General features: G+C 38.4%; 1 protein-coding gene across 1 annotated transcript; it reads left to right on the forward strand.

The window, feature by feature from the left end:
- The first annotated feature begins 1437 nt into the window (after positions 1 to 1437).
- efhc2.S (EF-hand domain containing 2 S homeolog) lies at positions 1438 to 54095 on the forward strand. Its single transcript, XM_018249214.2, has 15 exons — positions 1438 to 1595; positions 5263 to 5451; positions 7487 to 7637; positions 14288 to 14511; positions 15871 to 16116; positions 17968 to 18075; positions 19767 to 19905; positions 20965 to 21130; positions 25892 to 26034; positions 27197 to 27393; positions 37504 to 37637; positions 47930 to 48127; positions 48515 to 48607; positions 51157 to 51256; positions 53869 to 54095. Exons 1-15 carry the CDS (start codon positions 1554 to 1556, stop codon positions 53962 to 53964), a joined length of 2226 nt encoding a protein of 741 aa, XP_018104703.1. The 5' UTR covers positions 1438 to 1553; the 3' UTR covers positions 53965 to 54095.
- The last annotated feature ends 17994 nt before the right edge of the window (positions 54096 to 72089 follow it).

Below are 72089 nucleotides of genomic sequence, written 5' to 3' on the forward strand. Positions count from 1 at the left end.
CTGCCATCCCAGAATCGAGGTCCCTGCTTACCTTCTCATAAAAAGAAATGAAGTCAGTCTGGCAAGATCTATTACGCATACAACCATGCTGGCATACACTCATAGTATTATCATTTGCTATAAAGTCCAGTATCTTATCCTTTAATAACCCTTCAAAAAGCTTTCCTACTACTGACGACAGACTAACTGGCCTATAATTTTGAGGCTGAGAAAGGAATCAGTGATTGTTAATCCCCACTATTGCTGGGGTGTATAGTAAAGTATAGATGAAGGACCCTTACAGGTGGCATTTATTTGGGTGCCTATTAAAATACATGCTCTTTCCATCAAAACACATTTATTTTTTTTAATGCACATGCAATCTTTGTTCAACATGCATTTTTTGAGCATGCAGCAGAGCATAAAACTAATAAAATTAATCGGAGCCGGTCTGATCACAGGTCAGTCTGTTCTGGGTAAAGTCACAAATGCAACAAAGGCAAAGGGCTCTCGATCTATACCTCCACCTATGCAAGAACATGTGCCTCTTCTGCCTAGTTTCAGCCGTGGCATCAGTATACACCTGCTTAAATCTGAATCTCAAACACAACCCAAATGTTCTGCACAGGATCACGGGTACTGTATGGTGTCTGCCATGTGCCCTAAACCTATTTAGTAGTGAGGGGCTTCTGACCCGTTCCCACTAAATGGAAACTTATTTCAGTGGCACTCCTAAAAGTCCCTTTTGAGAATTTTATTGCTGTTATTTCAAGTAGAATGGAAACATGAAAAGGCGTCATGCAAAAATAGTTTTTCCAAACAGTGAGTTAGGGTTAATAGAGTCCACTCTCTGTTTGGGGGAAACCATAGAATTTTGTGAAAAACCCCCTTGCAAAGAGTTCTCCAAGGTTTAGGGGTATTTTCTTAAACAATATTGTAGTTGGTTTGGAGGGACATGCTGACTGAGCTTATGTCTCACATGTGCTTAATAAGTAAGCTAGGCTCCCATTATTTGCATGCCAATATAGCTGCCTGCACCAGGAGCTCCATCCCACTGCAGTTGGCGTATCACTGGCAAGGGGGGGCGGTCCTTATTATGAGCATACATGAGACATAAGATCAGATAGGCACCCCTTAACTTCTCTTTCCTATTTCACTTAAATTCAACTGAATTCTTAGAAGGGATATTTAAGAGTGAGCTAAAATAAGTTTCCATTAAGAGGGAAATCAGTCAAAAGCTCCACACTATTGTTTTAAATGATAGGTAAAAATCAAGTTTAACTATGTATGCATATTGACAATTACTGATTACATATGCAAGCCTACAGCGCTCAGTGTCTCTGTATAAATAGACTTTGCTTTGTATGTATTCAAGTTTGTGTTTGCTTTTAAACTACTGAAGTGAATAAAGTTGCACCAATAAAAAAAAGCACTGTTGGTTTGCTGTTACTGGGCAACATGTAAAACAATGCTTTCTCTATAGCAGCAGGACAGAAGTGTTACAGTATATCCCAGATCCACAGTGAAGATTCTGCAGTTGGCCAGTGCAGTCACTCCACAATATCTTTGAGATCATGGCTTTGCCTTTTCTACCAGGGAATTCCTTTAATAGTAATGTAAGTATAACCAAATTGTTGGAATGCATGGAATTTGTGATGCTTGAAAACAGCATAGAAAGACAAAACCATAAATAACTAGGAAGGGTGTTTGTTAGGCACAAATGCCTGTTCTATCCCAGGTCTGCATGTGTCAATAAAAAATAATTAGCACTTTTTATTTGTACTTTTGTGGCTGATTTACTAACATAATTAATAAAGACACCAGTTCAAAAACTAATAACAGCTATGACAAATTGCAATTAATCATGCAACTGTACATTTTCCCAGGCTTGGTATTTTAATTGCTTTCTTGTTGCTCTAGGATATAATTACCTTAGTAAAAATAGAAGATCAACAGAATAATTATAAAAAATTGGTGATGTTTTTTGTTTTTGTTTTTCAATTTTTGGTTGCCAGGGCAAGCTTTTCCAATTGCAGGCTGAAAAAGAAAGTGAAGACTAATCATTTAAAAAAAATACACGTAAATAAAATAATAAATACCAGTTGATAAATTTCCTGGAATATATATAATACAATTTATAATATTCTAAAATTTTAAATAAAGGTGAACATGCCCTTGAGGGAAATAAAATGTAGGGATGCACCGAATCCAGGATTCGGTTCGAGATTCGGCCAGGATTCGGCCAGGATTTGGCCTTTTTCAGCAGGATTCGGTCAAATCCTTCTGCCCAGCTGAACTGAATCCGAATCCTAATTTGCATATGAAAATTAGGGGCGGGGAGGGAAATCGTGTGACTTTTTGTCACAAAACAAGGAAGTAAAAAATGTTTTCCCCTTCCCACCCCTAATTTGCATATGCTGATTAGGATTCGGTTCGGTATTCGGCCGAATCTTTCGCGAAGGATTCAGGGGTTCGGCCGATCCAAAATAGTGGATTTGGTGCATCCCTAATAAAATGTTCTAGTTATGAGTGCTAGCAGCTTCCACACACAAGAAGGTTTGAAAAATATAATTTAGGACTTAAGTGTTACCTATCATTTTAAAATTTTGTCCCACATGTCCTGCATTGACACCCTGAAGGACAGTGTAAATCACCAGGGGATGCCAAATGTTAGAAACCCTCTTAATGATTGTAATCACATACCTGGTACCCCCTGCTGGTGCTCCCTGCCTGGGGTTCTTCTTACAGAGCTCAGTGGAGTGACCCTCTGCTTTACTTTATCCTGTCTTAAATGTCTGGGACAGATACATGCGCAGTATAGTGAAAGCTGATTTTTTGTTTTAAGTTTGGCTTTTTACTCTACTGCATAAAAATTAATATTTTCCTTGCTTTTAATTAAACATACAGTTTACCACAGGGTGGTTCAAGTTAACTTTTAGTATGTTATAGAATGGTAAATGATAAGCATCTTTTCAATTGGTTTTCATAATTTTTTTTTATATAGTTTTTTTTTAATTATTTGCTGCCTTCTGACTCTTTCCAGCTTTCAAATGGGTCACTGACCCCATTTAAAAATGTTATTGCTGCTTTTTATTACTAATATTTCTATGCAGGCCCTCTCCAGTCTCTTGTTCAAATCAATGCATGGTCGCTAGGGTAGTTTTGACCATAGCATCCAGATTGCTGAAATTACAAAATGGAGAGCTGCTGAATAAAGCTTAATAACTCAAAACCCACAAATAATCGACTAATGTTCTAGTGCTCCAAAAGTAGACTTATTTTTTTCTTAAAGAGATTGAGAGAGGATTCCTTACAGAGGAATTCAGGGCTGGAATTCCAGAGGTAAGGAGCAGCAAGATAGAAAGGTTTGAGACTAGAGGTGGCAGTGGATGTTGTGGAGAGAACTTTGCTCTGAGAGAAGTGTAGAAGATGACCAGGAACATACAGTGAGACGAGAAGAAATGTAGTGAGGAGCAGAGTAGTGAAGGGCTTTGCATGTTAGTAAAAGGGATTTATATCCTATCCTTTGCTCAACAGGCAGTCATACTAGGGATTTCAGTTTGGGTTGAGCAGGTTCCATTTTAGAAGAAGCAGAATTTGACATGCAAAATGCCCGGTAGGACAAAGGCTAAAAGGTGATGGCAGCTTGAATTCCTCTGTGCGCTGAACCGGAAGTCAGCTTCATACTGATAACCTAAAGCCCCTAAGCTTTTTTTTTTGTTTCTATTCCTTTGGACATCTTTGGGGGAAATGATGTGAGAATATATTTAAGATGCTTTAAAACCTTTTTAAACAAATGAAACAAACATTATATTTGGCCATGTATTTATTTAAAAAGATACAATAACATATTTGCATGTGACAAAAGTAAGTGAATCCTTAGGGTTATCATATAATTTGAATGTGAAATTAAGATGGCCATAGACGTGCAGGTCGGTCGTTCAGTCGATCGGACAGGTTAGAAAATTTCTGTCAGCTACAGATAATATCTCTGCATGTATTGGCGATCTGACGATTTTCAGTGGGAGACTGTCACAAGCTTTTGTCGGATATAAACTATCTTACGATTGCTGTCAGGGCAGAACATCGTCTGATCTGTTCTTTTACTACTTTATTTAAACTGAAGGTTAGTGGCAGATTGGGGCGATCTATTGCCACTTCTGGGGGTATATTTATCAAAGAGTGAAGTTAATAGTGAAGTTCCGCCACTAGAGTGAAATTCCGCCACTCTCCATTCATTTCTATGGGATTTTTATAGGCGTATTTATCAAAGGGTGAACTTTCACTTTCACCCATTGATAAATATGCCTTTCAAAATCCCATACAAATGAATTGAGATCTGCGGAATTTCACTCTAGTGGCGGAATTTCACTCTAGTGGCGGAATTTCACTCTAGTGGCGGAATTTCACTCTTTGATAAATTTACCCCTTAGAGTCTGGTGTTTTCAGTCAATGGGATGACAGGTGTGAGTAAGAGATCATGTTTTATTTAAATAATGGGAATCCAGTAAAGCCTAATCACACATGCAACACATTTGTAGTTCTAGTATAGGTAAATCTAAAAACAACTGGACTTGCTGAGTCAATTCACAGTAACTACAGAATCTACACCTCTTTGAATTTCTTCAAATGTCACCTCTTTGAAGAGTTGTAACTCTTCAAAGAGGTGACATTTGAAGAAATTCAAAGAGGTGTAGATTCTGTAGTTACTGTGAATTGACTCAGCAAGTCCAGTTGTTTTTAGATTTACCTATACTAGAACTACAAATGTGTTGCATGTGTGATTAGGCTTTACTGGATTCCCATTATTTAAATAAAACATGATGGGCCATTGTGATTGGATTAGTGGAAGTTTATATGCCGAGAATTTCCCACACCAGTCAGTTGAACTGAAGAAACTGCTCGGATGAGTAGTAAAATGTCTTCATTGATTACTCAGCAAGTCCAGTTGTTTTTAGATTTACCTATACTAGATATACCATGACCTGGATGAATGAAAATCTTCATAGTCACATTTGTAGTTGTGTGTTATGGTTTGAACAAAGGAGGTGTTGATGCCCATAAAGCTGGAAATGGTTTTAAATTGTTCACAAACTTTCAAGCACCACTGTATTTGAAAGACAAATGCAATTAAGATAATTAAATAGGCTGGATACAGACCCTTGTCATAATGAATAACATCTTCTCACATTATATCTTTTGCTCAAAAAATTTGGGATTACAAGGGAATATACAAGTTAAAACGCAACAGGGTTTTTTTTAATAGATCTGTTTTTTTCTTAGTTAGGAAAAGAAAAATTTCACAAATCCCAGCATTTTGGCTACAGCAATGACATTTCGATGTTGCTTGGGGCAGAAAAGCCAGGAATTGGAGGAGAACCTCTTCCAGGACAGAATTTAAAACCTAAATTTAGTGTATTCCCAAAAGGAGTTGGCAGTGATGCCCCATCCTGGGTGGCATTTGACAAACAGGTACATTATGGTTATTTTTTTATCACTATTATTATTATTGTATTTTGCAAATGTATTTGTTTCTTGGTATTTACATAATGCCAACACATTTCCACATAACTTTACAAAGATTGTAAATCATTCACTTCAGTCCCTGGCCCAGTGGAGTTTACAGTGTAAGGTCCCTATTCACCCAGTCCTGTTTTTTATCAGCATAGTTTAGCCTTTACCTTAGTGCTTCATTCATCTCCAGTTGTTGTTCTTGTTCTTCTGTTTCATACTCCCCTGCTTAGCAGCTTAGCTTTGTCTTGTTTTTGGTTACCTGAAGTTGTACTTGGATATAGGATTTGAAATTGTAATTTATATGCCTCATTGAGGCAACCAAAAATTGTCAGAATAGTTGATCCAACATTTGATTAATTCTATATTTGTAACAAGCTGGCCCAGGTAGCTGGAAGGGCAACAAAGGCCCATAAAATAATTAGTACAGGTAATACAGTATAATACAGGGATCCCTTATTTGGAAACCTTTTATCCAGAAGGTTCAGAATTACGGGAAGGCCATCTCCCATGATAAAATGGAATTTTTTAAAAACAATATATAAATCTGTACTTTTTATAACAAAGCTGCATGAATCAATATTGATGGCAAAACAATTGAATTTATCTAATGTTTATGTAAGGTATGGTAATGCAAATTACAGAAGGATCCCAGGTACTGAGCATTCTAGATAATATACTCTATACCTGTGCAATTAAAGGGGTGGTTCACCTTTAAGTTAACTTTTAGTATCTTATAGAGTAGCCAAATATAAGCAACTTTTTAATTGGCCTTCATTATTTATCTTTTATAGTTTTTTAATTATTCATCTTTTTCTTCTTTCCAGCTTTCAAATGGGGGTTACCGACCCAATTTTAAAATCAAATGCTCTGTAAGGCTACAAATGTAATGTTATTGCTACTTTTTATTACTTATCTTTGTATTCAGGCCCTCTCCTATTTATATTACAGTCTCCTATTCAAATCAGTGCATGGTTGCTAGGGTATTTTGGACCCTAGTAACTAGATTGTTGAAATTGCAAACTGGAAAGCTGCTGAATAATAATCAAAATAACTCAAAATCACAAATAATAAAAAATTGCAAATTGTCTCAGAATATCACTCTCTACATCATACTAAAAGTAAATGCAAAGGTGAACCACCCCTTTAAGATTTGTTGTAAAACTTTTCTGGTACAGGTATGGCATCCTTTATTTGGAAACCTATTGTCCAGAAAGTTCAAGGACCATCTCCCACAGATTCCATTTTAAACTAATAACTTTTTAAAAAACTATTTAATTTTTCTCTGTAATGATAAAACAGTACCTTGTACTTCATGGTAGCCAAGCTACATAAATCCATATTGCTGGCAAAAGAATCCTGTTGGGTTTATATAATGTTTAAATAGTTTTTAGAAGCTTTAAGTTATGGTGATCCAAATTACGGAAAGATCTATCTGGAAACATTAGGTATTCCAGTTTATACCTGTACTTTGATTATAATTGTTTATAATGGAGGTTAACCTCAATGTTCGGAGCAATTTATAATTTCTGTTATTTTTATAAATATATTGAAGGAAGTATTTTGTGCCATGGGTCAACACAGTAATGAGGGTCACCAAGATAAATAATAAAAAAAGCATTCTCCATTTATGCCTAGATATCATCTAGGGCTTGACCCGCTTCTTGAACTCTCCAAGTTTCTTATTACGTACCCATTGGCAGGTATCAAATATGCTGTATCTGCCCCCTGTTTTCTTGTTTTAACTGCAAGAATACGTGTCCAAAAGCGTTTTGGAGTTGCATCTTTTTGCAACTTTTCCTGTGATGCAGTGACGAAGTTTAATGCCAGCTCGGTTATTAACCTAAATGACTGATATAAAAGCTTGCTTTCCTTCTGTCCTTTCCTCTTTCAAATGCATAACATTTGAATTTAATACGGAATCAACATTTAGAAAATGAAATTCAAAGTTAAAAATTAAAAGTGCATTGCATAATCATACCCAAAACTTTGTTAGGTTCTTTCATTTGATGCATATTTTGAGGAGGAAGTTCACCAAAGAAGAGAAGAAACCTATCGAATAAGGCATTGCAAGATATATTTCTATCTAGAAGATGACACAATTCAAGTTGTTGAACCCGAAGTAAAAAACAGTGGCATTCCACAAGGTTTGTTCCTTATATTTTATTATTCTACATGGCTATGGAAATATTAACTCTGCTGCTGTTTGATGGCTTGCAGTATGGTAAGTCTGTGTTCCAACTGGGAGGAGGCAAAAAACGGTCACATGCCCTACTCTGGGTGCATGACTTCTTTGCCCAACATACTGATAGTTTCCAGAAGATTCACAAGAGAGCATGTGTGAAGGCTTATTTATTATAGGCCGAATTTTAGTTGTTTTTGAGGTTTTGGAAACCACAACTAAAACCACAACTCACAAACTCTAAAACCACGATTGTCACAAAATTTTTAAAAGATCCGATTATAAAAAGTGCAAACTAAAAAAAAAAGCTCTGAGTGATGCGTTAAATAATAGGAAAGCTCGAAAACCTTTAAAAATTATTGTTTTTCCACCGTGTTCCGGGGAGGCCTAGACCACCAGGAGCCCCACCACGCCCGTTCCTTATCCGACTACTACATTTTCGGGACAGGGACACTGCACTGACTGCAGCTCGGTCGATGGGGAAACTCGAGTTTAATGGCGCTACGATCTCCTTGTACCCTGATTATTCGACGCACTTGCAGAAACTACGCAGCACTTTCACTGAAGTCAAGAAAAGACTGCGTGACCGGAATCTCATCTATTCCATGTTGTATCCCGCGCGGCTCAAAGTCGTAGAGGGCAACAAGGCTCATTTCTTTACCGTTCCGGAAGACGACCTGGAATGGCTAGAAGCAAGGCCCAGAAGAAGCCCCAGACCGTGACCCGCATTGCTGCTTCATGGTCCCTTCCTAACTTGGATCCGTACTGGGCTCCTCCTGTTTCACGGCAGCCTTACTCCACTGATAAGGAGCTGCCGCCCAAGATTGGCATGGCTACTGTTGGCCTAAAGGTACTTATTTGTTGTGTCATTTACTGGCTATTACGCCGTTGGTTTTTTCTCTTACCTCTCACACAGACGCTATGCAGATTCACAGTCTGTATGATTGTTGGCCGTCCTCAGTTCTGCGTTGTTGTTCCTTGTTTATAAGTGACTATGCCTGAACTACGCTTCTGTACCTTGGTCGCTTCAATCTATGCTGGGTTCTCCCCACTTTGTGCTGATGAGCGTGGTTCTATACCCCGCATTGTGACGGAGTCTGGATATTTTGCATGGTTGCCGCTGCAGTCTTGCCTATGGATTACCCTACCTCGACACACGGTCTGCACGATCGATTGTTGTCTCGTTCCTGTCCTTCATGGCCACCTACACTAAGGCCAACACTGGAGCAAGCCTTTTACTAAATGCCATGATGCTGTCTCCTCCTCACGAGCACTGTTCACTCTCCATCCATGATTGCTCTTCAGTTTGGGACTCCTTACGTTACCTGTCTTCAGCGTGGATACCTACCTTACTTGTCTGGATGTCCTACAATATTTTGTTAAGTAGCTGCGTTTTGGTCCTGCTAGTTTACAGCCCACGGCACAATTTCACAGATCTCTCAGCTGGTTGCGACTGAGCTATGGGCAACCACTTTCTCCGGTTCCAATGATGTTTGGGTTATTAAGCCCGCCAGACTTTCAGGACTGGGCAGGGTGGGGTGATTTTGGGGGATGTATGGGTGTATGTTATGTTTTTTCCTCTTCTTTTCTTTCTGTCCTTCTATCTTTTTTCTTTTTTTTTGGCTGGAAGAACTGCTCTCACTTTAACCTGAAGATCTGGGTGTCACCTGGGTACCATGGAGTCGTATTGGGGATTGTGAGTATATATTGTCTCTATGCTGTAAAATGTCTATAGTGACTATGGTATCTTGGAATGTGAGGGGTTTGAACAATAAGGTTAAACGTGCATTGGTTTTTAATTATCTCAAATCGTACAACCCTCACATTCTCCTGCTTCAGGAAACGCATTTGACCGGGAATAAGGTTCTTGCTTTACGCAGACCCTGGGCTTCCCATACATACCACTCAACATTCTCTTCCTATGCTAGAGGCACATCTCTTATTGTCCGTAAGGGCTTACCTTTAGACTTCCTTGATATTCGCTCTCACAGGCTGGGTCGTTACCAGATATTGGCGTGTACCATAGCTGGAAACCCTCTTTTGTTGGTAAATGTATATATTCCTCCCCCTTTCACTGATGTGGTGCTTCAGGAAATATATCAGGGCATAGTGCAATTACCCCCTGCCCCCATATGCATTATGGGAGACTTTAACGCCTGCTTTAATCCTGCTATAGATAGACTATCTGCAGCGGCACCAACCGCTTCGAAACTTGCCGAGTGGGCGATGGCTTATAGCTTGACTGATGTCTGGAGGTGGAAGTTTCCCGAGAGGCAGGAATTCTCCTGCTATTCTGCCACTCACCGCTCTTTGTCCAGAATAGACCTAGCACTACTCTCCTCCGACCTTTTGCCTAGAGTGCGTGAGGTCAAATATTTACCCAGAGCAATCTCTGACCATGCTCCCTTATTACTCTCCCTGGAATTACTCCCAGATCCCGCTTCTAGATAATGGAGACTTGGTCCCTTCTGGTTAAAGAATGAGACAGTTGTAGCCAATTCCGCAAATGCCATTAAACATTATTGGCAGGAAAACCGACAATCTGCTTCCCCCCAAATAACATGGGATGCCTTCAAGGCTGTTATGAGAGGTAACTTAATAGCGTCTATAGCTACGGTGAGAGCACATGGTAAAGATAATTTAAGGTCTTTGGAAATGGCTGTGAGAGACACTGAATCTGCTTACATACTTGACCCATCCTCGGACAACCATACCGAATTTGCAGCGGCTCTTAGACGCCTTAATCTGTACAGGATAGAACTAACTAAAAAAAAGATGCTCCATGCTACGAGCACAATGTTTGCTTTCGGAGATAAAAATGGGAAACCCTTGGCATTTTTAGCCAAATCCCAGGAAAACTCTACAGCCATTCCCAAAATTAAAACGTGCTCTGGTGACATCCTTACCTCTCCTAAGGATATTTCCTTCTCGTTTAGCGAGTTCTACAAGGCTTTGTATGCTTCTACCGCCCAGTATTCCAATGCGGAACTGCATGACTATCTTAAAACCATACGCATACCAAAACTTTCTCAGACCCAAGCTAAATTCGTAGATTCTCCCATCTCCCAACTAGAATTGGCTGAAGCCATTTTATCTTTCCCCTCGGGAAAGGCCCCTGGACGGACGGTTTTCCTATAGACTGGTACAAGATTCATGTCAAAGAACTTGTCACCATTCTACATGAAACACTGTCTTATGCCTTTCGAGACTTCTCCCTTCCTAAATCATTTGCAGAAGCAACCATTGTGCTTATTCCAAAACCAGGGAAAGATGAACTGCTATGCTCCTCCTATCGCCCAATCTCATTACTGAATATGGAGGTTAAAATCCTAGCCAAAGTATTAGCTAACCGGCTGTACAGGGTAGTCTCGACTTTGGTGGAACCTGACCAATCTGGATTCATGCCTGCCAAATCTACCTCATTTAACCTTAGAAGGCTATTCCTCAATTTACAATTGTCTCATGAGAATGTAGGATCCAGATTGGTGGTTTCACTTGATACGGCCAAAGCCTTTGATTCTATTGAGTGGCCCTATCTCTGGGAAGTTTTGATTAGAATGGGATTTGGTCCTACTTTTATTAAATGGGTCCAATTACTATACAGTGAACCCCAAGCAGCCATTAGAGTTAATGGGATTCTTTCTCCCGCTTTTCACCTATCACAGGGCACCCGGCAGGGCTGTCCGCTTTCCCCGCTCCTTTTTTCTCTGGCCATTGAGCCTATGGCCATTGAGATTCGACATTCTCCCCTAGTGAGAGGACTTCTCTATAAAACAGTTGAGGAAAAAATTTCAATGTATGCAGACGATACACTACTCTATCTCGCTGACCACCGCACCTCTTTGCAGTCCTCATTGGGTATTGTCAAGCGATTTGGGAACTTTTCAGGCCTCCAAATAAATTGGGATAAGTCCGTGATTTTTCCTTTGGACGATCTAACCCCAGATATGTTAGACCCTCACTGTGAACTGCAAATTGTCAACTCTTTCAAATACTTAGGCTTACACATTCATAGACATCCGTCTACATTTCTCTTGCACAATCTCCAGCCACTTTTAAACAAATTCAAAATGACCTTGGATCATTGGACAAACCTACCTCTCACTCTCATCGGCAGAATTAATATCTGCAAAATGGTTTTCCTGCCGAAATTTTTGTATATTCTGGGCAACACACCATGTCATATTCCAAAGAAAACCTTACTGGATATTGATCGTATCCAATCCGCATTCATATGGGGGAACAAAACCCCGACACTCTCCCGTGCTACTTTGAATGCCTTGCCTGAACATCTAGGCCTAGCATCCCCTAACTATGAGTTATATTACTTAGCTTCGCAGAGTATTCACGTAGCTAATTGGTGGTACTTTGACACTGAAAACCCTGCATCGACTCTGGAAGCTCTTTACCTTACCTCCATAGAAAGTCCTAAGAATGCCTTATATAGGAGCAGGAAGGATATAAGCCCTCTACCACCGGTACTTGACGCCACTAAGAGAGCTTGGGATGCCATGTTACACCTCACAGATAAAACGGGGTGCATTTCTCCGGAAATGCCATTGTGGGGCAATAGCAATCTAGTGCATTTTTCTACTTTTACGGAGGCAGGGACATGGGCTAGACTTGGGGTAAAACGTATTAAGCACCTGTACACCAACAATGCTTTGCATACTCTTCCCCTCCTGCAACAGGTCACATCCCGTCCCAACCTCTCTGAGTTTAGGTACCTGCAGATAGCACATTTATGTACTACCCAATTCCCCACGCCCCCACTTGTGCAGCATACTGACATAGAGGACCTGATATCTCGCCCGCTTAGGACGAAGCTCCTTTCAAAGACATACAAATTGCTTCTGACTAGGAAATATGACCCACGACCTAGGGTTAAATATAAGTGGGAAGCCAGTGGGATTCAGATAGTTCAGGATGAATGGGACAAAATTATTGAATCTTTGTACAAACCTCTTGTCAGCACTAGGGATAAACTTATTCAGTTTAAAACTATACATCAGACTTACCTTACCCCACAAAAACTGCATGTTATGGGTAAACGTTCTCTACCTCATTGTCCGAGATGTAGTGAACAGCTAGCCGACTTTATTCATATGATGTGGCACTGCCCAGTTGTGCAAAGGTTCTGGCAACAGGTTACTCAATTTATGGGAACGGAACTAGCCTTGCCCCAGGTACTTAACCCTGCCACTTGTTTGTTGGGATTAGTAGATTCCATGGTACCCAGAGCCTGAACCAGAAATTTAGTGAGACTGCTCTTGTTCTACGGGAAAAAGACTATTGCTCTACACTGGATGGGACCTTCACCCCCGACTTTGCGGCACTGGATTGCTCTTGTTAATTCTCAACTGGAACTTTACAAACTTACTTATGTGGCAAGAGGGTGTCCAGGGAAATTCGAAGACATCTGGTCTCCATGGACTGAATCTCTTGTGACTTCGCTATAATTGTCACTTATTCCTCCAGCCACCTTATTGCTGTCTATTGTTTTCTTTCCTTCTTTCCTATCCTATAATTTTTTGTTGTTGAAAATCAATAAAAAGCATTCTTTAAAAAAAAAAAAAAATTAATGTTTTTCTGACAATTGCAAGCGAATAAAGATCCGAAAACCTCTAAAAGTCCGAACTGATAAAAAATGGTCCAATTAGAGCAATGCAGGTCTCACTGATTTTTATAGCACCTTGACAACTTTTACTCTGCAAAGTTTTTCCTTAGAGATTTTTATGGTTTATACCCTTATAGGTTACACGATAAAACCCTAATTTTGTAGGCAATTATAGGTCATATATGGTGTTGCTTTTACATGGTGCTAAAAATTAATATTATCTTTAAAAATAGCCCCTTTATAGCCCCCATATAGATGTTCACTGGTCCCTGTCCATGTTTCAAAGGAGGGGTGGGCGTGTCCTAACAGTCCCTACCAGAAGCACAGCAGGAGGGGACATCCAATCACAGCCTTGCAGTCACACAAGCACAGACAGGCTTACTTCCCTATCAGGTCCTGCTAGCTGCTGATTGGTTCCTGTCCTACAGCGCAGTACAGAGCCGCCGGCTCCCCTGCTCAGCCTGGGAATTCAGGGAGCGGGAAGTGGAAGAAAAGGGAGGGATTATTAGGGTTTTTGCAGAAATATTCAATAAATCAGCCTGAAACAGTATCTTTTAAGAATATTCTTCTAAATGAGTATAATGCACTGGTACAATCATATTTTTTACACAAAATGTCTCCTTTAATAAATTTTGCATTTCAAGAGCTTTTTAGAGATATAGGAAAACCACACATTTTTTGAGATTCGATTGTTAGTAAATGGGCCCCATAGTTTAGTTTTCTGAATTTGTGGCACAATCATGCACAACTTCTAAAACATTGTACATTGTCTGCCATGTGTATGGCTCGATACATACATACATAAAATTGTGGGGACAATTGTTGCCTAAAGTATTGGCATTTTGACCTTTGAAAATTGTATTATTAAAATAAGCCTTTCTATCAGCTCCTGTGATCCAAGGTCAACTACTCCCCACTTCAAGATAATGGAATAATGGTGAAAGAAATGTTTTACATACAGTACTTATAACTGTACACTTTGTTTTCCTTTTACAAAGGTACAATAATTCGCCGCCATCGAATTCCTCTTCCAGCACCTAATGATGACCAGTTTTACACTGTGGATCATTTTAATCTCAGTAAGGATATTGTCTTTTACTCCAAGATTTATAGGATTGTAAATTGTGATGAGTTTACAAGAAATTTCCTGAGAAAGCTCGGAGTCAGAATAAATCCTTCAGACTCCATTCCACCGGATTCCTACTCAAGTACACGTAAAAAGGTAATTAAGATAAAGGAGCCTATTTTTCAAAAAATAAATTGATATTGACATTTTCTAATATTTCTTGTATGAAATTATTGCATATTCTTTGTAAACATTAGTGAAATAAAATTTTCTTTATATTTGCTAGAACATTTGCAAAGAAAAATACTGATATATAAATAAAGATAAAAAGACACTAGCAGAGGTAAATCATGGATTTAGTCACTTTTAATATATAAATGATGTACCATGCATCCATGATTGTCCAACGGTTGCTACCTTTGCAAGTATTTATATAAGGATAATGATAGTATAACAGAGCAACAGACAATACTTGTCCCCTTGTACATTATCTGTTCTGTACTGTGCTTTTTTTCTCTTCCTCATTTCATATATTTTCTTGTCTTCTGTGCTTCCTCACCTTCTTCATTTTGGTTTGTATTTCTTCTCCTTATGATCCCCCCATTGCTCCTATCTTTTAATTTTTTCACTCCCATTCCAACTCTCCCCAACTGTATAACTGCAGCCCGAAATAGCTGCCCAAAAAAAACAACCTCACATTCCCAATTTTCTGTTTTGTCTTCTAGTCTTCCCTTCTGCTTTTACCCCACTTTTTTTTCTGACAGCACCATTTTAAAAGCTGCTGCTCAACTCCCACTATATATATGGCCTGGGTAGTTTCAGTAATTTTTTTTCAGCACATCACCTGCCCAGCCCTAGCCTCTTTCCAATGACATAGGGGCAAATTTACTTATGGTCAAATATCGAGGGTTAATTAACCCTCGATAGTCGACTGCCGAATGGAAATCCTTCGACTTCGATTATCAAAGTTGAAGGATTTACCACAATTGTTTGATCGAGCGAACGAACGAAAAATCGTTCCATCGATCGAACGATTTTTCTTCGACCAAAAAATACTTAGAAAGCCTATGGGGACCTTCCCCATAGGCTAACATTGACTTCTGTAGTTTTTTTTTAAAGAGACAGCACTTTGACTATCGAATGGTCGAAAAGTCTAACGATTTTTAGTTCGAATTGTTCGATTCAAAGTCGAAGCCATAGTCGAAGGTCGAAGTAGACAAAAAAAAACATTCGAAATTCGAAGTTTTTTTTATTCTATTCCTTCACTTAAACTTAGTAAATGGGCCCCAAAGTATCAATAAACTCTTCACTTTCAGTACACATATATATATTCCTGCTATGTCTGTAAATGTATTCTGCACACCAATAAAATCGTTTCACTAAAGATTTAGCAGCTGGTTCTGAGATAGCAAAATGTTGGCTCTTATGCTGCTGAACGAAAACTCCCAGCATCCCAGCATCTAATGCAAATCTCTGGCTGACAAAATGATTGTTAATTCTTAATCTGTTGTTTAGATGGAAGAGATGCAGCCTTTACGTCCTTATGAGCGGATAGATACTCTGAAGCAGTTCTTGGAGCATGACAGACATGTTTTACGTTTTTATTGTTTCTGGGATGACACAACTCTTTTTGGTGACTCAAGAGAACTTGTTCTATACTATTATTTGGCTGATGACACATTTGAAATCTTGGAAATCATACCTGCTAATTTTGGTCGAGATACAACTCCTGTTTTTCTTCACAGAGGAAAATTACCCAAGGTAAACAAAGCATTTTTATCATGAACAGCCAATCTTAAGGATGTCTTGTATGTTGGAGATATAGTATGTCATAAAGTGATTCTTAGACAAAATATAAGTATGATAAAGTTAAACCAACCTTATTTTTGGGTTGGGTATTTGGGTAAATGATCATGTAAAAAGTCAGACAGACAGAGGAAGTGCGTAGGTGTCCCTCACCTGCCCCATCAGCCTATAATTTGCATATCACTTAAACGTGCTAGTTAGGAGTCAGGAAGCCCAGGGCCTCTGCATTTTTACTCCTGGGATAAGTAAATGACCCCAAAAGATATCTAATAAAAATCCTACGTTCTAACTATTACTATATGCAATTCAAGCTCCTTAACTAAGCCTTGTCTCCTACTGGATATTTGGGCAAAAATTTGTTTGGGTGGTTCCAAGTCACTTATTTTAGAAGGAAAACAATGGCTCTTTTTAGAGTTTTAGCTCTCACTAACCTCCAAAATGTATCTTTCCTCTCAAAGCCAGATAGCAGGATATTAACTAGCCACTTATACCTCAGAGAAGTATCTCTCTGGAATAAACCAGTGGGCAAAAAATGTACCCCTAGAAATAATTCCCAAGATATAAGCTGGTGTTTTGATGGGCTTTACCTGGCCCACTGAAATGCATACTTTTTGCATAGATTCTGTGGGCCTAGGGCCTTTACATTTGGAATTTAATGCTACAGGTTTATAACTAATTATTGAATTTTATACCATACTTTACTCATGATTTTCCTGACCTGTATATCATGAGGTTCCCTTTGGACTCAGTTGGTGGCTGACATTCAAAAGCAAGGAGCAGTGAATATATACGATTCAGTATGAATAAGAATTCCAGATAACGGATCCGCTACTGAAAAAGTGAACTAAAAGCGGGCATTTAAAAGGTCCCCACCAATTTAATCTTGTATTTCAGTGGTTTTACTGGTTTCAGTAATATAAAACAAAAAAATCACATTGTGCTTTATATTCTTAATTTTTTTTAGTTTCTATAATATAGATTTTACATTTTTTTTTTCATTTTCCACATTTTAGGTCTGACTATTTTAACTGTTACTATTTTAAATATTAATATGTATGGGGTATATTTATCAAAGCATAACATTAGAGGTCACCACAGTCCACTAGAGTGAAATACCACCTCTCTCCATTCATTTCTATGGGATTTTAAAGGTGTATTTATTTAAAGGTGTATTTATTATTTCACTTTCACCCTTTGATAAATACGCCTTTACAAATCCTATAGAAATTATTGGAGAAAGGCAGTAGTTCACTCTAGCAGACTGTGGTTATCTCTAACGTCACTCTTTTATAAATATACCCCTATTTCAGAATGAATCATGATATGGAATTCCCAACTGCTTGGTTGAGATATTTGCAGCAGGAATGTAGGGAAAAGATTAATAAACCATTTATATCAAACATTTATATTGTAATTGTATATTTGTACCTGAATGACAGCTTGAAATAAAGTACGCAAAAACAGAGTTTGGGATGTTACAATGTGCTCAAACTAATAACTCATTATTCTCTCCACCCTTACTTTAGTGATGTAAATTTAATGTTAACACCTCAATTTGGGTGCATTTATATCCTTGTGATGCCAGTATGCTGTACCTTGGCTGTAGCCAGGGTTTTTTTTTTAACGTACTAGACCTATTCAGTGATAAAGCATCTTATCTAGGGTCTTCAGAACACAGCAAATTCTTTGCTGATGATTGCTTTTCTGCCACTGCAATGTTCTACAATGTATGTACAGTACATAGAAAGCATGTATAACTAATGAAAAACATTTAATACAGTGCTATGTCTGACCTTTTTCTTGCAGTCTTTAACACAAAATGTACCACAGCCTGGACAGATTACTGCCCGTACAGTCCTAAATGTTTTTGGACCAATGGGACATGGGGGTCGTTATATTCTTGATAATCTTAAGGTGAGGAAAAAAGTTAAATATGTCTTTTTCTTTATGGGAAAGTGAGTTTCTTCAAAGGCCGCCTTTTGAGCAAATTTGCTTTGGTCTGTGTTGTTCATGTATTCTTTGCTGAGCAGGATAGTTTCTGAAGAAAACAGGGAGCATCCCAATTGCAAGATTAAAGACTCCAACCTTGTATGCTTTTTTGCATGAGACCAGACTTGTTGTTAAAGCTCCATTATATATCTTGGTGTGTGTATTATTATGGCTCATATACACAAAGCTTAATCAATAAAACCATATGAAATACTATGTAATAAAACCATAAAATAATTCTGTTTTCACAATGAATACCATTTCAGACGTTTCATCTCATAAACATTTATGGTACCTGTAGTAGAGTGTGGTGCTACTGACTGACCAGCTGGGTCTTATTAGCCTCAGGTGGCTAATCGGCGCTCCTTAAAACCCAGGCTGGTAAGTCTTTCGCAATCTCTGACTTGGAGAGACACACCGAGAGTGTCTGGGATCTTGACACAAAGGATCCTATGTGTCTGTGCACACACAGTCACCTATATGGAAGATCTGACACTTTTGCTGCCCGACGCTTACTCTGTGGGAACCTGTCATAGTACCCATAACATATATGTTTTTTTTTACATATACTCATAACTGAAAGACAAATTGTTTGATAATGCAATTGTTAAGTAAGGGCAATAATACACACGCCACTTTGTCACCCACTGGAAATCTGCACTCTCCATGGACGACAAAGCAACTGAAATACCTTTAAATTGCAGCTAATGGGAATTGCTAGTGGTAAAACATTTTGATAGTGGTAATTGTCACCCGCGGCCTGTGCAGACTTTGCTAAGGAGGCCCACTTTCTAAAGCACAATGAATAAATGTTTAGATTATTCATACAAATAAATAAAGTGTAGATTTTTTTATGTTTGGCATAGGCATTCCTTGGCCTAATATAGATCTGTGATCACCCCAAGCTTTGAGTTATAGAGCATCCCTCCTAATGGTTCACTTGCATCATCAAGTCCATAATACATCATCCATGGATGGCTCTGCCTAAGGGTGATGGACACAGAAAGCCGTGGGTACCTGAGAAATCACCTCCCACTTGTGCTACAAAACACTCATAATCCCTTTGTATTAAAACCAATTGAAATTGCCTTATCCTAGCTAGTCAAATCATATAATCAAGGATGAAAATAAGCAGAAAGAGAATTTTTATATACAGAATTCATCTGTCATGTAAATGTAAGTGGTCTTGATGTTACTCTTTGAGTTTGGCTGTCTGTGTTATATTATAGAGGTACTTTTGGCTGCACATGTTATGTAATGTTTTTGATGCACAGACTGTGGTTGCAAATGTGGCCCTACATGTTATATAACAGAAATGTTGGATCAAGTATAAGGTACTGTTTTATTAATACAAAAAAAATGATTATTAAAAATTTGGATTATTTGGAAAAAATTGAGTCTAAGGGAGTCTAAGGGAGACACGCTTTCCGTAATTAGCTTTCTGTATAACAGGTTTCCAGATAACTCATCCCATACCTGTACTAACTGTGGTTGTACATGTTATATAATACAAATGATTCTGATATTACATCTACAGACTGTGGCTGCATATAGTATAGACAGACTCACAATGTGCTAGTTATTTAATAGAAGTGTGTCTGATGTTATTTCTACAGACTGGGGCTGTACATGAAGAGTTTTACAAAGACTGTGACTTGACAATAGGAACAGCTATTGATGTATGGGGAAGAAAAGTAATCCTGTGCGACTGTGATGAATTCACCAAGAATTATTACAAAACCAAATATGGCATTGGTAAGTGAGAGATGCATTTTTTTCACCTTATGGAAAATCATGACCATGATCAGCTTTTTTACACTATCACGAGTAATAATCAGATTCAGGAATGACAAATGCTGTTCATATGAAACTGTGTAACATTGGGTGAAAGTGACAAGAGTAAATTGATTGTGGAGACATCATCTGGTCAACAAATCTCTTTTGCATAGTGAAAGAAAATGTAAATTCCAACCAGCTTCTGGTTAATGATATTTAGTGCTTTCAAGGTATTTTTTAAATTTAAGTGCTATTGACAGTGTCTGTCTGACTGTTAAGATACTCTGGTTCTGACTCCTGATCAGTGAGGCAAAAGCCATCTGATTAATAGACCTGGAGAGGACTAAATTTCACTGCATGGTTCCAAGACCGAGAAACAGAGTCCAAAAATGGATAAAAAAAATCAAAATAGCAATTACTAATAAACCCTTAAACATATTTAATAAATGCATATTGGAAAGTTGTTTAGATTAACATTTTTTCAGTACTACTGGAAAAACTTTTTTTTTTTTGGTGGACATCCCATTTAATGTACATGTATCATGGGGTCTTATTTGCCTTTCCATCTTTGTAATAAACTTGCAAATATCATGGATATACAAGTGATGAACTTTTGCAAATAATTTAATATAGTAAACCTACATTGTTAACAAAAACCATAGGACACTGCGACTTAAATTGCTTGGTTGTATTACATTATTTTACATTAATATTCATATAATGAATTCCAAAAATTACAACATATTTTATTAAAAACTATCCGCACTGACAGCGGCTTGAGTTCACCCACCATTACTCAGGACTGCCATCAGTAACCATAGAAGGGCTCAACTCTCACCCTGAGGGGGCCCAAATATTATCTAACCTGGGCCAATTCGTTTTTATCTTTTGGGAGTCTGGGAGGAAACACTCACATGGAGAATTTAAAGCAAAAACTCCTTGCAGATAGTTTCCTGCACTGAGCCGCTGTGCTGCTCATACTATCCATAATCACTTTAGCTGTTACAGTTATTGTGTGATATATTTTTAATTTTATAGAGGATTTTACACCTGTCCAGTACAAAGCTCCACAGCCTTCAAAAGCTAAGAAGGAAATTCCACCCTATAATGGTTTTGGTTCTGAAGAGGACACCCTTTGTTCTTGTATGGCTCTGTTACCAAAGCCACCTCAACGAGATTTCAAGAAGTTCATGGAAAAGGACAGGTATTTCTGTTATAAAATGTAATGCATGCATAGCATGTACAGTATTAATGAGGAAGCTTTATTTTTTTAGTATCAAGTAGGGAATTGGCCATTTTACTAGCTGAACTAGCAGACCTTTATTCCTAGTATAGAGATAAAACATTGACATTTCTCAGTGGATGTAGGTTTGATGTTAAACATATATTGACCAGACAGAGTTAAAAATCTTGGCAGCAATCAGTGAATAAGCTTTTTTGTGCTATAATTGGCCCATCATCCCCCTGATACAATTGTTGCTGACTGATTAAATCTTTAGAGTCTGGCCCACTGGTCCTGTAAATAAGGAAAACAGCAACACATCAAGGATGTCCATACAAAAATCTCACCAATTAATCTTACTGTGCTTTGCCCCATGGGAATAAAATGCTACATAGAAATTAAAACGACAATTTCTATCATTATGGAAGGGGAAGTATGGCAAAAATTAAAATATAAGCTTCATCATACTATATATCAAATAATGTAATCATATTTAAGTTTCATAATAAACTATATACAATTAAAAAACTTGTACCATTTCTGATATAAATTTACTCTTTACTATCCCTCTCTCAATATCTGTCTCTCTCTACATGCTGGAATCGCTTCTTTGCAAGGAAAGGGCCCCTTCCAAAAGATATATTAGTCCTAACTGTTAATAAAATACATGAAGAGAGAATAAAGAGAGACAGATGCTGAGAAGGGGATAGTGAAGGGCAACTTGATTATTTCAGAAGTTCTACAGATTGATTTATTGATTACATTTAGAACTGTGGTGTAGGTCCTTTTTACAAAGTTTGCTGAAGCTTGCTTGTCAAAGAAAAATATGCATTTACTTCTTTAAGGTAGAAGAAATAGTGTCATGTAGCTCAATAAGCATGGCATCACAAACAGAAGTGCAGACTTTCACAGGTCTTTCCTAGTTGAGAGCCAAAACCAGACTCTTGCTGAGCAAGTGCAAACTTTTTTACTCAAAGCTCCCAGTATGCTTTGTACTACAATGACATCATACATTGTACATAAAAATTTAAGGATCAGGGCACACTCTCAGATTCAAGGAGATCATTCACCCAGCGACAAATCTCCTCTTCTTCTCCACGAACTGCCTCCCGCCTGCTAGAATGTAAATCGCCGGCGGGTTGGCACTAGGAGCGCTTCATTTTCCAAAGCCACCGGAAGTTTCCTCAAAATTTTTTCATCGCTAATGCATTGAGCACAATGGTGCTTTCTGCAGTAGCGGAGCCTGAATTTATTGGTTAAAACCCAGAAATTCTGCACTTTAAAGGGATACTGTCATGGGAAAAAAAATGTTTTCAAAATGAATCAGTTAAAAGTGCTGCTCCAGCAGAATTTTGCATTGAAATCCATTTCTCAAAAGAGCAAACAGATTTTATTATATTCAATTTTGAAATCTGACATGGGGCTAGACATATTGTCAATTTCCCAGCTGCCCCAAGTCATGTGACTTGTGCTCTGATAAACTTCAATCACTCTTTACTGCTGTACTGCAAGTTGGAGTGATATCATCCCCCTCCCTTTTTCCCCCCAGCAGCCAAACAAAAGAACAATGGGAAAGTAACCAGATAACAGCTCCCTAATACAAGATAACAGGTGCCTGGTACATCTAAGAACAGCACTCAATAGTAAAAACCCATGTCCCACTGAGACACATTCAGTTACATTGAGAAGGAAAAACAGCAGCCTGCCAGAAAGCATTTCTCTCCTAAAGTTCAGGCACAAGTCACATGACCAAGGGCAGCTGGGAAATTGTCAAAATGTCTAGCCCCATGTCAGATTTCAAAATTGAATATAAAAAAATCTGTTTGCTCTTTTGAGAAATGGATTTCAGTGCAGAATTTTGATGGATTATCACTATTAACTGATGCGTTGTTAAAAAAACATGTTTTCCGATGACAGGATCCCTTTAAGTTACAAGAGGCGGCTATTTGCTGCCCCTTTTAACTGCCCGCTCGATGCCGCCTAAGGCATGGCTCTCACCTTGCCTCATGGTAGGAGTGGCCCTGAATGTCAGTCATTACAACTGATGAAAGTCTAGTCTTAATTTTGTTTATTGGTGTTGCATTAATATACATGTTTAACAAGAACATCCTTCATAGCAGCAATCATAACAGTGCATACATTTCTGCCTTCAGGTCAACACACATCTGATCTTTCTTTCTGTCATATGAATGCACGGTTATGTCATACCCTTTGATACCACATCATTCCTAAAGATTGTCAGTTGTATGGACCTTTCTTTTCAAAGGCTTCATATTGTTTCAGGCTCAGAGCAGCATACTTATTATTCCTATTGTTTGTGTTTGATTGCAGCTTACTGTGTTGAGAGAAGTTGATTTGGCTCAGGTTTCTTGATGTGATTGACTGGTACAAGTGGCAGGATATGGCTCCCTGTGCCAGTCTGCTTTTAAGTTGAAATGCAGATGCTGGTTTTCTGTTATAATATTTGTTTCCCCTGCTTTTTCCTTTGTTCTGTCTTTTTTATCTTAAAATGCAGTTAGCCCAAGGGTAAGGAATGGACCTCATAAACCAATAAACTGTATCACATTACCATTACCATAAAAAAACAAATGTTTTCTTTTTCTGGACAACAGATTAAATCAAGTACAATGCTTTGAAAACAGTGATAATTACTATGATAGTTAATCATATATTACTTGAGTTGCAGCCCTGGTTCATTGTTGGTTGCAGTTGCTGAAGTATTGGGGATCAGCCCTAGGAGGAAACAATTGCACACAAGTCTTCAGTCTCACTGAGCTTAAAGGCTCATTTAGACTAGAATTTTTATACTGACCACTTGTCACTAGTATCCATTAGTTCCAGTTTTGCAGGTCATCAAATTAAAGGAGAAGGAAAGGTTAAAACTAAGTAAGCCTTATCAGAAAGGTCCATCTAAATATACCAGTAAACCCCCAAAGTAATGTTGCTCTGAGTCCCTTGTCAAAAGAAACACTGCATTTCTTTCCTTCTATTGTGTACACATGGGCTTCTGTATCAGACTTCCTGCCTTCAGCTTAAACCTCATTGCCCTGGGCAAGAGCATGCTCAGTTTGCTCCTCTTCCCCCTGCCCCTCCCTTCTCTTCTGTAATCTGAGCCCAGAGCAGGGAGAGACTCAGGCAGGAAGTGATGTCACACCACATTAATACTGCAGCTCCTATTCTAAACAAACAGAGAGTTTCTAGAGCTTTTTACTCAGGTATGGTAAAACATTCTACAGAAGAAATATAGCATTCTAGCTTGCACTATTGCAGCTAATCTATTGGCAATAAAATGCCTCCGTAGCTTTCCTTCTCCTTTAAGATCTATTCCTATTAACTTATATTGAGATCGGACTATGTGACATCACACTGTTGGATCGAATTGAAAGCATGTGATGGTATAGTCCAATACAATCAGGGACTAATGTATAACTGCACAGCTGGATTCAGTCGAACTGCATGTTATGTAAAATATGTTGGTCTGAACTGCTTGTTAAAGCAGCATCCATTAACCATCCCTCCAGCGGTTGAACTATAACAACTGTTTAATTAAAGAGACAGTGATAAAAATTGCTGGTACAACAAACACCATGTAATAACTTGCTTTTAGCTGAAGCTGGATGTTTACATACCTTGTTTGAATCGCTTTATTCACACTACAAAATGATGTCTGCTAAAACTAGATAGCTTTAGAGTGTCTTACAGTAGCAAGTTTCATCCAGTCCCTCTGATTTACTACACCCATTTATTTTCTTTCATATGCAGATACTCAAACTAAGAGCTATTGTAATTTACAGACTTTAAAGGACAAGGAAAGTTAAACTAAAGAAGTAGGCTAGAAATGTTGTACATTATGTTTTGGGCTTCTGTACCAGCCCAAGGCAACCACAGCCCTTTAGCAGGGAAGATCTGTGCCTTTGAAGATGCCCCAGTAGCTCCCCATCTTATTTTCTGATGATTCATGGTACATGCTCTGTGCTGCTGTCACTTACTGAGCTTAGGGACCGACTCAAAATATACAGTACACATAGAATAAATATCACAATATGAGGCTGATTAGTAATTAATATGGATAATTATTACATGGCAGCACAGAAACCAGTGCACCTAGCATCAGAATTAAATAATCAGCCCTGTAGCATCAGCTTATATTACAGGCCAACCTCAATTTCTACTTGATAATTTGCGACAACCCCTAAGCTTAGCTTCTCAAAAGCTGCTCAGAGCCCACTGAGCATGTGAGTGTCACAGACACTTTACAAGATGGTGAGCTCATGTGTCAAGTTTGAAATCCTGGATTATTGCTGCTATTGAGAAGCTGACAATTTAGCCTGGTGCAATAAGTTCAGTATATAAAACATGCCATTTTTAGCCCTATTAGTTTTTAGGGTTTTGTTCTCCTTTAAGTCATGGCATGGTAGGAAAGTTTGACATTAAATCAAGCCTACAGTTCTTTATTGCTATACCTGCTATACAATATTTCCAGATTGTCCCCATTAAGGCAGAACTTATTTATAGAACCTGGAAAAGGGGGTGCATGGGTTATTAGGTGGATCAACTTTATGACAGTGTGTAAATGGGAGTGGTGATGCAGATCAGGGGTGTGGCCTATATGGTCAGTAAATAGTCTAGCTATCTTTACAAATGCATGAGTATGCATAAATAATTTCTTATACATTTTTTTGTTACCTGCAAATGAATGATCCAAACATGTTTATTGTGCTGTTTTTCTAAACTTCTCTTTAGGAATGGACTCGAAAGTAATGTGCTCAGATTTGTTGCAATACTTGACACTAATAATCCTATTGACAAAGAGAGGAAATTTATTATATCTTTTTTCTTGAGTGATGATACCATATCTGTTTTTGAGCCTCAGGAAAGAAATTCAGGTAAGTTAAAGGATTCTTACAAAATCACTTTCATAGTAACATAGTAAGTTAGGTTGAAAAAAGACACACATCCATAAAGTCCAACCTTTTTACTTTTTTTAACCTGCCTATCTACTTTTCCTATGCTCAGGGATCCCCCAAGACAGCAGTATGGGGTTCAAGAAATGTGAATGGAAACACTTTCATGGAAGTAAATAGGTTAACACACATAGAGCACTGATAGATGTACCCCCTTGCAGAACCCCTCAAATAACTATTTGATATGCTGACAGGCTTTTAACTGTCAATGTTTTCTGCCGGATTTCTGCCCTTAAGCTTTAAGTAGGATAGAAATGTTGCAGAATATGCTTTGGGATTCTTGTATGGCACCAAAGTGGTTAACGAAGGTTTTGGCATAATATGGCAAGGACGTGTTATTTTTTTGATTAAACATGGTTTGATAGAGCTGTGGCCGACCTTCACCCATTAAGAAAAGGAAAACTGAGTCTGGTGTTTTTCATTTTTTTGGTCGCTATGAGTAGATTGTATGTTTCACACAATGGAACACCTCACCACCAGCCCAAAGCAGTCACAGCCTTTCAGAAGTGAAGATCCCTATCTTCTTTTCTGCTGATTCACTGCACATGTTCTGTACTACAGTCAGTTAACCAAGCTTAGAGACTATATACAGCATATGTAGAATATAAATGCCATGATATAAGGCTGGTTTGTAATTAATTCAGATTCTCATTACATGGCATCTCTGCAATTAGTATCAGCCCTGTTGCAAGTGGACTTCATTTTCTGCATAATGATCTGTGACTAGTCCTAAGCTTAGCTTCTCAGCAGCTACCCAGAGCATATGCAGTGTCACTGATACTCCTTATAAAATCCAAGATGGGGAGCTCCTGTGACAACTTCAACGGCCTGGATAATAATTACTGTTATAGAATTGCTGAAACTTTATGCAGGTGCAGTAAGTTCAGTATATAAAATATGACACTTCTAGCCTTTTAGCCTATTCATTAGTTTTGCATTAAAATACCTTGTGGCAAAGGACCTAAGTAGAGCAAATCCTTCTTTTACTGTCTCTTTCTATATATTTTTCATTTGTTCTTTATAACTTTAAAGATGATACCAACCTTAATATGTCTGTTTTATCTATCTAATTTTATTCTTTCAGGAATGATTGGTGGCAAATTTTTAGAAAGAAGTCGTGTTAAGAAACCTGGTCAACAGCTTTTCAAGAGCGAGTTATCTGAATATTTTAGACCTGAAGATCTTTTTGTTGGAGCCAGAGTTAATTTCAATGGCTTCCTTTTCATCTTAGTTGATGCCGATGAATATGTTTTCAATTACATGGAGAGGAATGCAAATGAGGTGAGCAAAATATTTTATTACCTTGAAATAGGGTTTCATTGTTTTCTACAAAGATGGATTCATTTATTTTACCAGATTGCAAATAGAAATAGAAGTATTTATGTTGCAAGGTTTATTCTCTTCTGTTTTTTTAAATATGGTTATATTTTTTAAATTAAGGCTTTTGTAAAAATATTTATTCACAATTTTGTACCTTTTTACCCCCCCCCCCTACTAATGGCAAAGTCCTGCAAGTCTTTTTGGTTGCTGTTGTTTTAGAGATTGTTGAATTACCTGCTAAAATTTTTCCAACGGCAAAGTAAACATTTTCTTTAGCAACATTAAAGAGGTGGTTCACCTTTAAGTTAACTGTTAATATGTTATAGAATGGCCAATTCTAAGCAACTTTTCAATTGGTATTCATTATTTATTATTTAATAGTTTTTTATTTATAGAATAGTCTGTTTTTCCAGCTTTCAAATGGAGGTCACTGATCCCATCTAAAAACAAATGCTCTGTAAGGCTACACATTTATTGATAGTGCTACTTTTTATTACTGATCTTTCTAATTCAGACCCTCTCTTCAAAACTCTTATTCAAATCAATGCATGATTGTAAGTATAATGTGGACCCTATTAACTATTGCAAACTGGAGCTCTGCAGAGCTGCTAAATAATAAGCTAAATAACTCAAAAACCACAAATATTAAAAAAAACTAAAACCAATTACAAATTGTCTCAGAATATCATCTACATCATATTAAAATTTAACTAAAAGGTGAAAACCCCATTTAACTAGTCATCACACTGGTTGCTGATATTACACGATCAGTGACCTCCACTACTGTTTTTCCCTTATATTTTTTTCCCCTATAGATACTGTAGCTGTTTATTTTTATGAATATATGTATATGTATTTGCTGTATTCCAAATTAAGATTATACAAGCACTTTTTGCTTAACTAATTTGCTTTAGTTGCAGGAAGGGCAAAGTAGAGGGTCCCTGTTGAACCTCCTGCCTATCTAATATAAGGTCCCTGTCATATTCACACTAGTTAGTTTACAGTGCACTAGGGTTACTTTCATCAGGTGACTGTGTTTTGCAGTAGCTTTATAATAGGTTCTGAAGGATAGGGAGTTATACTGTATATCAAGCATAACATATTGCTCTAAATTCTCTTCACAAAAATTCAGTGACTATATCATTGCATGAGTGTTTTTACATAGGGCCTGAATTATTTTAATATTGTTTCTTAAAATACATTTCTTATAATAAGATTCAGTTGAGCCATGTGATTTCTTCAAATACTACAATAGATGATGTCACAGCACACAATATAAGAATATATTTTAGCAAGGCCATCAATCAGTAGCAAATATATGCAATTCAACCACTGCTGGAGGCTGCAGGTTGTATATGTGTATATATACAGGCATGGAATCCGTTATCCGGAAACCCATTATTCAGAAGTTTCCAAATTACAGTGGCTTTCTTCCTTACATTCCGTTATAACCAATAATAAGTGATTCCCTTTTTCTCGGTAATAATAAAACAGTACAGTGTAGTTGAACCAAACTAATATATAATGAATCTTTATTGGAAGCAAAGCAAGTCTATTGGGTTTATTTAATATTTACATGATTTTTAGTAGATTAAAGGTACAGAGATCCAAACTACGGAAAGATCCCTTATCCGGACAACTTCAAGTCCCGAACATTCTGGATAATTGTTTCCATAACTGTACTGATAAAATACTGTATGTAACAATTGTTACACAGTGTGATATCCTTTGTACTTTCAATAATTCTTCCCCCTTCAACAGCTGCCCTGTGAAGCCTCGGGCTGAGGGTGAATGCCTTCTTCAGTTACTGTAAAACTGGATGAGACTAATGTTGTCTCAGATTTACAGTCAGTTTCTGTAGGTAACAGTTAAGCAGTACTTTAGTTGTAAATAAAAAAAGGCAAGCCACATTCTGACCTGTAAGGTAGCATGGCAGTACGGTGGCACACACACATCATAATAAATGAAGACTTAATTGCCCATTAATTAGCCTGCTTAATCATGGGAATCAGGGTTCATGCTTGAGAAGCTTACAATATTTAGAATGGAGAAAGTCTGGGTTTAAGTTTTGACTGAAAATCCATATCTCTAGGCTGTAGCTCTTTGGGAAACATTGTGCTCAGTTAACCTTTGCATAACCTGTGCCAGGTAACTGGAGACATTAGTGAACCACATTCATGCTTACTAAAGGTGTTGACATTGGCTTCCAGGTGACAGATAAATATAACTGCTTAGAATGTATAAATTTCATCTGGAAGTTGAGCTTGGCTAGAAGAACGAGCAGATAAGAAAAGTTTATACATTTTATCTTAAAAATATTCACTATCTATAATAAATCACCAGGCAACATACCAGTAAAACAGCTTTTCTTTGCTCTCCAACGACATTCCATGGTTTATTAATTTGTTTTTCTAGCCAGAAACAGCTAATTTAATTCCTTAGCTGTGTTTATGAATAAACTCAAGGGCTAATTTAAAATTTAAAAGCTTCAAGTTTGGCATGTTGAAGTCAGCACTTTGTTTTTGAAATTAAAATTCTTCTACTTTACCTTTTTATGTTTAATTATTTTTTTAATTAGATTGTACATTTATTCAAAAGTTTTTTTGAACATTGTAAAGAAGGGAAAGTACTGTTTTCCTGTCCAAGTCTGAAACATAGGCACTTACAGATATTTCTTAAAGAAACACTAAACCTTTATACTGAGGAGTGGGCTATAAGCATAGGTGACGTTGCTTGAACTCTGGAATATTCTAATATTTAAAAAGGGATTACGATCTCAGCCTGGCAATTATAGGCCAGTAAGCTTGACATCTGTGGTGGGCAAATTATTTGAAGGCTTGTTAAGGGATCACATTCAAAATTTTGTCCTAATGAATGGCATTATGAGCAACAATCAGCATGGCTTTATGAAGGATAGGTCATGTCAGACGAATTTGATTGCATTTTATGATGTGGTAAGTAAGATTCTGGACAGTGGGGGGGCAGTAGATGTGATCTATTTGGATTTTGCCAAAACGTTTGATACTGTGCCCCATAAACGACTGCTTTCTAAACTAAGGTCTGTTGGGCTTAATGAAGTCATTTGCACGTGGCTAGGAAACTGGCTACAGGATCGGGTACATAGGGTGGTTGTTAATTCTCTACTTGGAGTAAGGTTCTTAGTGGGGTCCCCTAGGGCTCAGTATTGGGTCCACTTTTATTTAACTTGTTCATTAATGACTTAGGGGAGGGTGTTGTAAGTAATGTATCAGTGTTTGCAGATGACACAAAATTATCCAGCCCAATTAATTCCATCCAGGATGTGGCATCCTTGCAACAGGATCTTGACAAACTGGCAATCTGGGCAGCTAAGTGGCAAATGAGATTCAATGTTGACAAATGTAAAGTCATGCACCTGGGATGTAAAAATATCCAAGCCACTTATACCCTTAATGGGACTGCACTAGGCAAATCCATTATGGAAAAGGACCTTGGAGTCCTTGTAGATGATAAACTTGGCTGTAGCAAGCAATGCCAGTCGGCAGCATCAAGGGCAAATAAGGTCTTGAGCTGTATTAAAAGGGGCATAGAGTCAAGGGAGGAGGGGGTCATTCTTCCACTGTATAGAGCACTTGTAAGGCCCCATCTAGAATATGCCGTACAGTTTTGGTCTCCATCACTCAAACAGGACACTATTGTATTAGAGAGGGCACAGAGAAGGGCTAACTAAGCTGGTAAAAGGTATTGAAAATCTTAGCTATGAGGAAAAACTGGCCAAATTGGGGATGTTCACGCTGGAGAAGAGGCGCTTAATGGGTGATATGATGACTATGTATAAATATATAAGGGGATCATATAATAATCTCTCTAATGCTTTATTTACCAGTAGGTCTTTCCAGCTGACACGAGGTCACCCATTCCGATTAGAAGAAAAGAGGTTCCGCCTAAATATTCGGAAGGGGTTTTTTACAGTGAGAGCTGTGAAGATGTGGAATTCTCTCCCTGAATCAGTTGTACAGGCTGATACATTAGATAGCTTTAAGAAGGGGTTGGATAGCTTTTTAGCAAGTGAGGGAATACAGGGTTATGAGAAATAGCTCATAGTCCAAGTTGATCCAGGGACTAGTCCGATTGCCATTTTGGAGTCAGGAAGGAATTTTCCCCCCTCTAAGGCAAATTGGAGAGGCTTCAGATGGGGTTTTTTTGCATTCCTCTGGATCAACTGGCAGATAGGTAGTTAATAAAAAAAAAAAAAAAATAAGGTTGAACTCGATGGACATGTGTCTTTTTTCAACCTTACTTACTATGTTACTATGTATATCAGTATGATACTCTGCATTATCAGCACAGTTATATTTCTTGGAGGACAATCAAAATAGTACTTTAATGACTTCTCTAATGATGCTGATTTCAAATGGTGGGTACAAATCCCTGCACAGGAGATCTATTAATATGGAATAGAGTGAAAACTATGAGAAAATTAAACTAGAAAAAGAAGTAGGCTAGAAATGTTGTACATTAAGTTTTTGGCTTCTGTACCATCCGAAGGCAACCACAGCCTTTTAGCAAGGAAGATCTGTGTCTCCAAATATGCCCCAGTAGCTCCCCATCTTCTTTTCTGCTAATTCACTTCACATGCTCTGTGCTGCTCTCAATTACTGAGTTTAGGGACTGACTCAAAATATACAGAACACATAGAGGCACATTTATTAAGGGACGAATTTCAAATTCATGTGAGTTTTTTAAAACTCCCATAAAATCCCATTAATTCTAAATTCGACCAATCGAAATGTATTAATAAAATCAAATTGTTCCAACTCAATATTTTTTCCCTTTAGATACTGTAGCTGTTTATTTTTATGAAGATATGTAAATGTATTTACTTTATTCCAAATTAAGATTATACAAGGACTTTTTGCGTAAAGGATCCCTGTTGAACCCCCTGCCCATCTAATATAAGGTCCCTGTCATATTCACAACAGTAGCTCCCCATCTTCTTTTCTGCTGATTCACTGCACATGCTCTGTGCTGCTGTCACTTACTGATCTTAGGGTCTGACTCAAAATATACAGTACACATAGAGGCACATTTATCAAGGGTCGAATTTCAAATTCATGTGAGTTTTTTTAAATCCCATAAATTCTAAATTTGACCAAACGAAATGTATTAATAAAATCAAATTTTTCCAACTCAGACAAATTAAAACGACCCAAAAACTGAATGTCAGGAAGGCTGCAAACATCTCCAAATTGATACCTGGACCTCTCCTATTAAACAGCAATTCGGCAGATTTTAAGCAGCGAATAGTTGAATTTGAATTCTTAAAGGGCCAGAGTATGATAAATCTCGAAAGTCAAATACAATTTTTTTTTAAAAAAACTTGAATAGAGTTTGGATAACTCACTAGTCGAATTTGACAGTTTTGACCATCATTTTTTTTCGACCCTTAATAAATCTGCCCCATAGACTATAAATGTCACAATATAAGGCTGATTAGTGGTGATGATTAAAATTTTGGCCGTAGACCCCAATGGGTGAAAAAAATTGTAGAGCATCAAAAAAAAATTTCACCTTGCGTGTCAAAAGAAATTTGTCGCCAATAGACTTCAATTTTGGCGAATTTTCGCAGCTTGAACATAAGCCCAACTTTGCAGAAACCTTTAGAAACAAAATCCTCCATTTGCTCTGCAAATCATCCAAGTAGGTTTGCTGATTTTGTTGTATTAGCAACTCTATATTGGCTATATTGGTTTGTTTTGTTTCTATCTTGGCCATATTGGTTTGGTTTGTTTCTATCTTGTTTCACTTTATTTTTTGTAGTTTCTGGGCACTGGGATGCAAGTCCTCGTAAGTGCTCATTTTTCCTTTTCTTTCATTTCTGCTGTAACTATACACACAAGTGTAGGCATAATAATATACATATGCTTCAATTAAGACTTTGATAAACCAACAGAAAAATGGATATTCAGGGTGCAAGACTTTTCGGAATAATAAATGTGACTGTTAAAAAATGTGAACGGTACTGAATGCCCAGTACTGCATGCAAATATCATGTATTCAGCAAGGTTTACTAAATAGTGAAAAATTCCCTGGGTAACTATTTTACAGTTTTTTTGTAAATTGTAAGTTATTTGCATTTTTTGGGGAAAAGAAACTTACTTTTATGGGAAAATGTACATTTATGCACAGCCAAGTAGAATTTCAGCAACATAAAACAAATTAATAATTAATATCAATGTAAGACTAAGGGAGAATCTTCACACCAGGAGGGATACTTTGCTAAAATAAAAACAACAACAACAACAACAAAAGAAGTCTAAAATGTTATGGAAAATGTGAAACTAAACTTTATATGAACAGATGGTTACTGCATAAAACTGTACATATAATTATGGTTTTAATAGAATAAAGCTTAGTCAGTTCTGAATATATACTACTTCAAAAACGTTTATGTTAGAAACTGCCATCCCAATTTACCTTCTGATCAATAAAGTAAAACTAATAGAAAAGGAAGTTTTTTTTTTGTTTTATTATAAATGCTCTATTGTTTTTTTTGTACATCTCTATCTTCCCAGCAATCTCCAAACTGGAATGGTCAGTTCTATATGAGTTCATCTTGTTCCCGTTGTACAGAACAGAATCTATTTATAAAGCAGCAACATATTCTGCAGCAATGTACAATAGATGGCTATATACATCAAATATATATATATATATATACAGTAATACTGGTATAGGATCTGTTATCCGGAAACCTGTTATCCAGAAAGCTCCAAATTACAGAAAGGCCATCTCCCATAGACTCCATTATAATTAAATAATTTAAATTACATAGGAAGTTAGGTTGAAAAAAGACACATGTCCATCAAGTAGTGATGGGCGAATTTATTCGCCAGGCGCGAATGGATACCGGCGTCAAAAACGGACGTCGGCGTCAAAAACGAGACGCCAGCGGCGTTTCGCGAATTATTTGTCGGCGAAGCGAAACGGCGCAAATTCGCCCATCACTACCATCAAGTTCAACCTTTGAACTCTATTTTAACCTGCCTAACTGCTAGCTAATCCAGACGAAGGCAAAAAAACCCATCTGAAGCCTCTCCAATTTGCCTCAGAGGGGAAAAAATTCCTTCCTGACTCCAAAATAGCAATCGGACTAGTCCAGAAAATATGGCAACCCTAGCCACAGAAAGCAGTGTGGTTTGGGCCTGGCAGGTTATGCCATTTACTTTTTTCACTGTGCTCCCTGCTAACACATGTTATGATCAGCGGTAGACAATAGCTTACCTCCTCCCATACCCTGGGCTGAACCATTAAGCTTTTTTGCTGGACCATTAAGCACTTTTGCTGAGACCAACTCAGTTCCTGTCTTAAGTTTTTGAGTATCCTGAGTCCTGTTAGTCTGCTGTAGCCCTTGTTATTTGTATTTTAATTGGTTTGTTTTTAGACCTTTGTTTTACTGTCTGTTCCATATAGACATTACTGCTAAGGTCCTTGGGGCAAATTCACTAAAGGGCGAATTGTCGCCAGTGAATGCTTCGCCGCACTTCACGCCACCTCGCCAGGTGAAAATTAGTTATCTCTACGCTAATTCACTAAAGTTGAGTCCTGCGCGCTGAACGCTGGTGACTTCAGCAGTGCGAGCGTTTCAAAGCAAAATGACACTAGCGATCACTCCGGCCTAGCTAAACTTCGTTAGTCCTCTTACACTCGGGAAAATTTGAATATGAGGGTACATTAAAGTCATATGGACGTCTTTATTAGAGATGTTTGTGCAAATGTTCGAAGGGGCCACTTTTTATTATAAATGTCCAAGGAACCTGAATAAAGACAAAAGAGATCCTCTGATGCCCTAGACATGAGCCCACCCAAAAGCAAATGTTCCATGCTCCTCAAATGTCTGGGGAAGAATGTTAACACAAAAAAGTTTAATAGTTAGGACTTTTGCAGGCAATCCTGCTTAAAAAAAGGACAAGTTGCCAGCGTTTTTACAACTGTAATGCATTTCCGGCAGACAGGATATGATGTAACTGACATAAGATTGAGGAAGATGTAGCTTCAATTTAGTAGTTCGCCTGGTCCGAGGTGGCGAAGGAAAGTCTGGCGAAAGGGGTAACATTCAGTAAAATTTGCACTTTACTGATTTTACGGAGCATCGACCGTTCGCCAGAGCGAAAAGTCGTCTGGTGATAGAGTGCAAACGAATGCTAGTGACAGTCTCATTCACTAGCGAATTGTCCTCTATGCCTGTTAGTGAATTGGTGATGTCCCCGCGGATGGGATTTCTGGAGAATTAAAGCTAGCGTTGGCCACTTCACTCTTTAGTGAATCTGCCTAAATCTTTTGTTTAAATGCAGTTCTTGTGAAGTCTTGGTATGTCTGTGAGTAGCAGGTGCTTTTTTACTTAATTGCGTAAGGTTTCACAGTGTCACATTTAAATGTGTAATTATAGGTTTGTGTATGTAAACTTGTATACTCTTCATTTAACTATATAACTTGCTTTGTAGGATGCCAATAAACTTTCATCTTTTTGGTGGGCAGCACTACTAGTTTGTTCCTCAGCTGCAGATTGTACAGTATATCTTTCCCTTGGAGGCCAATCTGTGTAAAGGTCAAAATGCCCACATCCTACTGTGCTTGTGGAGAGTTAGTGTTGGGACACACTCTTTAGAGCTGGGGTCCCCAATCTTTTCCACCCTAGAGCTACATTCAAATGTAAAAAAAAGTTAAACAGCAACATAATCATGATAAAAGTCCCTTGGGGGCCAAATATGGGCCGTGATTGGCTATTATCAGCCCCTATGTGGACTTGTAGCCTACAGGATGCTCTGGTTGGCAGAACACGTGGTTTTAATGCAACTAAAGCTTGCCTTCAAGCCAAGCCTTCAAATATATTCACCTGCTTTAATGCCAGTGGGAGCAAGAACCCAGAGGTTGGAAAGCAACTTGTTGGGGATCACTGCTTTAGAGGATCTATGGGGAGCTGTAATAGATGTAAAGTTTTATAAACAACAATCAGGTCCAATTTTAAATCTGGTGCCATTTTTTATTTATGGGCTACACGAGTAGGGTAATTTCTAAAAAATGCTTTTTGTCCCTCTTAAATGACTTGAATAGTAAGCTGATGTTGCCTTCTTAAACCCACTTCTTTCTATTGAGGGGCTTAAAACTTATTGGAAATAGCATGTATTAAGTAAGTGCTAATTTTGAGGTAGTTATTAAGATATTAGCATGAAAGAGTGAAACAGTTTTGTAACATAGTAAGTATAATCTTTCCTGCTTGAAAATGTACCAAGTATTCACCACTGGGTGGTGAACTCGCCTTAAAAATGTGTTTACATTCTTTTTTTCTCTTTTTGTTCAGTTAAAGTGAACTTGTGAATGTAATTTAAATTGACTGTGTGTAGTCATATGCTGCATGCTTCCAAGGTTTTATAGACTTGTATTAATTATGCAGATAATAATTCACAGTACGCGTGTCATTATGTGGTTTTATTGTAAATGGGCAAAATTTAGGAGGGTTATTAAAGCATTTTTTTCATGAATTTCAATCACTTGGTTACAACAAAATTTTAAGTTGAAGTTGCAACTTGTACAGGTATGGGATAATTATCCAGAATACTCTGGACCTGGGTTTTTTGAATAAAGGATCTTTCCGTAATTTAGATCTTCATACCTTAAGTCTACTAGGATCATATTTTTTAATAGTTGGACTCTATTTCCTATTTAACCACTTATACAGATCTACAGAATATGTTGCTTCTTTAAAAACGTGATAATAGCATCAAAAATAATAATATCCTACTGCCCTCTATGGTTAGTTCAGGTGGTCCAGTGGCCGGTAGGGGTCAGGAGTCAGAATTTAATTTCTTGTTAAGAAACTTGCATTCACTGGGAATACAGTTAACAAGGCCATTTTTTGAGCAACTACATTTACATTCATTCCTTGGATGTGTCAGTTTTGATAAGGTCATTTCAATGATGTTAACAAGTGCCTAACATTCTGTGATTTTCAGGAAAATCTGAGTTTGATATTCTATCACGGCTGCTGAAAATCAAAGACATCTGTGGCAATAACAATTCTTCTCTTTCTAGTTTCCCATGTCTGACATCAGTGTGATAACAAGCAAGCTGAGGAGGATAGGAGAAACAAAATACAGAGAAATAAAGCAACACTTTGAGGCTAATGATCCAGCAGGTACAAGCCATATGCCATATGAAATTTTCAGGTGAGGAGATCCGTTTGCTACATCTGGGGACAAATGCCAATGCTCCATTTACTGCTCTCATTTTAGCTTTAGAAATACATACATTGCATATATTTTGAATAATCTCTTTGTATTTATAGCATGTGGTTTTGAATCAGCTAATGCAACTGCTTATTCGCTTCTGCCTTTCATACACATAATTTTGGCAAATTGTCACAAGATATAGCTTGTCGGTAAAACAAAAAGGCCCTGTAAACTATTCATATTGTTTTTCTTCCTATGGTTATACTACCATTACTTTCCCCTCGGATACACAGCTGTTTAGCAATAGGTTATTTAGGCTGCACAAATGTGACACGCAAAGTAACTACATTTCAGTTCAGTGTTGCCATTGACTTCCATATGTCTTAAATAGATCATACATTTTAAAATCACATATCATATATAGTTTGATAACTTAGCAATATGTGATGTCTTAATCAGTTCAATTAATTTCATTACTTTTATTACAATCTGACTATTTTGCCTTTTGATCTAGTGTAGCCTTATTTAATATGTAAAAGAAGCAATACCCTACAAATGCCTAAAGAGTGCCTAAATTCTCCTTTAATTTTCTTATATTTAGTTTAATATATGTTATAGTGTTGCTTAATTTTCTTTAGACTTTTCCTACTATTAAAACAACAATTCCTTTACCTAAAATTCCTTTGCCTAAAGCCCAGCAGAATGTTAGAGTATAAATTCCAAGAGTGAGATCACAAATTCGGTTGGTGGACAATCATAAGCTGGGTTATAACCTAGGAGATCCCTCACAGCATAAATCCCAGCCTCATGGGTGATGCATGTATATAAACTGTGGACATTCATAGTGACAAAAAAAGAAATTCATATTATGTAAATATATGCAATGAATCTTTTTCAGGAAATCTGTGGTATCCTGCAGATAGGACCCCAACCCCCTCACCAGTAGCTGTAAGAGCATATCCACATATTTAGTTATTTTTTCTGTTAGTGAAGCCCTAGCTGATATAATGGGCCTACCAGGAGGCTGCAGCAAATTCTTATGAATCTTTCATTGTGAATGAATAACTTCTCTCGCCGAATGTTCCACATTTAACTATGTAACTATATGTAACTATAACTATAAAGTCCATCCTGCAAGATTTCAGCCATCCATCCATGTAAGCAGGCTTCATCCAATAATTTTTTGCGCTGTAATTGAAATTTAGAGGTGGGGTCAAAGTTAACATACGGTAACAGTCAACCTCGGATAGTGGAGTCAATAATTCAGATTTATAATATTTATAATTCATAATGACCACAACCCCACCCTTGTTCACTGGCTTAATGATAATCTCTGTGTTGTCACACAGCTCCTAAAGTGCATTATGTTGTTTCTTGGTAAGGTTCACCCTACAGTGCAATGGTTGGAACAAATCAGATACTGATATATTAATCGTATGGGAAATTTGCTTAAAGATGTATTACATGTAACTGGGTCAAAGTCACTTTTGGACCTTAACATAAATAGTGCATCCATCTTCTTTTTAGATACCGTACCTTCACACAATATCCACAATAATCCTGAATTCATGGGGTAGGGTGGAGGGGAACATAAGACAAGCCTGTGAATAACATATATATATATATATATGTATATATATATATATATATATATATATATATATATATATATATATATATATAAATATATATATATATATATATAGACAAATACAAGAGGTCCTCTGCACTAAGGCCATTATCAACATATTTAAGACAGAGACATTTTGTACATACTGCTACTGAAAAATGCCTTACCCTTTAAACAAAACAGGGATTGTTTGTCCATACATTGCAATATATTTAAGCTGGCCAACTACGTCAAAGTCATCCCATATCTGGCCAGTCCTACGTAGTTGGCCAGCTTAGATATATTGCAATATATGGACAAACAATCCCTGTTTTGGTGCTAACCCCAACTCCTTGTTGGAGCCAGAAAGCTGCTCGCTAAAATAAGCTGCCACTATATTTCACTCCTAGAGTGACTATAACATAAACTCTTACCTCTAAATAAACTTTCCCTAACTTGGGGCCTGATATTGCTCAGACCCACTCCTGTACCCACCTCCCCACAAGGTGGAATCCAGGACAAGAGAGCCCTGAGTACGTGTGCACTCCCTTTTAAACTTTTAGTAGTATTTGCCAATGGGTAATCTTAAATAGAAAACTGCAATTTTAAGAAGTAAAGGCTGTCAATTGGGATCCTACAATTCACGGTGCACACAAACAATCTATACATGTTAGGTCACCTGAGCCAATTAATGGCAACATTCCGTCTTTTACTTCCACATCTCATCCTGTTACATTTAGAGCTGCAGTATCTCTGGTCAGGTGATCTCTGAGGCAGCACAAAGAATATCATAAATTGGGGCTCAAGGGAATACAGTATGTAAAAGGGCAATATTTACTTATACATATGTATTCCAGTTTGGTAAGATTCTTTAATATGCTGTTTGATATGTTTTACTTAAGTATTCATTGTGAGGGTATAGTTTCCCTTTAAAGATAAAATGAGTCTTCGGAATAACCACTATATATGTCTAAGTGATACTGAACTGCTACTGACTTCTAGCATAGACAGATGTCCAATACATAGTTGGTTTCCAGTCAGCATCAGCAAAATAGGTTAATACCTGATTAGAAAGATAAGACTTTAAAGTAAAGGCAGAAGATATCCAACATTACAAGTTGGCATTAACTGGGCCAAACACCACCACAATTTTCGTCTTGAATTTGAATAATTAAAAAAAAAATACATAGTTATCAACAAAGGGATCTGAAAAGAGAACTAAAGCTCAACAAAGAATAAGTTTTAGGCTTGCGGTGAACATCTGTTCCCCCATAGATGGCCCCAGTAGCTCCAGATCCTCTTTTCTCCTGATTCACAGCACATGATTGAGGCTGATATTTACCTGAGATTAGGGACTGACAGACAATTGACAGTATACTAGTACTATTTCTAGTGCAACTTATAAAATCAAGCATTTCACAAGTTCTAAATTTATTGGTTATTTAGTAAGTTGTAAAAAGTGTGGCATTTAGAGGCAGATTTAGTAAGGGTCGAATTGAAAATTCAAATTTGAATTTTTTTTATATTTATGGTCAAAGCTCTCAAATTCAAATTGTGAATTCTCCAAACGCGATTCGAGTTTTAATTCAAATTTGAATTTCGAGATTTATCATACTCTGGCCCTTTATGAACTCCAATTCGACAATTTGCCACCTAAAATCTGCCAAGTTCATGTATAAGTCAATGGGAGAGGCTCAGGGACCAATTTGGACATGTTAGTAGCCTTCCTGACATTCATGTTTTTTTTTATTTTCCGAGAAATAGAGTTTAGTTGAATTAGATTCAAGTTTTCGGGTCGGAAATATTTGTCCGTGTTTTAGATATTCAATTTTTTTATTAATAACCCCCCAGTCGAACTTCGAGTATATTCAAATTTAAAATAGTTTTAATAAACTCACATGAATTTGAAATTCAACCTTTAATAAATGTGCCTCTTATGTGTTGATTGCACATCAATAGTCTGAATCTTATTCAGGAACATTCAGGAGTGATATACTGTTTCACTGTCAGGGGCGATCCTGGCCCCTCCAGCGCCTGAGGCAGCAGCAGTTGCTGCTGCCCCCCCTCCCCTGGAAATTTGATCTTAAAGTACCAGGAGCAGCATTTTTGCTACCCCTGGCACCTAGTGGGGCGCTGCCGCCTGAGGCGACAGCCTCAACTCGCCTCATTGGTGAAGCACCCCTGTTCACTGTACTGATAAATCGTCAGTTTTCAGGTAGTCTGCCTATTGAGTTAAGCTCAATCAATGAAAAGAAAAATGTTTTTTTAATGGGCTATGAAAAAATACAAAATCTACACTAGCCGTTAACCTGTAAATAAAGCATCACTGCAATATACACAAAGCTGAACAAGACAGAGGGACATTATCCAAACTTTTTATCTCTAAAGAGTATATGTTTTAAAAATGACCTACAAATATGTGTCCGGGTCATTTCTCCTCTTCTGGGTGGCAACAGAGTTCTTTTGAATAGCTCTCACATTCTTCTTCAACAAACCATTGTATAGTTCAGCTAAATACAGCTTGGCTCAGTTACAAAGGCACTTTCCCCTTTTAAGTGTCAAACGTTCTTTTTCTGTCCCTCCCTGGAATCCTCACACTGTCTTACACTGCGCATTGCTCAAGTAACATCATAACGATGTGAAACTAAACATAGTGATGAACTCATTTTTATTAATTTATTCACAGTCAGAGAAGAGTAAAGCCTGGGTTACTGCATTGTTACAATTAGCTTTTACAAGTTGCATTTATGCATCTCTTTTCTCATTTACTGTTGTCCTCTTTGATACATTTATTATAATCCAAAGAAATAACATCAGTACATTTAGGGGCACATTTACTAAGGGTCGAAGTGAATTCAAAGTGAATTTTCGAATTCAAAAACTTTGAATTTTGAAGTAATTTTTGGGTACTTCGACCATCGAATAGGCCAAATTCGACTTTGATTCAAATTGAAAAGACTTTGAATATTCGACCGTTCGAAAATCGAAGTACTGTCTCTTTAAAAAACTTCGACTTTGATACTTTGCCACTTTAAACCTGCCAAATTGCTATGTTAGCCTATGGGGACCTCCTAGAACCTATAGCGAACATTTGGCTAAGTTTTTTCACTTTGAAATTTGACCCATAGTAAATGTGCCCCTTAATGATAATATTATCTAATAACATTTTTAAAGTTAGGTTTATGGTAGTTGCTGGCGACTGATTGGCATATCTTGAACCCAACGTCTAATACATATAAAATCCATTTTATCAATAATGGGATAACTTTCTAAATACCATCAATTAAAAATTCGGCATTGTTTCTGAAATAATCAAGTTTATGTTCAAGTTTATGTTATGTTTACTATCGCTCTCTCAGCATCTGTTTCTCTTCATTCTGTCTTCTTGCAGCAGTTGGGTGTCAGATATGCTTTGACAGTTAGATCCAATACATCTATAGGGGGGGCTTCTTTACCTAGCAGATAAATTAGAGCTCATTTAAATAACTGATTCCAGTACAAACAAAATCTAACAAAATAACTGCCTTCTGCATAAATCCTGCATGTAGAGAGACAATATTTCTGTTAATTTTAATAGAGTGTGCTCTAATACATCTTCTAGGCAAAAAGATGATAATTGCACACACTGGGACTATCCAAGCATCATCATATTTTCCACTATAGTCAATAGAAATGTAGACATGCCTAAAACAGACTAATGTCATTAATATTTAGTCAATTGAATGTCTTTATAAATGTTAGGATATATGCCATTAATTAGTAACAACGTTTCCATGTGCACACCCAGGCCTCCATAGCTTGTGCTCGGTAATGTGAGATGACACTTCCAAGTATACAATAGCCATAGAAAATTGCCAGCACACAAGGTTCTCCTAAATTAGTATACCCGTATGCTCTATTATGCCAAAATGACACGTTTTGGCTTAATAAAGCATATGAGGCTAGTTTCTGTTTGGAAGAGCCTTGGGTGCTGGTAATTTTCTATACCTTTCACATGCCATTACCTGAATATTTTTCTTAGGAATCTAAAGATTTAGAGGTCCTTTAAGCAGAGAGATTAGTAATGAAGTGAAATAAATGCTTTGGAGTGGCTCTCTGATTGTATCATACAGTAATATGTTAAATACCTGCAGAGTGTTAAATCAAACTACTTGTTTCTGGTATGGCTGGCTAAAATAAATCATCAAGATCCTTTGTTGGAATTCATATAAGGGGCAGCTAATACCTGTAGAACGAACAAGAAATATTGTTTGTGATGAATAGATAAGGTAAACTATTGGTGCAGTGTATGAGTAATGGAGGATGCACTAGCATTATATCATCAAGATTGCATCAAGATTGCAACTGGAAAATGTCAAATAGCTCCAAAGTCATAGGAATTTTAGTTTAGTGCAAATGGGTAGTTTGAGCCCTATAGATTGTTTAATCCCATGGATGTGAATGCCTATAGATCTTAAATATCCTCTTATTGTCATTGTAAATGTTACTAGATGCCCCAATGCCTGGAAACCCTGAGGACTGGGGAAAATATGACTTTTGTTGACATTTCCAGTTTTTTGGTTGATTTGGTTCTAGGACTAGGACTATGAAGGGATATTTGCTTTACCAGATTAAATAGTTCTCTTTATTATCATCCTACTTTTACAAAGTTAATTATACATGGAAAGAGAAGTTGCACTAAGTTTTAAGTTATAGCTAGTGTATTTAAGTCTTCGGAATACCTTGATCAGCAATTTGGCTGCCATCACTGGTTTAAATTATTTATTAACTCTCTTTCCATTTGATATGCATGGAAGGAAATTGTTATTTCTATAAAAAAAATTTCCATACCACAACTTCAGCGATGCAACTACATAGGAAGCAGACCCTGCAGCTGCTGGCAGAGGTATAGGAAACCCTAATTATTGAGCAATCTCAATATATACTGGTAAAACAGGACAACCTATGGATATGTTCGAGATACTGTAATTCAACTCATCATTGGAAATGTCAACCCTGAATCTGGACACAATGAACCACAATGTAGAAAGCATAGTTCTTGGGAGTCAAGGCCCTTTGCTTTGTTATCTTTAGGGTTTTATAATAACTTTTGTGACATGTTCTCATGAATTTGTGTATAGTTCATTCAGTTGAGGGGAGGAATATTCAGTAAAGTATAACTAAAACGAACACCCAAGCTAGCACGTACATTTTCATATCCTATATCTATACAAGCCATGGTTTGCTATTCCAGCTGCACTCATCCAACTCTGCTTTCACCTTATAGATCAGTGGTGCACAATGCTTATTTTAGATCATTTCCAGTCATGTTTAGAGGCTGGAAATTTCCAGATTTGACAATCTGTGTCAGGTTCATAAAAAAAACACATAGGGGAAAACAATAATGACTTCAAATTTTACTCTGGTTCCATAAAACCATAGAAACCATAGAAATCAACCAATTGGAAGCATTCACTTGCCTACTGTTTGTATATTTTGTTATATGGGTTACAAGACCTGCAACAAACTTGCATCAATTATTACAATTATTACATTACCCCAGTGTTCTCAGCTATATCATTATTAGTCTTTATCTATAGCTTTAGTCATTGCCCCAATGGAGCTTACAAACTAAGGCCTCTATCACATACGCACTGTGATCAATTTTATCAGGAGTATGGGAGGAAACCAGAGTACCTGGAGCAAAATACAAACTTCTTGCAAACAATGGCCTGGCTGGAATTAAACCTAAGATACCAGAAATTTATGGAAGCCCTGCTAACCTCTGGACCATCACAGAACACTACTTATTGAAGACCTACATTAAAGGGGTTGCTCACCTTTAAAATTAACTGATGTAGAGAGTGAAATCCTGAGACAATTTGTAATTTTCATTTTTTAATATTTGTAGTATTTGTAATATTTTGATATTTAAGGGGCAAGGTAATTCAAGTTGCAAGCAATGTTTAAAATGGTGTTTTTGCAAATGTTTAGCACTGCTTGCAATGTAAAATAATTAGCTGGAAAATAGTACATCGCTAAGCAAAGGTTAGCGTTAATACCTGCTCTGGAGTTTCGTAAAATATTTAATCTCAAAATACGCTTTGCTAATGCAACATTTTATTACATACACTGCAAATGTTTGCAAAAGCCATTTGGTCACACACTTAGGGGCAGATTTACTAAGCTCGAGTGAAGGATTCGAATTAAAAAAACTTCGAATTTCGAAGTGTTTTTTGGGCTACTTCGACCATCGAATGGGCTACTTCGACCTTCGACTACTACTTCGACTTCGAATCGAACGACTATTCGACCATTCGATAGTCGAAGTACTGTCTCTTTAAGAAAAACTTCGACCCCCTACTTCGGCAGCTAAAAGCTACCGAAGTCAATGTTAGCCTTGCCTGTGATTTTTTGATCGAAGGATATTCGATCGTTGTATTAAAATCCTTCGAATCGTTCGATTCGAAGGATTTAATCGTTCGATTGAACGAATAATCCTTCGATCGATCGATCGCAGGATTTGCGCTAAATCGTTCGACTTCGATATTCGAAGTCGAACGATTTTAGTTCCTGGTCGAATATCGAGGGTTAATTAACCCTCGATATTCGACCCTTCTTAAATCTGCCCCTTAGTGAGTAAATTGTTGAGGTCTGTAATCAGTCAAAAAGGTGGCAAACATGGTCGCTAACATTCACAATGGTCTTTGCGAATGTTTTTCGTCCTAAAGAAATATATTACATTCCCCCTTGATCTGAATAACAATCTTTTTAGATAAAGTCAATGACCCCCATTTAAAAGCTGGGAAGAGTTAGAAGAATAAGGCAAACAATTTAAAAGTGAAAAAAATGAAGACCAATTGAAAAATTGTCTACAATTGACCATTCTGTAACATACTAAAAGGTAACTTATAGGTGAAAGACAGATACTTACTATACTTACTTACTATACTTACTATACTTACTATACCTATCTATATTTATGGCAGACATAGCAATCTGGATCTGTAGGGATCCAGTCGCATCTTAGTAACACACCATTCAATCATGGCCCTGTCCCCCTGCCGTGCTCCCTGCCCCACTGCTTCAGACAAATATTGGAGAACTTCATGTAATGATTCTATGCATTTCAATGGAGTGTGTATAAAATAGGTTTTGGGTGCAAATCAATGGCAGTGGGTGAAAGACCTGTTACTGTGGGTAAGAGGGGCTTGAATCAGAGTAGCTTCTGAAAAATATGGGTAAGTATTCACATGTCTGTTATGGATATCTGGTTTTTTTTGTGCAAATGCAGAATCCCTGACATTCCTTCATATGATTTAAGTAATGTTATTTCAAGTGTGTTAGTGAAAAAAGAACAACATTCAAAGTATTCAATACATCAATCACTGATTAATTGAACAACCATGTTTTGGCCCTAAAACCATGAATCTTTCTTAACTTTCACCTAGACAAAGATCCAGTTTGTTCTTGCTGTGAAGGTTGCTGCTGGGTCACTAAATCACTGGTTTTTGCAGTAAATCCCTGGAGTGCTTTTCTTAATTCCTATTTGAATATTTACCGTGTGTCTGTGCTGTGTGTCCATGCACATCATAAGTAATATTTATTATGCTTTACTCATATAGAGCGCTCATCCAGGAAAATCAATTGCTCTGACTAGAAATGCAGGGACAAAAAGTGTTAAAAATCGTCACAGAGTCACAAAGACTAACATAAGATTTGTATTTAACCTTTCCCCAGGTGGTAACATCTGTTTTAACAAAAGTTATGTTGCAATGCAACCTCACTACACACAGTCAGTTCATCTCTGTTCTCTGGTCTCATGCAATGCAAATATTGGCATAGAAAGCATTGCAGCCATCTCCCAATATTGTCTAATTACATTATTAATTATTTGCATTCAATTTCATAATTGTACAATTGCATGACCATGAGAATGAACAAATTAGCCAATAAGAGTTTCATGAAACTGATGAATATATGATTATTTGTTTTAATTATTACTAATGTACTGCATTAACCTATTCAGTAGTGCATAATGAATGAAAGGGTCGCACTCTGAAAATCTACAATATAGGTAAATGGCTACATATCAGTGCAAGCAAGGTAAGTTTAAAGATCTGTGCTAAGAGAAATATCCATTTGGAGTGAACAGACACATGGCGATGGGAGGTCACAAGAGTATGCCATTTGTGCTCATTTTCAAATAACTTTTTGCCCCCCTGCCTGCCATGCTCTGTACTGGGCATTGGATGAAAAATCTGGCACTCAGTAAAGAAACATCAGTATTAGGAAGTGCAGCTAGTCCTGTCTTTACAAAGGCAGACTGTAATGATGCACAAGGTACAGGAGGAGGGACACCTACAATCCTCCCCATCCCACCTTACTTGACTCAAGCACTGCCTAACGCAATCAATGCTAAATACAAGATTCATTGCACGGTTTGCTGCTATTTACACAATAACCCACAAGTGGGCAATGTGCAAAAAAAGTGAGGCATTGCCAAGTATTATGGCCTACAAAGAAAAGGTTCACCAGAAAGCACATTCACCTACCCTGAAGCAATAAGCAAAGTGCAATTTCAAGCACAATTGGCATGTTTTCCCCAAAATGCAGTGTTGAGGAGTTGGTTTAAATTAGTTATCGTCTCAGTGGTGTCTGTATATCTAACAGCAATTTCCCTCTCTACCCCGTGTTTTAGAAATCTACTCGTGGACATTTATGAGAAACAACTGACTGAACACGAAATCATGACCACAGGACGATACTATAGTATAAGAGCAAAACCAGAAATTGATCTTGGATTCCTAACGGCTATTGCACAAGAGCAACTCAAGAAAAAGTCATTTGAGAACTTCAGCAAACTCAGTGATGTGTTTGTGTACAATGATAAAGATAGGTAAGTGATATTTATTGTGTGACTTAGCTAGTGTTAAACAGCATTTAATATTATTTTAAAAATCCAGTTACAGCCCATGAACATTTGGCTGACTTCTCACCACATTTAATCTCAAATGTGACCCAAACTCCAACTAACTGGCTCCAGTGATTCTATGTAAAGAATGTATAATAAAGATGAAGCACCTTTATCTTATTGGTCAGTATTTGTAATCTGTAATCCATCATTATAAAGCACGGTGGAATATATTGGCTCTTTATAAAAACATATTGATAATAACACGTGGTTGTTTTATTTGCCTTATGGAAGCTGTAATTTTTTTAAACTGCCACAGAGCTGAGGGTTGGCAATCACTGATACATATTATTATTTTATTTTTTCTTGCAGAAATGGATGGCTTTCCTTGCAGAAAACTATCACAATTTGCAAAGCATTTAGGATTCCTTTAGCAGATGATTTTCTTCGCGTTCTATTGGAAAAGTAAGTGATAGACCTGTCCAGCTGAACCATATCCGAACCTTCATGTAATGTAACCGTAAAGCTCTAAACAACGGATGTGGCAATTTATTTTTTGCACAAATTATTAGATTCTTTTAATCAATCTCAATTTAATTAAAATTTTAATTTGCATTAAATGTTAATGCACATTAGTGCTCAGATTTTGTTTGCAGATCTTTTGTAGTGTATGAGTATTCAATATTTGGCTGAATCCATTATAGACAATACAACATACTCCATATACATTCTCTACAAATAGAGGAAAGGTCATCCTCCAAATCCACTGAATTGTTGGTTCTTGAGCCTTCAGTTTTGTTACACACAATGGGGGAAATTTACATAAGGGCAAATTTTTGCCTCGAAGGCTCCGCCACACTTCACGCAACTTCGTCAGATGTTAATCTGCAGCGCATACAAAATCGTCAAAATTTGCAGTTACGTCTCGACAGACGAACGCTGGCAAAGTTTTGCCACCGAAAATTCAGTGCAAGCATTTCTTCCTAGCGAAATTTGCTTAACACACTTACGTTTAGGTCAATTTAAATAGGGCGGGTACATATAGGTCATATATATGTCTTTATTAGTGATGTTGGTGAAATTGCTTGAAGTGGAGAGAGAGAGAGAGAGAGAGAGAGAGAGAGAGAGAGAGAATTTTGTCTTTTTATATGACTTTTCAGCATACGGAATATGATGTCACTGACATAAGATTGTGGAGAATGTAGCTTCATTTTATCAGTTCACCAGGTATAACCTGGCGAATCAGACTGGTGAAAAGGGTAACGTAGAAGAAAATACGAACTTTGATGAATTTGAGGAGTAACGATCGTTCGTCTGCGCAAAAATTCGCTGGGTGAAAGGGTGCAAAACTTCATTAACACTTTGCTCTTTTGCTAGCGAATTGTCATCTATGGCTTTTAGTAAATTGCTGATGTCTCTTGGGGATTGTCTTTTTGGCGAATTTTCGCAAGCGATGGCCACTACCTCCTTTAGTAAATCTGCCCTACTGAGTTCACTGAAAACTAGAACTAAAAACATTTTTACTTGCTGTTTAACATTGCTGTATGCTGCTAGAATGTTATAATGTGCCAGGGAGAGCTTCAGTTTCTCCATAATAAGGAATTGAATTCTAAACAACTTTCCTTTGTAAGTTATAATTTTCTAGTGGTTTTAAGGTTATATGTGATGGTAACTGCAATTGCTATAAATCATTATTAATGTATCCCGTGCTCTATGCACTTCTGTTTCTGATGTAGCACTTCTTTTAATGAGCTGGCTTCTGCTACATTGCTTCAGTGTCCCAGCCAGCAATAATTAATCATTTAATTAATGTATATTGGAGGGTTGCTTAGAATTACATTTTTTCATTATGCAAAAAACTATTTTTAGGTGAACATCCCCTTTTAAACTAAAATTCATTTCCTTTTTTTTAGGGGGCTATATGATGTTAAAAGTGGAACTGTTTATTGTTTGTGAACAATGTCTGTGTCACACAAGCAAACATCAGCTACAAAAAGACAGGCTGTATACATGCCATATCTGTGTACAGAATTTATCTCAGAAACATACTGTACAAAATAGTGGCACAGAATAGGCTATTTAAATCATCGTCATCATAATAATGCAATGTTTGCAGCAGACTCAAAACCTGTGATCAGATTTCTCCTCACATAAAACTGTTTATTTATAGCGCAAACATTTTGGTTTGTAATATAAAGCTGAAAGTGTCAAGCTATGCCTTATGGTGCTATGATGTTTTATATCTCTACTGGCCTCACACTCACTCATATTCATTTAGGTTTAAATGTATGGCAGCCATTGTCTTACAACAGGTGCTAATACTAACCCTTTATAAAAATAAATGGTTTTCTAGGTGTTTAGATGAACAATTAAATGGAAACTGTGGCTAAACTGCAGTTGTACTGTTCCACAAATAGCCTTTGTTATTTTTTTTTCTTACATTGTTTTTATATATTATAATTTAACATTCTCAATCTAACATTTTTCTGGCTGCAACCTACACACTACTGCTGGGAGTCACCAACAGATTTCACCTGCTCTAATTGTAATACATTACAAGCGGCATTGCTCTGTTGTTGGGGAAATAACACACTATTAAGCCATTTCTACCCAAAACTGAAGTGAACAGTAATAAAAGCTATAAGAATGACTACAGATCGGGTGCATGTTTATATCAATGACAGTTCCCCTTTAACTTTAGTCTTCCAGAAAGCATGATAGACATCCAGTAATTTAGCAAATTACCAGCAGAACAACTGTAACGAAATTATGTAGCAAGCATCAATTGCACAGGTTCCACATATGGTTTTTGTTTGCAATCCTTTTTTTTACGTTTAAGTTTAAAATCAGATAAATGAAATTAGGAAACTGTAGACTTGGTTTAGTTTGATATTCAGTGGTTGGATGTTGGCTCTGAACCGGAGCCTTTTTAGCAAAATATTTAATAATTGCTGAAAACTTTATTAGTTTAGGATCTGCCCTAACTGTTTGTACCATGTATTTGTTTTATAAAGACATACGGAAAATGGTGATCAAGTTAATTACATGAGTTTGGTGGCCGGCCTCAACTGGAGAGAGAATCCAATTCCTGCACATAAGACAACCCCAATTAAGGTAAAACAAACTAATGTTGACGGGATCGCCCAATGTACAGAAGTACTGTATTGTTTGCTAAGAAAGATCATATGGTATTCTGACTTATGTAATTCTCCTAGCAACAAAATCTCAAAACAAATGCCTGATATTTGGTGCTAAACCATGGAGAGAGAATTGTGAGTACGACTCTGTGCCTTTCACAGATCAAGTGATGTCATTCTTTTTAACCGTGCAAAATGTAACCTATGACTCCATATTATTTCCATATCCCTTATGTTTTGCTTTGTATTCAGTTTTCATTTTATTATCATCTTTTAATGAGCCCAGGCAGCTCTGACAGTCTAACTCTTAGTAAGATTTTTGTTTGCACAAAATAATTCTACTTATTTTATTTATTTACTTATTTTTTTCTACTTATTTTCCCTCATATCCCTTATTATATCAAAATTAAAATAGGCCACAGCAGAGGCTCTACTAAATTGTCCCTATGGTTGCTTTCTTTTGTGATGATTGGAAGTCACTAATAAGAGCATGTTTGTTTATGATTATACTGGATGTGTGCTATTATGTACACAATACTATATATATTTCAAATGAAAGTCTGCATACTTGTTGGGATCAGAAAAACATATTGAAGTTTTTAGTTGATCATGTTGCAGCTTTAAAAGCTCTTCTTAAATAAGACCATTCAGAACAAATATATACAAATGGAAAGTGTGGGCATATTTATCAGAGTAAAAATAGAATTAACCAGAGATAACCAAAGTTCGGTAGAGGGGAACTCCCTGGCTCTCTGTTCACTTATATAGCATTTTAACTTGTGGCATGGAAAATTATAGATAAGAAGTTTTCACTTGGTTCATTTTGTTTTTTTGTAGAGTTTACACAATCACACAAGGGATTCTAGGCATCCCTTATTCTTATTATACACAAACTTAATAGCAGCACTCACCTCACTCTGACTCATCTGTGCTCAAAGAATAAGCTTTATGGCAGGAACTGTGGAGAGACTAAGATATGTCCATGAGCACAAAACAGAAACAAGTTCCCTTTATTTGATAGACTCCTTAAGGCTTATGTCAAATCAAGGGTTTTCTCTGTTAGGGATTAACCACAAATACACAAAGGCCCGCTCCCATAGACTCCATTTTAATCAAATAATTTAAACTTTTAAGAACGGCTACCTTATTGGAGGCAAAACAAGCCAAATGGGTTTAATTAATGTTTAAATAATTTTTTTTAAAAAACATAGAGGTTTATTTATCAACCATCATTTTAGTGGTTTTAGAGGTTTTTGAAACCCCAACTAAACTCACATTCTCTATAACCACGAATGTCATGGAACTTATTAAAAGATCCGAACAGAAAAAGTACTAATGAAAAAATGTTGAACAATGAGCTAAAATATAGGAATACCTCTAAAAAAAAGATTTTTAGCAAAAAACCCCCAAAAACACATGCCCCATCCCTTTTATGAGGTCATTAGCTGGTCTATAAATAGAGGGGGAAAGGCAGGTGTGGGTTCGGTGGGTGTGAGTTCACTAATGGATACAGCAGTATTCCTGAAATGAACGAAATTATAATCGTCTAATAAAAAAAATATGAACACACTATTTTTCATTAAAGTGGTAGGCAATACCTCATAAATACCTGGAACACATGGAATAATCAGTAACACTGAGAGTATTTCTTTTTGTAAAGTATTAAACCAAATTCTTAGAAAAAGGATTTAAAATCCGTGTGTTAAGAATACTCTAATCTACGCTATTAACAGTGCTGAAGTCCATTCCCCAAAATCATCATTTTGTGGTGGATTGTACTGTGTCTCCCTTTTGCATTGTGATGTAGGAGCAATGAGGTATTACAGCCTGCCTATCAAAGCCTTGCTCCACCCATTATAGCTTGCTTATCACAATCTTGCCCCTTCCATTACAGTTTGCCTATCACAGTCTTCCTCCACCCATTGCAGCCTGCTTATCACGGTCCTCCTCCACCCATTACAGCCTGCCTATCACAGCCTTGTCCCACCCATTACAGCCTGCCTATCACTGTCTTGCTCCACCCATTACAGCCTGTCTATAATAGTCTTGCCCCACCCACAGTCAGCATTTTGGGAACTGAGACTGTAATCATGCCACCAGGCACAGCAAGGGCAATATAACAAAGAGCAAGACCTGTGCTTGGAGACAGAGGAATTAATCAAAAATAATATCACTATTGGCATCACATTTTGTTAATGTTATTAAGGTATAAATGGGATCAGTTTCACTGTTAAATCTGGGCCCCACAGATGTTTTCAGGGGCCATCTCGGTTATAAGTAATATATTCAAACTATATTCATAACTCTCTTCAGGCCTTTTATACTCTGGGCCCCTAGCAGCATTGTCTGCAATAATACGGCTGCTTTAAGAAACCCTTGTTTACTTTCTCAGCACACAGGGAGGCAAGGGAAATTGCCTAAAATCAAAGGAAGGCACATAAGACTCTTATTATTTCTCTTTGTTCACATGGCCGTTAGGAAAAACTTGACTTTGTTTTGCTAGAACCAGTCAAAATGAATATATTTTGTTATAAGGCGATTACCTGCATATATACATTTTGTTTTCAATTGCTGTTTTCTAATTTTCAGTATGATCCTGACTGGAGTGGGCAAGCTGCAGCCAACACAGTAAACAATGTCAATGTTCTGCTTCTTCTGGACGATTTGTTCGGGGTACAGAAATGATTCAAATTAAACTTGAAAGGCTCATCCTCTGAAAAACATTGGTAATGATTCCCACGCAGCGTGACACCAAACAACTGAAAACAAACATTGCCTGGCACTCAGAATGAAGAATAAATTTCATTAGAAGCAGATTATTTGGTATTTGTCATTTTTTATTACACAAAATGTGCAAAATTAAATTAGTCATACATTTGGCTAGATTTGTGTTATAGATGAATGGTGTTCAATTTGGTTTCATAAGAATTGCCACATTGGTTTCTGAGTTTTCATTATATATTTGTTAGCAATTAAATATTTTTTTTTAAAATTTGGAACAACAGTAGTTTAAATAATGATCTTACTTTTAAATTCTGAATGTATCCCCAGTTTGTATTGTATATTGCTGTAACTGATAGGCCTATTTATTTAGAAAAAAACACAAACTCATCAAGCTTAAATTTCTACTTATTAAAAAACTCAAATCTCAAAAACATTCAACTAAAAATGTGAAATAAAAACTTAAAATGTAGCAAGTTTTCTTATTCTACTCATCATTTTCAAAAAGTTTAGCCACTTTTTAAAAAAAAAAAAATCAATAAGCTTGTATTAATGAAATTGCTTAAATTTTGCCTTGGGCAACTCCCACTGACTTCAACATGGACTTGCATTTTCTAGATGCCAAATTTATAAATGAGAGTCTTTCGCGTTTGCGTAAATCCAGTTTTAGTTATTTAAGCTATTTAAGAATGAAGCCAGTCTAACAAAGTATCATGCACATGCCACTTAATTATGCAAACCATGCTGGCTAAGTGGCAGATGAAATTCAATGTAGATCAATGTGAGGTCATGCACCTGGAATGTACAGTAAAAATATGAAAGTCACTTATACACTTAATGGGACTGCACTAGGCAAATCCATATTGGAGAAGGACCTGGGGGTACTTGTATACAATAAAATTGGCTGTAGTAAGCTAGTCAGAGCAAACAAGGGTGAGATGTATTAAAAAAAAGCATAACTTTGTACAGAGTTCTGGTAAGCCCCCTCTAGAATATGCCATACACTGAAGAAAAGAACTGATTAAGCACATTTGCCTTTTCAGTATCTGTTACAGCTATTAAAGGATCCACACTCTCAACCCACATCTTTTTACTATTAATATCCTTAAAAACTTTTTGGGATTAGACTTAGCCTCTGTTGCAATGTGCTCCTCATTTTCTATCTTTGCCTTCCAGATTGTTGTTTTACATTACATTTGATTTATCAAAGGTCGAGGTGAATTTCGAATGAAAAAAATTCAAATTTCAAGCTATTTTTTGTGTATTTCCACTAGGGAATAGTCCAAATTCGATTTGAATTTGAAATAAATTTAAAAATTTGAATATTGAAATTTATCATGTACTGTCTCTTTAAAAATTTGAATTCGACCATTGGCCATCTAACACCTGCTGAATTGCTGTTTTAGCCTATGGGGGACCTCCTATAACCTATTTGGAGTCAATTGGTGGACTTTTTAAGATTGAATACGCCGAATATGGACCTATTCGATCGAAAACTGACTTATTCGACCAAAAAAAAAAACTTAGACTTAATTTCGGTTGGTCTTTTTGAATTCGAATTTTGAATTTTTTTCAATTCAAAATTTAACCCTTGATAAATATGCCCCTTATTATATTGTTTCTATTCATTAAATGCAGCTTCTGTCCCCAAATACTTGTAGTTTTTAAATGCCTTTCTCTTCTTTCCTATTAACTTCTGTACTTCTATATTAAGCCACATAGGGTGGTTCATGGTGCTTCTACATTTACTTCTTAAGGGAATAAATTGAGAACAGTAATGATTTATTATAATTTTTAAATGACAACCATTTATTTTCTGCATTTTTAGCAGAAAACATAATGCCCCAATCTATGCTCAGAAGGGCAGCCCTTAAGGAGCTAAAATGAGCTTTACTGACATTTTTTGTTGCCCTAGTGTATATTTGTGTCTTGCACCAAACACTTAAAGAGATCACATTTTCCTTACTATTACCCAGGTGTTCAACTACTTGCACATTTGCTATACACTCTGGGTCATTACAGTTGTATAATTCTCTCCCTGAATCAGTTGCACTGACCGATACATTAGATAGCTTCAAGTGAGAAATTACAGGGTTATTAAAGATAGATCTACAGATCAATGAACCACAAGGGGATTGTACTGCCCTTTTACCTAAACAGATCAATGGGCAGGCTAGTGGTTTAGCATAATGGTGAGTGACAGTCAGTATAAAGCTTAGTACTAGATTACCAAAGGGGAGGTGGGCCTATGGGTTCAACAAAAACAGATCTCAATGGCATGGCCAGTAGAGGTTCTACACATGACTTAGCTCAATGACCCTAGTGGATGTAATACTCCAGGAATGGAGACTTGGAGGGCTTAATTTACAATTTTTATTATTAGTGTGTCTATGTTAGAAAAATTAAAAAAGGTGTCGATTATTTAGAAGTTCAATAAAACATTGGCGAAGATGCCCAAGAAATCGTGGGTGCTACACAAGGTTCCACAGATGGTTTGCCAATGTTACCACAGAATTTAGCCCCATAGTTATTAAGCACGCTTAATAATTCTTATATAGGTGGAGTACTAGTATGATTTCCATTCAAATACATTCTGATTTTTGAATGGATATTGCCAACTTTGAGCTTCTTTTTACAAGGTAATGGCGGTGACAACATGCAAGAAAAGGGATAAATATCTAAGAAACTTAGGGGCAAATTCACTAAAGCGAGAAGTGGCTACTAACGCTAGCGCAAATTGCCAGCGTGACGTAATTTTGTTACTTTGCCGATTTACTAACGGGCGCTGGCATAAATTCGCTAGCGAAGTGGACCTACTCTAGCGCTACTTCGCACCCTTACGCCAGACGAAGTTGCGCTATGGCGAAGGGACGTAACTACGCTAATTCACTAACTTGCAGATTTTCATGAACGTTAACTCTTGCGTCAGACTTGCCTTCGCCAACTGAGACCAGGCGAAGTGCAATAGAGTAGATTGGGCTTGCTTCAAAAAAAGTTGAAAAAAAAAACGCTGGCGTCTTTTCCTTTTTTAAGGGTGATAGGCTAAAAAAGATTGTACATTTTTTTGGGGGTACCCTCCTTCCCCCCTAGATTTCCTAACATATGGCACCTAAACTATACAGTGGGCACATGTGTAGGACAAAGTAACAACTCTATTTTATTTTATGAAGGTTTCCCAGGCTTGTGTAGTGTAATGTATTTGCTGCTACATATACAGTACGTCCATTCAACGTTAACTTGCGCCGTATGCAAATTAGGCATCGCTAGTGTAACTTCGCTGTGCTTGACGAATTAACGCTAGCGCAAATTCGCTACCGTTCACCTCCCTGAGCGCAACTTCGGATTTTAGTGAATTAGCGGCACCCTGGCGAAACTTCGTCTGGCAAAGTGCGGCAAAGGCGTCGCTAGCGCATTTTTGCTGCTTAGTGAATTTGCCCCCAAATCTGTGAGAAAAATGTAAAATTTTGTTTGTCTGGAATATGCTAAATTATCACCTTAGCTTTGGATAGATGAATTGTCCCTGGTGTATTGACAAATTATTGTCCTATAATAATAATGATGACAAATTATTAGTTAAAATGACCTGCATCTGTGAAATCAACCTACCCAAGGGGCAGTACTGGCGCAGATTAGAAGAATATCAGACACATACCCAGTGGGAATTCATTCACATTTTTTCATCCTCCTCCTCCCGTTCACTCCTTCTCATTCTCCTTGTTATGTTAACATAGACGGAGGATTTCTCCACCAGCACGACCCAAGGGCCTTACAATATGACTGTAAACTGCATAATAAAGGGCTCAGAAATATGCAGAACAAACCACATTATAAATATTTTCATTATTAGTACATTTACTGAGGGCAGGTTTACAAAATGGTTGCTGAAAATATTGAATTACTCAGTTATGGTATTTTTTTCAATTTTTATTAACATAACCTATTTCACAACTGTTTCTCGAATTTAGTTTTTTACTACAGTAGATTTAAACTTCTCTTTCTTGGAAACATGAGTTAAATACAATGTTATTTCGTGGTGCATTTTGCCTTTATTAAGCTGCATATTTGCACGTGTGAATTTTTGCTATTAATTTTTATGCCATATTATGTAAATGCAGACCCTTTTGTTTGTACAAATTCGTTCATTCACATGGGTCATGCTGTCAATGGAGGATGGTTTTATAGTGTTTCAGAACTTATTGGAATACAAAGTTACAAACAAATATAAAACAAATATAAAATGATCCACACCAGTATATTAAACCAACAGGATTCAGTCACCCACAGCCTTTATTTTTCCACATTTATTGCCAAACCTTCTTCCCCAAAAAATCCTTCCCAGTTCTTGATAGATGTATGTTTATAAATGGGATCCACTGTGTTGATGTGTAAATATATACTGTACTTTCATCTTTATATGTATTAAACATACTTGAGCAAAAACACATGACAAGGGAACTCCTCAATTTGACCCTTCTCCTTGAGCCATCCCATTGAACCCCATTATTATATACCTTAATGAAACACCAGGAGCCAGAAATGGTGTAAAATGGCCACACGATTTATTCACATTTTATCAAATAAATAGGACCTTGCCAACTTCACCCCAAGACAATATTCAAAGTCAATTCCATAAGAGATCGCTACTATGCTCTGCCTTTCCCCAGTGAAGACTTGGCACTATATGTCATTATATCCACCACTGAGTATTAGGCTACCTCTACTTACAGAGAGGGTGGCTCCAAACTCTGATACTAGCAAGAGCTACATCTCCCGCCTTGAGAGAAGTTCAGCAGCCCTGCTGGTGGTCCTGAATCTGCAGTGTCACGATGATAGGAAATCTAAGCAGGTTGTCACCTAGCACAAGCAGTAGTAGCATCTGCATCAATCAACCCACCATGAGAAAACCTATTTTCTACTCTTTTAAACTTACCTGTGCGGTACTCTGGCAAGGCCCTACCACTGCTGTGACAAATAAAACTTAAAATACATTATTATACTGTATATCCATTATTTTGATTCAGAGGAAGGCAAAAAACCCAGCATGAAGCCAGTGCCAACTACCTTCCTGACCCCAGTGTTGATCGGAAACATTCCATGGATCAAGAATTTGACATTCATTTAACATGAATTAATATGATGCTGTCTCTCAAGTTTATACTGTATTATAATACAAAAACAACAATATAACAGTGAATTCAAGAAAACATACACATTCAGTTATTAGGGATGTAGCGAACGTCGGAAAAAAAGTTCGCGAACATATTCGCGAACTTGCGCAAAAACGCGAGCGGTTCGCGAACCCCATAGACTTCAATGGGAAGGCGAACTTTAACATCTAGAAAAGACATTTCTGGCCAGAAAAATGATTTTAAAGTTGTTTAAAGGGTGCAACGACCTGGTCAGTGGCATGCCAGAGGGGGATCAAGGGCAAAAATGTATCTGAAAAATCTGCCTGTGTGTGCTTGGAAGAGATAGTGTAGGGGGAGAGCTGTTAGTGATTTCAGGGACAGATGATAGTAAGTTTGCTGGCTAGTAATCTGCTTGATACTGCTCTGTATTGGAGGGACAGAAGTCTGCAGGGATTTGAGGGACATTTTAGCTTAGGTAGCTTTGCTGGCTAGTAATCTACTGTTCTCTTTAAACAACTGCCATACGTTGACCTTGTAGGCATTGTTTGCCCAGTTTTTTTGGACGCAGCCACTGAAGCACAGTTGCCATAAAAAATATGCCATATAAATGCTGAAAATAGTAATTTTTCGCCATACGTTGACCTTGTAGACATTGTTTGCCCAGTTTTTTTGGTTGCAGCCACTGAAGCACAGTTGCCAGAAAAAATATGCCATATAAATGCTGAAAATAGTCATTTTTTGCCATACGTTGACCTTGTAGGCATTGTTTGCCCAGTTTTTTTGGTCGCAGCCACTGAAGCACAGTTGCCAGAAAAAATATGCCATATAAATGCTGAAAATAGTCATTTTTTGCCATATACGTTGAGTCAACGTATGGCAAAAAATTACTATTTTCAGCATTTATATGGCATATTTTTTCTGGCCTCTGTGCTTCAGTGGCTGCGGCCAAAAAAACTGGGCAAACAATGCCTACAAGGTCAACGTCGTTGACCTTGTAGGCATTGTTTGCCCAGTTTTTTTGGCCGCAGCCACTGAAGCACAGAGGCCAGAAAAAATATGCCATATAAATGCTGAAAATAGTCATTTTTTTGGTCGCAGCCACTGAAGCACAGTTGCCAGAAAAATTATGCCATATAAATGCTGAAAATATAAATTTTTTTTGGTTGCAGCCACTGAAGCACAGAGGCCAGAAAAATTATGCCATATAAATGCTGAAAATATGCATTTTTTTGGTTGCACCACTGAAGCACAGAGGCCAGAAAAATTATGCCATATAAATGCAGAAAATATGCATTTTTTTGGACGCAGCCACTGAAGCACAGTTGCCAGAAAAAATATGCCATATAAATGCTGAAAATAGTCATTTTTTGCCATACGTTGACCTTGTAGACATTGTTTGCCCAGTTTTTTTGGTTGCAGCCACTGAAGCACAGAGGCCAGAAAAAATTAAACCAGTAGGGTTTGCACCCTAGTTTGTAACGGTGGCGGAGGGAGGAGGAGGACGCTAAAGGACAGCTGTGTGTGGAGTCATGAGGCTTGAAGAGAAGGACAGCTGCATAGAAGTCAGAACAAGTCTTCCGGCGTGCAGTAACCCTCCGAGATCCACCCCTCATTCATTTTAATAAAGGTCAGGTAATCGACACTTTTGTGACCTAGGCGAGTTCTCTTCTCAGTTACAATCCCTCCTGCTGCACTGAAGGTCCTTTCTGAGAGCACACTTGAGGCTGGGCAAGACAAGAGGTTCATGGCAAATTGTGACAGCTCTGGCCACAGATCAAGCCTGCGCACCCAGTAGTCCAGGGGTTCATCGCTCCTCAGAGTGTCGATATCTGCAGTTAATGCCAGGTAGTCCGCTACCTGCCGGTCGAGGCGTTCTTTGAGGGTGGATCCAGAAGGGTTGTGGCGCTGCCTTGGACAGAAAAACATTTGCATGTCTGACGTTACAGACTGGCCAAAGGGCTTTGTCCTTGCAGGTGTGCTCGTGGCAGGATTACTGGCACCTCTGCCCCTGGAATGTTGATGAGTTCCTGAAGTGACATCACCCTTAAAAGCATTGTACAACATGTTTTGCAGGCTGGTTTGTAAATGCTGCATCTTTTCGGACTTGTGGTATGTTGGTAACATTTCTGACACTTTATGCTTGTACCGAGGGTCTAGTAGCGTTGCGACCCAGTACAGGTCCTTCTCCTTAAGCCTCTTGATACGGGGGTCCTTCAACAGGCATGACAGCATGAAAGACCCCATTCTCACAAGGTTGGATGCAGAGCTATCCATCTCCGCTTCCTCATTATCAAGGACTGCATCATCCACGGTCTCCTCCCCCCAGCCACGTACAAGACCAGGGGTCCCCAAAAGGTCACCACTAGCCCCCTGGGAAGCCTGCTCCTGTTGGTCCTCCTCCTCCTCCTCCACAAAGCCACCTTCCTCCTCTGACTCCACTTCTGGCACCTCTCCCTGCGTTGCAGCAGGTGCCTGGGTTCGTTCTGGTGATTCCGACCAGAAATCGTGCGCTTCCAGCTCCTCGTCACGCTGGTCTACAGCCTCATCTGTCACTCGTCGCACGGCACGCTCCAGGAATAAAGCGAAGGGTATTAGGTCGCTGATGGTGCCTTCGGTGCGACTGACCATATTTGTCACCTCTTCAAAAGGTCGCATGAGCCTGCAGGCATCGCGCATAAGCACCCAGTAACGGGGGAAAAAAATCCCCAGCTGTGCAGATCCAGTCCTACCACCCAGTTCAAAAAGGTACTCGTTGACGGCCCTTTGTTGTTGCAGCAGACGTTCCAACATAAGGAGCGTTGAATTCCAGCGAGTCTGGCTGTCAGAAATCAAACGCCTGACTGGCATGTTGTAGCGCTGCTGAATGTCAGCAAGGCGTGCCATGGCTGTGTAGGAACGTCTGAAATGGGCCGACACCTTTCTGGACTGGGTGAGAACGTCCTGGAATCCTGGGTACTTGGAGACAAAACGTTGGACTATTAAATTTAACACATGTGCCATGCAGGGCACATGTGTTAAATTGCCTAGTCTCAACGCTGCCAACAGATTGCTTCCATTGTCACACACCACTTTTCCGATCTGCAGTTGGTGTGGGGTCAGCCACCGATCGGCCTGTGACTGCAGAGATGACAGGAGTACAGATCCGGTATGGTTTTTGCTTTCCAGGCACGTCATCCCCAAGACAGCGTGACAACGGCGTACCTGGCACGTCGAATAGCCTAGGGGGAGCTGGGGGTGCACAGGTGTGGAGGAGGAGAAGGAGGACCCAGCAGCAGAGTAAGAAGAAGAAGAAGACGAGGTAGAGAGTGATGGAGGAGTAGAGGTGGTGGCAGAACCGCGTGCAATCCGTGGCGGTGACACCAACTCCACTGTTGTTGTTGAGCTACCCATTCCCTGCTTCCCAGCCATTACCAAGTTCACCCAGTGGGCAGTGTAGGTGACATACCTGCCCTGACCATGCTTGGAGGACCATGCGTCAGTAGTCATATGGACCTTTGGCCCAACACTAAGTGACAGAGATGCGGTAACTTGGCTCTGCACATGTTGGTACAGGTGTGGTATTCCCTTTTTAGAAAAAAAATTGCGGCTGGGTACCTTCCACTGCGGTGTCCCAATTGCTACAAATTTGCGGAAGGCCTCAGAGTCCACCAGCTGGTATGGTAAAAGCTGGCGGGCTAAGAGTGCAGACAAGCCAGCTGTCAGACGCCGGGCAAGGGGGTGACAGTCAGACATTGGCTTCTTACGCTCAAACATGGCCTTCACAGAAACTTGGCTGGTGGCAGATGACTGGGAATGGGAACAGGTGGTCAAGGTGGAAGGCGGAGTGGAGGGTGGTTCAGACGGGTCAAGGAGAGCAGAGGTAGAGCAGTAAGATGCTGGACCAGAAGGAGTGTGGCTTTTAGTTTGCCTGTTGCCTTTGAGGTGTTGCTCCCAAAGTGCTTTGTGCTTGCCGCTCATGTGCCTTCGCATAGAAGTTGTACCTATGTGGCTGTTGGGCTTACCAAGGCTCAGTTTCTGACTGCACTCATTGCAAATTACAATGCTTTTGTCAGAGGCACACACATTAAAAAAATCCCACACTGCTGACTTTTTGGAAGTGTGCGATCTGGCGGTAACAGTAGAAGTTGGCGGCATTGGCGGCAATGGCGGGTGCGTTGGCCGGCTGAACACAGGTGCCGATACATGTTGTTGCCCTACTGATCCCTGCGGGCTGTCCTCCCTGCTTCTTCTAAGTCTTATTCTCCTACTGCCTCTCTGACTCTCCGTCTCTCCATCTGAACTACCCTCCTCTTGCTCTCTTCTACTAGGCACCCACAAAACATCAATCTCCTCATCATCATTCTCCTCAGATGCATCAATTTCTTCTGACACATCACAGAAGGAAGCAGCAGCGGGGACCTCCTCCTCATCACTCATTATGTCCATCTCTATCGTGTTCTCTGCCAGAATTAAATCTGGTGTAAGGTCCTCATCTCCTTCATCTTCTTCTGGCAATAATGGTTGCGCATTACTCAGTTCAAGAAACTCATGGGAAAATAACTCCTCTGACCCCAGTGAAGAAGGGGCACCGGTGGTGGAGGAAGTGTTACGTGGGGTGGCCATAGCAGTGGAGGATGAGGAGGATGTTGTGGTAAAGTTAGAAACGGTAGAGGATGGGGTGTGCTGTGTAAGCCAGTCAACTACCTCTTCAGCATTTTGGGAGTTCAGGGTCATTGGCTTTTTAAAACTGGGCAATTTGCTAGGGCCACAGGATTGCATAGCAGCACGGCCCCTAGCACGGCCTCTGCGTGGCGGCCTGCCTTTGCCTGGCATTATTTTTAAAAAAACAACAACAACAACAAAAACTCAGTTGGTTTTTCTGGAAACGATAATACACACAGCTAGATGGCGGGTTGAAGAAAACAGTGTGCAAATAATGCCTACAAGGTCAACGTATACACTACTACAGCGGTGGATACGGATTACGTAAAATATATGAATGCTGCTTGAAAAAAAGTAACTCAAGTGGTTTTTCTAGAGACGATAATATTATCAATATTTAGACAAAATGTGAACAAGCTCACACAGCTAGATGGCGGGTTGAAGAAAACACTGTGCAAATAATGCCTACAAGGTCAACGTATACACTACTACAGCGGTGGATACGGATTACGTAAAATATATGAATGCTGCTTGAAAAAAAGTAACTCAAGTGGTTTTTCTAGAGACGATAATATTATCAATATTTAGACAAAATGTGAACAAGCTCACACAGCTAGATGGCGGGTTGAAGAAAACACTGTGCAAATAATGCCTACAAGGTCAACGTATACACTACTACAGCGGTGGATACGGATTACGTAAAATATATGAATGCTGCTTGAAAAAAAGTAACTCAAGTGGTTTTTCTAGAGACGATAATATTATCAATATTTAGACAAAATGTGAACAAGCTCACACAGCTAGATGGCGGGTTGAAGAAAACACTGTGCAAATAATGCCTACAAGGTCAACGTATACACTACTACAGCGGTGGATACGGATTACGTAAAATATATTATGGCTGCTTGAAAAAAGTCACTCCGGTGTTTTTTCTGGAGACGGTAATATTATGGATATTTAGACAGAATGTGAACAAGGTCACACAGCTAGATGGCGGGTTGAAGAAAACAGTGTGCAAATAATGCCTACAAGGTCAACGTATACACTACTACAGCGGTGGATACGGATTACGTAAAATATATTATGGCTGCTTGAAAAAAGTCACTCCGGTGTTTTTTCTGGAGACGGTAATATTATGGATATTTAGACAGAATGTGAACAAGGTCACACAGCTAGATGGCGGGTTGAAGAAAACAGTGTGCAAATAATGCCTACAAGGTCAACGTATACACTACTACAGCGGTGGATACGGATTACGTAAAATATATGAATGCTGCTTGAAAAAAAGTAACTCAAGTGGTTTTTCTAGAGACGATAATATTATCAATATTTAGACAAAATGTGAACAAGCTCACACAGCTAGATGGCGGGTTGAAGAAAACAGTGTGCAAATAATGCCTACAAGGTCAACGTATACACTACTACAGCGGTGGATATGGATTACGTAAAATATATTATGGCTGCTTGAAAAAAGTCACTCCGGTGTTTTTTCTGGAGACGGTAATATTATGGATATTTAGACAGAATGTGAACAAGGTCACACAGCTAGATGGCGGGTTGAAGAAAACAGTGTGCAAATAATGCCTACAGGGCAAATAATGCCTAAAAGGTCAACTTATACACTACTACAGCGGTAGTAAAATAAAAAAAGTAAAATAAAAAAAAAATGAATATTAAAAAAAAAAAATTAAAGTTGGTGCTGCTGAACTACTAGGAGCAGCAGATTAGCACACCAGTCCCACTCCCCAACACTGCTAGACTAATAGCACTGGGCTCTTATAGTAGTAGTAGTAGTAGTAGTAAAACAACAAAAAAATAAATAAAAGCAGTCCTTACAAGGACTACTGTTATTGCAGCAGTCAGCAGATGAGATCAGAAGCAGGACAGCTGCCCACTGCAGCTACATACAGAGCACTGCAGTAGAAGGTAGATTACTAGCCAGCAAAGCTACCTAAGCTTAAATGTCCCTCAAACCCCTGCAGACTTCTGTCCCTCCAATAACAGAGCAGTATCAAAACGATTACTAGCCAGCAAACTTTCAACTGTCCCTGAAATCACTAACAGGCAGCAGCTCTCTCCCTACACTATCTCTTCAGCACACACAGGCAGAGTGAAAAAACGCTGCAGGGCTTCGGTTTTTATAGGGAAGGGGAGTGGTCCAGGGGAGAGCTTCCTGATTGGCTGCCATGTACCTGCTGGTCTGGGGTGAGAGGGCAAAAAAAAGCGCCAACAATGGCGAACCCAAAATGGCGAACGTCGCGCGACGTTCGCGAACTTCCGGCGAGCGCGAACACCCGATGTTCGCGCGAACACCCGATGTTCGCGCGAACAGTTCGCGACATCTCTATCAGTTATTAATACATACCATGAGAACATAAAGAAGAGAAACTCCTGACATTTTGCAAGATATGCAAAAAGCGGGAGGGTGGGATGTTTCTGCTTGGTCAGATGATAAGGAAGTGAACTGCTTCTTCCCCTGAGTCAGGGCCGCACAATGACGCTCCCGTCCGCCTCTGCACCAAATCCAAGATGGCGGCACCCAAAGCCGACACATGGGTTGTGGCGCCAGCGTGGTGACTTCAGCAAGCAGACGCATGGTGTTATTACAACCCCTCTGCTTTGTTACTGGCTACGATCCTTGCTGTATGCCTTCAGAATTTTGGCCTGAATTCCCAACTACATCTATTCTCAAGTCTCAACCCCTTTGGTTACCGTGAACTGGTTGTTACCCAAATGCTTCCTCCCTGGTCTGGACTTTTCCGCCATTGGAGCCGTAAGGCCCCTGACACCCTGACATCACATTCCTTTCTTTCTCCGCACCCAGCCCAGCTTTCCCCTGCCTTAACTCATTCCTTCCCACCCGATCACAGCTACATCTTATCCTGCCCCTTTAAACATAAACATTTCTATCCCTTGTCATGCAACACCTGCACTCCTTTCCTTTTTCAGTTTAGTGTATGTGATTATTTCTTGTGCATTGCATATTGTATTAATAATACAATATAATACAATACATATATTGATTATTATATATTGATTATTTCTAAGTGTATTGCATATGGTTGGTTCCATTACATATTTTACAGTATTGGTGTGGTTCCTGCAATATACAGCTTGCCTTTAATACACACTTACTTAATTCTGCAAGTGTTGTGTGCTACAAATGCCCTTATCTATCACTGGGGCTGTATGAAAGTCTGGGGCTGCCCTAAGTTTGTATTAAAGTCTGGGGCTGCCCTAAGTTTTCCACCTGGCTGGTATTTTACCAACCTAGCCAATAAAACACCTGCCAAGTTTTTTTTTTTTGAATTCAGGCGTGGTTTATTGAACTCAATAATAGAAGTCGTGCAATTACATAGCATATTATCACATTATCACATTTGGTTATACAATAAAGCCAAAGGCACAGTCTGTTATATAAACAATTTTTAACTTAAGAAGTATCACAAGAAAAGTACATATCAAAAGAAAGTACATATCAGTGTTCACCATTACCTAGAGGGATCAGAGACTCACTAGTCCTGCACCCAGTCTAGCCACTTATCCCAAATTTTATTAAATTTCTTGGTGCTACCTCTTTTTTTATATATCAAGGTCTCTAGGTTGCATAGTATTTTAACCTCCTGTCTCCAATGTGCAGAGGAAGGAGGTAGGGCATCCTTCCACTTCCGCGTGATGAGCTTCCTTGCTAAAAATAGACATTCTTTAACAAAAAGTCCCTGCAGGAATGTAAAGGTATCATTGAGGCCTATACCGAAAAAGCAGGTTCTCACTGTTCTTGGGAGTTTGTTTTCCATAATTACATCTAGAGTGTCAAGAATCTCTGACCAGTATGAAGCTATGGCTGTGCACTCCCATATCATGTGGGTGAGAGAAGCATTATGAGCGTGGCATCTGGGACATTCTGAAGAGGATTCGGGAAAGATTCTGTGTAGTTTAGCCGGATAATATTATGCCCTATGAATCAGATACAACTGTATCATTCTATCTCTATAGTTAATGGAGACAGTGGAAGGAGAGGCCAACAGCTCTTCCCACTCCTCATCTTCTAGCACCCCAATCTCCCATTTCTCTTTAAGGGACATTAGGGGTTTATTGAAAAGTTTGGTATGCAACCCTGCATAGAGTTTCGATATGATACCTTTTGTGGAACCCTGTGAAAAGCAGTCTACCATACTGTATTGGGCTAACTGTATTGGCTGCTGACCGTTCTGATGTTTCAAGCTCCGTTCTACTTGAGTATACCGCAAACATTGGTGCGGAAGTAGGTGAAAGTTTTCTTGCAGTGTACCAAAGGGGACCATTTTACCCTCTTGCCAAACCTCCCCTATGGTGTGAATCCCACACCTTGCCCATACAGGATTCTTGCCCATCCTAGCAATGCCCGGAAACCAATAATTGTCCCATAGTGGTGTCTGAGGTAGTATTTTGTTACTCATTGCAATTTGTGAAGCTTTCCCCCAAATTGTAAGCATAAAGGTCAAAACCTGATTGGAGTATTTCCTTGGCCGCGGTTTTTTAAGGAGAAGCCACTGAAATGAACCTCCCAGTAGTAACCCATGCAATTGATAAAGAGTCTGGTGAAACGATTCCTCAACCCACACCACTAGGTGGCTTAGCTACTAAATAGTACAGGGAAAATGTTTGGGAAGGATACACTGCCTTGAAATTTATCTCTGGTTAACGTACTCAAACTCAATATAGGGCGGGTGCCCACCGGGTGCCCACCCAAATCAGTTGCCTAAATCTAGAGTCAATTTTGGTAAAAAATGTTTTTTTAATCCAAACCCGGGCATGAAGAAGGACATACTTCAATTTAGGGAGAAGAATCATCTTTATGAGCTGTATCCTGCCCATTGGGTTTAACATCAGAGATTCCCACGCTTTAAATTTCTTTTCCACAATTGCCAACAGAGGTAGAACATTAGAACTGTAGTAGTCAGAGATGGGCAACTTAATCACTACTCCCAAATACGTAAACTGATCAACTATTGGAAAGGGAGATTGCACCGCTCCTCCCTGCACATTAGTGCCATCCACTAACATTATACTAGATTTCGCTACACTAGTGACCAACCCGGAGAGGTGGGCAAATTTTGTTGTTACCTCCATTAGACTCTGTAGGGATGGCGCCAAATCCCCAAGGTATATCAAGGTATCGTCAGTGTAAAGCTGAACCCTCTCTTCCCTATTTCCCAGACGCCAACCTTGAAAATTGTCATGCAGTCTGATTGCTTGAGCAAAGGGCTCCATGGTTAAGGGGAAGAGTAGAGGGGACATCGGACAGCCCTGTCTCGTACCCCTTTCCAGGGGGAACTGTTTTGAGGGTATGCCATTTATAATTAGGGCCGCCCTAGGAGAGTAGTACATGAGTCGTATCCAATTGGTATATGAGGGGCCAAAATTAAAATGCTTCACAATGGACCATTCGATTGTGTCAAATGCCTTTGTAATGTCTAACACAGCAACCGCCCTCTGGCCAGAGTTGTCATGTACAGTAGCCAAGTTTAAATAAAGCCGTCTAATATTTAGAGCAGTTGACTTCCCCTGCATAAACCCAGTCTGATCTTCTGCAACAACAGTGTGTATGACCTTATTTATTCTATTTGCTAGTACTTTCGCCAATATTTTGATATCAGTTGGGAGCAGAGATATTGGTCTGTAAGCATCCATATGTGCAGGGTCTTTACCGGGCTTATGTAATAAAACTACGGAGGCCTCATACAGTGAAGGAGGAAGGCGTCCCTCTTGGAAAGCATACTGCAGCATTTGTATTAAGTAGAGGCCAATAATCTCTTTAAACCTTTTATAGACAATTGGGAGACCATCCGGGCCCGATGCTTTCCAGCTAGGAAAAGAGTCTATGGCATCATACAATTGTCTCAAGGTTATTGCCTCTTCTAACTGAGTCCTGTCAACATTGGACAACTGTGGCAACCTTAGGCTAGTTAAAAGGTTTTCCCTTACTTTTGTCGATGTAGCATTGTTAGACTTGTAAATTTCAGTGTAACAGGAAGTCAGTAGTTCCTGTATTTCTCTAGGTTGATTACACATTAACCCTTGCTGATTCTTAAGTTCTGTTATTACTGGCGTGGGATTGTCAGCTCTAGATACATATGCTAAAAGCTTACCTACCCTTTCTCCATGTTCAAAAAAGGAAGCCTTAGTGAATAGTAATTTGCGTTTAGCCTTAGTGGAAAGATAGGTGGAGTAGTCAAATTGGGCAGGTTGGAGGTTTTTGTAATGCTGTGGGATAGGGTTGTTAACAAATTCAGCTTCACATTCAGCAACTTTACACCTGCCAAGTTTGAAGCTGGTATCATATATTTATAAGCAAAGTTGTGCCCCTAGCCCACCTACTTATTCCCCTGATTCACCCTAACCCTTTCTCTTCCTTGATCACTCCATAATCCACCCTAGATCTCTTTATTACAGTCCCACCCCCTTTATGTCATGCAGTGTTCCGTTTGTTACCTTCAACCCTAGCACCAGGTCTCAGCCCACCCTCTTTACTGGGTGGTTGGCATATGTGCAGATGTTGACTGCAGCACGGGTACCTCTGGGCATCTATGAGCAGAAAACCATGTAAAACACCCATTGTGTAGGCATTAATAAAAATAAAAATTCATAAAATACCTACATACAGCCCATAAATGCATAATATATTTCCACTGTAATATATTTAGGTATAACTCCTGGTGTGCTAAAGTCATTTCTACACAATCAGCACATGATAGATGCCATTTAAGAACAGGACACACCGGCACAACATGGGTAATTTCAGCAGGTAAAACCTTGCTCGTTTATTGCGGATGCAACGTTTCGGGGCGTGACCCCTTTCTCAAGCATGCTTGAGAAAGGGGTCACGCCCCGAAACTTTGCATCCGCAATAAACGAGCAAGGTTTTACCTGCTGAAATTACCCATGTTGTGCCGGTGTGTCCTGTTCCTACGTTGTTTCTGAGGTTGCCCATTCCCTCTAGCATCGAGCACCTGGGAGTCGCTGAAGTCTGGACGGCCAGGGTGTGCGAGTGTAAGTCTTTCTTTTTGCAATTATCTTGAGATGCCATTTAAGAACATTTCTTTACTTATAAACCTGTTCGGCACCTTTGCTTCAGTGGCCTCAGTAATGCAAATGCTATAATCCACTGCTAAAGGTGAATTTAGTGGTCGTGTTTCATTGTTTCTAAATGTGAGAATATGCAAATTGATGGCCACACCTTGCTTGCATGTTACTAGAAATCTGTCTGTGGTGTAGACAATTCATGTTTTTCTTCAAAACAGAAATTCAGGAAGATGTACAGTATAAAAATCATCTCCTCTTGATGAATCCCATCTGCATAGCAAAGGTTCTGTTTTATAACAGCATGCTGGCTCTGATGCTATGCCAAACAAGAGGAAAAAATATAAACGTTACTTCATTTTTCCCTGTGCGCCATTGCTTATTTATCTAGAATGTGTACAGCATTCATCTTAATTTGCTTCATTTTTATCCCAATACTTCCTGATTTCAATGCACAAATGCCATCTAATGCTTTTCACTAAACAGTTATGCTCTAATATACGAGGGTCAGTTTTTAGGATTTGTTTAACGCTTTTAAGTGTCAGATATTTGTTCAAATTCATGCTTAACTGTTTCTGAATTACAAATCTTTTCCAGTGTAATTTAGCAACCAGAATCCTGTGAAAAAGATTTTTGTGGCATAACTACCATGGGCTGGGCCCCCCGTGAGAAAAAAAACAGAGGGCCTGGCCCTGTGTACTAGATTCATGACACCTCCCCCGCAAGAAATATTTTTCAAGGACCGGCCAGACAAATGCGAGTTCTCTGCACCTTCCTCCCGCCATACTACTGGCTACCTGTGTGCCTGCCTGCTTATTTTTGCGGAGGTAAGCAGCAGAAAATTAGAAGGCAGAAGGGACCAGGTAAAGGAAATTCCATACAGCAGACCCCGCAGCCTAGGCCCCCCTGTTCCTCAGCCCCCCTCCATGGGGTCTGCTGTATGGTAGTTACACCAGTGTTGGTAAATCATAATGCTAACCTGCAAATTTGAAATGGTTGATGCCTTACAAATCACAATCATAAAACATATACGTGCACACACTCACACTGTACACCTATAGAGACAGATCCGTACACTCAAGTTAATGCAGTCGGGGAGTATCCCCTTTTATTTAGCCACCAAACATTCAACGTTTCGGGGGGGAACACCCTCAACACCCTCCCTTCATCAGGATCAAGATTATTTACAGTATATGTATTATATTTTACAATAAATATCAACACACATTAAGAATTTAGGGAATGACAGAATTGAAT

Source organism: Xenopus laevis, chromosome 2S (assembly GCF_017654675.1).
Source record: "Xenopus laevis strain J_2021 chromosome 2S, Xenopus_laevis_v10.1, whole genome shotgun sequence".
Taxonomy (NCBI): Eukaryota; Metazoa; Chordata; class Amphibia; order Anura; family Pipidae; genus Xenopus; species Xenopus laevis.

Coding starts and splice junctions, on each gene's coding strand:
- efhc2.S (XM_018249214.2), top strand. CDS start 1,554: ATGGCTTTGCCTTTTCTACCAGGGAATTCCTTTAATAGTAAT. Junction 7,638..14,287: donor AAACAGTGGCATTCCACAAG/GTTTGTTCCTTA, acceptor CCTTTTACAAAG/GTACAATAATTCGCCGCCAT. Junction 26,035..27,196: donor GCCTCAGGAAAGAAATTCAG/GTAAGTTAAAGG, acceptor TTATTCTTTCAG/GAATGATTGGTGGCAAATTT.